Here is a 72,089-nt window from a genome sequence, read left to right on the forward strand (position 1 = left end):
AGATTTTAGGGATGCAAATTCACCGAGACAAAAAAGATAGGAAGATTTGGCTATCGCAAAAGAATTATTTGAAGAAAATCTTGCAACGCTTCAATATGCAAGAATGTAAGCCAATTTCAACCCCACTTCCTATGAATTTCAAATTATCCTCAAGTATGTGCCCTAGTAGTGAAGCAGAGAGGATGGAAATGTCTCGAGTACCATATGCATCAGCGGTGGGAAGCCTTATGTATGCCATGATCTGTACAAGGCCAGATATTGCTCAAGCAGTTGCGGTGGTAAGTCGATTTATGGCAGATCCGGGTAAAGAGCATTGGAATGTTGTTAAGAGGATCTTGAGATACATCAAAGGAACCTCAAATGTTGCATTATGTTTTGGAGGATCAGAATTCATTGTCAATGGATATGTCGACTCAGACCTTGCAGGTGATCTTGATAAACGAAAATCTACTACAGGCTATGTGTTTACACTTGCAGGAGGAGCTGTGAGCTGGCTATCTAAATTACAGACTGTTGTAGCTTTATCTACTACAGAAGCTGAATATATGGCAGCTACACAAGCATGCAAGGAAGCTATTTGGATCCAAAGGTTGATAGAAGAACTCGGGCACAAACAACAGAAGATTTCTGTGTATTGTGATAGTCAGAGTGCCTTGCACATTGCAAGAAATCCTGCCTTTCATTCAAGAACAAAACACATTGGAGTACAATATCACTTTGTTCGGGAAGTAGTAGAAGAAGGAAGTGTTGATATGCAGAAGATTCACACTAAAGATAACCTAGCAGATGCCATGACAAAACCAATCAACACAGAAAAGTTTGAATGGTGTAGATCCTCATACGGCCTATGGAATACATGAGCAACATGAATTTTGAAAATTTATCAAAATTAGTTTTAAGTGGGAGATTGTGAAAATTAGTAAAGCTAATTTTAGAAAATATATAAATAAACAATAACTAAATAAAATGAGAGGTAATAAACAATCTTAATTTATAACCTTAGAATTTTAGTGGTTGAAAAAGAGAAGAATTATATACCTCTAATTGACGGATAGTTCATATTGAAGAGACTCACCTATAAATTGAGTTTTTCTTTAATTCATTTCAATCAAGTCATCCAGATAGAATAACATAATATTTCTTTGAGTAGTTTTCTTCTATATATATATAGAGAGAAGTGTGTTCTCCTTTTGTCAAGAGAGAGTGTTTTGTAGTCTCCTTGTAATAGAGAGAAGTTGTAATTCTCAAAGAAAGTTATTCAATTGTTTCCATATTTTATACAAATTTCTAATTTTCCATCTCTATATTTTGCTGTGTCATTTGTCTAGTACCTAACATATTTGATTCTTTAGCATTGTACTTTGGGATCTCAAATGTTTTACACAGCATCTCAGTTATTGGTGAGCAAAACTCAATTTGCAGTCAAAGTTACTTTGTCATCACCTTAGAATATTAATGATGAAAAAAAACCTTGAAAAATAGTAGTTTTTTTTAATTAAAATGAAATTTCCAACAGCAAATGAAATATAAAATATTCAAATTTAGATTCTCTAAATTTTAAATTTTTACTCGAAAAGATAAAATGTGATGTCTGACCTTTAAATAGTTTCTCTCTCATATATTTTTTTTGAATTTGAATCTTTTAAATTTTAAATTTTTATTTTAGAGAATAAAGTAACATCTCTTATTATTGAATACTTTCTCTCATATTTTTTTAGTCCCACTTATGAAATAAATGGTCATAGATCTTACTTTACTTTCTAAAGTAAAATTCAAAATTTAGAAAATCTAAATTCATTTTTTTTGTTCTATTTATAAAATAAATGATGAGATATTATATTTTATTTTCTAAAGTAAAATTCAAATTCAAAATATTCATGATTTGTCATATCTTTAGACCCGGCCCAAAAACCTAACCCAGACTTAGGGCTGCACATGGATCGGATAATATCCGCATATCCGCGGTAATTATCCGCATCCGATCCGAATTTTGCGGATATTATCCGATCCGCAGAGCCATCGGATCGGATCGGATCGGATCCGCACTATAGTCGGATCGGATTGCGAATTTGGCAGTGATATCTGCGGATCCGATCCGCAAATCCGCATATCCGCATATCACATATAAATAACATAGTTTAAGAAAATAAACCCTAATGTGATATGAATTTTAGTGTGTTATTTATGAATTTTATGATATTTTGTTTTTAATTTTTTATGTTGTACTTCAACTTAGAATAATTAAACTTAAATCTTGTGTTATTATTTTGTTTTTGTTATTCAAAAGAACTATTATTGATAATATTTTAGGAGTAAATAGGCTTAAACAGATAAAAAAATGAATTTTTTGGATTTTTTTGTAAAAATAGTCAAATAGAATCTTAAAATAGTTTTTTTTTTTAATTATGCGGATATACCCGATATCCGATCCGATCCGATCCGCATCCGCAAGTATGCGGATCGGATCGGATCGGATTCGGCCTAAAAAAATGCGGATATCATATCCGATCCGATGAGTGCAGTGTGCGGATCGGATAGAATTTTAAGCTATATCCGATCCGATCCGATCCGATCCGTGTGCGACCCTAGCCAGACTCAAAAACAGAAGCTCCAAGCCCCAACTACGTTTCCATCTCCACCTGCGCGTGAGACCTGAAACCACCTTGGTTGAACCATGGTTCCAGGACCCCTTTGAGTACAGGTTTCAAAAGTGGTTTTCGGGTATCGCTTACTCTGCTGCTCAAAAGTCTTCCTGGGGGATGATTTAAACTCTGCATTTCCTTTTTTATCCTCTCTTGACACCCATGTTATTCCACATCAAACAGCGTCCAAATGTCTTCCAAGATAGCTCCTCTGGATTTCACTGCCTGTGTAAGATTCAAACTATCTGATTCAATAATCACATTTTCTAACTGAATGTTTTTTTTGCCAAGATAAGAGCCTTTCTGTTCCTGCTAAGACCCTTCCAGTATGATCCAATCACATTTTCTTGATTCAAGCATCGACATTACCTTTGATCTACTCTTCTTATTCTAATTCTATCTGTAATATTGTGATGATTAAAAGAGTGAAAAGGAGAAGATGAAATAAAATGTGTTTTGGATCTAAAAATGCTAGGAAAAAAAAAGGTTGGGCATGTTGGGTTGGTCTGAAAAGCCCAAAATAGCCCAGGTTCACCCTAATTCCCACGCCTTCCCTCACTCAATGCCACCTTGTTTGTTGCCGTTGAGCCTCCAAACCCCAAAAGCCTCGGTGAAGATGTCACACAGCTTGAGGTCCCTCAGAAGGCTCTTCACTCTCCCCCCCAAACCCTCCTCCTCCGTCATCTCCACGCGCCGCCACGTCTCCACGGAGACACGCTCCCAGAAGCTGGAGCGCATCGCCGACGATCTCCTCCGTCTCGACAGGCTCGAGCGCCACGACTTCTCCGTCCTCTGGAGGCTCAAATTGGGCCTCGACCGATTCGCTGGCCCAGCCGCGGATCTCGGCCCAGTTGGCCCAGCATCAGGTGCTGGTGGTGCGGGGGCGGATGCTAGTGCGGGAGCGGCGGCGGAGGAGAAGACGGTGTTCGATATAAAGCTGGAGAAATACGACGCCGCATCGAAGATAAAGATCATAAAGGAAGTTAGGGCTTTCACCGATTTGGGGCTTAAGGAAGCGAAGGATTTGGTCGAGAAGGTTCCTTGCGTCTTGAAGAAGGGTCTCACTAAGGACGAAGCTGATCCCATTCTCCAGAAGCTCAAAGATTTGGGTGCCACTGTTGTATTGGATTGATTCCCAATTCTCTTTTTTCTTTTTGGTTGTAGAATCATTCATCACTTGCCTCCATAGCTTCATTTTCATTGAAATGTGATGATAATGTGTTTTTTAGTTCTCAAATACAAAAGTTATATGAACATAATAAGGACTTAGAACGATAATGAATAATTTTCACTATAACAGTAAAAAGAAACATGAACCAACCATGGTCTAAGTTTAAGAGAGTTTATTAGTTTATATCTTATTGTTATTATTTTCTGAAACATATCAGAAATTTTGTCTCTCAATATTAAAGCTGGTCCTAGATGATAGTTAGAAATTACTTCCTAACAAAGCAAGAAGAAAATTCTTGTAATCTCCATCTGCTGATATGTTGTTAGTTACAAAATCTTCAAGGGTGACATTATTCCTCTTAAAATAGAGATCCTTGATTTCTTTTAGATCCTCCTCTGCACGGGTGATTATAACTCGGCTAACACCATCATCATCAATTCCCAATTCATTCTTGGCATTGCGTAACACCTAAATAAAAGTCATTGTATCACATCTTAAGTTAAAGGTGTTTGCTACGGTACATGATTAAGTGTGTGTTTGGATTTCATGTGTTTGGATTTCAGTTTGTAAATGGGAGTTTGCATAAAATTGATTTTGTAAACTTGATTTTGATAAAAAATAATTTTGTAAACTTGATTTTGATGAAAAATAAATTTGTGTTAAAGTGATTTATGTTTGGTAATTTTTATATCAAAATGGATTATAGGAAAGTAAATATTGTTTGGATTATACTACTCAAAATTACTTTTAAATGAAAAATTACTAAAATAGACATTAAGATAAATAAATTTTTTATATTATTCTATCATTTTAATTTAGATATTTTAATAAATATTATTAATTAATTTTATAATAAAATTAATATTTACTTACTAAAATAAAAATAATATATAAAAATTGACAAAATATATTTTTATATCAAAAACAAAAATAATATATGAAAAATATATCAAAATATACTTTATTAAATTATATTACTTATAATTTTTTTAATACTCTCAGTACTCTTGTTTTTAATATTATTTTAAACTATAAATTTTAATTATTTATGACTTTATTCTTAGTTATAATTAATTTTTTATTTATTTTGTTCTTTTTAATGGGATCAATAATTTATATTATAGCAAAATTATAATAATAAATTAATATACAAGAATTACACTTATAAATTTTAATAAAGTCAAACAAAAATATTTTTTTATACAAAATCAAAAGTAAAAATTTAATAAAAAATATAATAAAAAAATATAATAAAAATGGACTACAAACAAGGAAGTAAAGGGTAGAATTGATAAAACAAAATAAATCAAATCCTAACGTGATTATCTAAACGCAGAAGCTACAATTTCTAGCTTCTTATAAACGCATGTTAAGAACCTAAAATCACGTTGGCGTTTAAAAACAAAAGGTATCCAAACAAAAGAGGAAGCGTTCAATGCACTCAAACGTGCTTCTCTTCCTTCTAACGCAAAATCAAACACACCCTAAATTTATAAATACCGATACATTTAAATTATAGACAAATAATAATAAGACATTTAACAGGTGGAATTTATTTTTTACATCAGCATTTAATTTTTTCTTTTTTAAATATATAGTATATCACCACTTTTATTAAAACACCCTTTTAATTAAATAAAAATAAAAACATTTATTTATTTAATTTTATAAAAAGATTTAAACATCCTTCTTTTATTTGATTAGACAAAAATACCTTTTTAAATTAATCAAATTTTAGAATTTAATTAATCCTAATTTTATAGTTTCAAATAATTGAATCAACAAAACAAAAAATCAAAATTGTTCTTCATCTGTGTTAAACATATTAAAAAAATAAAAAATCAAAATTGTTCTTCGTCTGGGTTCAGAAACCTTCAGTATTCTTCATCTTCTTCTCTCCTCTTCCTATCCTCTCTCTCTCTCTTAACCGTTTCCAGAAATCTCCTTCTCTGGAATCCATCCATCGAAAAGTTAAGAAATTTGCCGTCGTTGGAAGATCAACGCTTCTCCGTCGTTATCTCGGGGTTCGACTCTAGGGTTCATACTTTGGGACCTGATTCGTGGAGAAGGATTTAGCACTTTCCCTCCCCTCTGAAGCACACTAAAACGGCAAAACCCTAGCAATAATTGACTGCATTGAGCTCGGTAGCTAGCCACCCACGGAATTTAAAGAACCTAAAGGAGAAGGGAGGCTAAACCACTCAACTGGGCAAACGCTGCGTCTTTCTCCTCTATGGAAGTTCTTTGAATGCCCCTTCGCCCTCCATAGAGGAGAGGCGTTGGACGACGACGGGTGGACGGGGCTCGACGATGGAGGGCGAAGGGGCATTCAAAGAACTTTCATAGAGGAGAAAGACGCAGCGTTTGCCCAGTTGAGTGGTTTAGCCTTCATTCTCCTTTAGGTTCTTTAAATTCCGTGGGTGGCTAGCTACCGAGCTCAATGCAGTCAATTATTGCTAGGGTTTTGCCGTTTTAGTGTGCTTCAGAGGGGAGGAAAAGTGCTGAATCCTTCTCCACGATTCAGCTCCCAAAGTATGAACCCTAGAGTCGAACCCCGAGGTAACGACGGAGAAGCGTCGATCTTCCAACGACGGCAAGTTTCTGAACTTTCCGATGGACGGATTCCAGAGAAGGAGACTTCTGGAAACGGTTAAGAGACAGAGAGAGAGGATAGGAAGAGGAGAGAAGAAGATGAAGAATACTGAAGGTTTCTGAAGCTAGACGAAGAACAATTTTGATTTTTTATTTTTTTAATATGTTTAACACAGATGAAGAACAATTTTGATTTTTTGTTTTGTTGTTTCAATTATTTGAAACTATAAAATTAGGATTAATTGAATTCTAAAATTTGATTAATTTAAAAGGGTATTTTTGTCTAATCAAATAAAGGAAGGATGTTTAAGTCTTTTTATAAAATTAAATAAATAAATATTTTTTATTTTTATTTAATTAAAAGGGTGTTTTAATAAAAGTGGTGATATACTATATATTTAAAAAAGAAAAAAGAAAAAATTAAATGCTGACGTGAAAAATAAATTCCACATGTCTTATTGTTATTTGTCTATATTTTAAACGTATCGATACGTATGAATTTATCATCGTACCGTAGCAAACAACTAAGTTAAATAAAGGTTATTGAGCCAAAAGTAATTAATTAATGAGTTTAGTAATTACCTTGGCAAAGTATCTTTGAGGGTACTTAATGCAACGAATAGTTGTTCTCAATGCATCTAAGTATTCATCACTTGGACTGGCTACTAATCCCTACAATTACCAAATGACACACCATTGTATTAACTTTCATAATACAAATTCAAATAATAAGGTTATCCAATCACTCATATATAATAATTTATACTGAACCTGAGCATAGTATTTCGATGTGTTAATGATGTTGATTAATGAAATTGCATTTCCATTATATCCTCATTCTACTCTCATTTGAAGCTTTGTCTATTATAACTAAACTAGATATAATTGATTAATTGTGTGGACCGAAAAATTTAGATATGGAAGAGCCATAGTGTATATAGTATATACCATAAAATAGTTCTCACGTGTGATTTACACATATATGAAAACATGCAATTCAATGAGGAGTTTTTTTGGGAGAGGGGTGAAAAGTCTTTTCAGTAGGAGTGAAAATCCATGTGAATTGCAAGGAGATTTTAATGAAGGACATCATAACACGCAGAGTAACACTTTTGTGAGAAAGAGCTGATCAAAATTTTGTTCTCTTTTTATTCCCATCAAAAAGTTTTTTTCGCCTCACCGAAATGCCCTGATCTATAATAGTTAATATTTCACCTTTCTAGTTCACATTTATGCAATACACCAATATAAGATCCATTTAAAAAATAATGTAATTTTGTGTCGTTGTCCCCATTGTTTTTGTGTCAAACAACTAAAGCTAACATTACCTTGGTGATTGTTGAGCCATAAATGTTCCTAAAGGAATTGAAAGTGACACACAGCTGCTTCTTACTTCTTGTGCTTAAGATTCTAATGATTTCATCATTGCTAAAATCCTTCTTTTCAATTATTTGATGAATAATATTTGCTTCTGAAATAGCCACACTCTCATCAAGCACATGTCCCTCATACCTGTAAGTGCTTACTATTGCAACCAACAACTGCATGAAAAAATCATAGACCTCATAATTTGGATCATAATTGTTAAGGTAAAAAAAGAACACAAAAAGGTGAATGGCTTTAAATATTCATATTCATATTCAAGATAAAGAATAGTAGTCCACATACTCTCCTAATGTCACCAAATGTGTGAGAGGCCACATCTTCTTCAAGGGAGTGTTTGTATAGAAATTGGTATGAACGCTTTATAGCCAAAAGCTCTTCTGAAGTTCTAGTGCAACCAATTTCAATAATTATTTTATAATAATTTGGTGTTGCTTTCTCCAATGCTTCTTTAGTATATGCAGCATCTCTTTCAGCTGGTTCCATTGTCCAATGGCATAAACTTCTCTGCTTATAAACTTTGAACTCAGCTCAAATTACCCCATGGTAAATTCTTTTAATGTGTGTTTGGTGGATTAAAGATTGTAAATGAGAGTTTGTATAAATTGATTTTACAAACTTGATTTTAATAAAAAGTAAGTCAGTGTTAACATAATTTATATTTGGTAATTTTGTATCAAGGTGAATTATAGTAAAATGAATGTTGTTTGGATTTCATTATTCAAAAGAGAAAGTTGAAGGGCCAGCAACTTTTGTGTTTTGTGGCCAGCACTTAACCATCAAAAGAAAAGTGAGTGATCTCCCATCATTAGATGTAATCTCACACCATTAAAAACATTATTGATGGTCAATTGATGGTTACAAAACACAAAAGTTGCTAGCCCCTAACACTCCTCTATTCAAAATTATGTTTAGATAAAAATTATTAAAAAATGACATGAATTTATATAATTTAAAATCATATTATTTTAACATTATTTAATTATATTTTTTTTAAAACAACTTAAATTTATATGTTAAAATTTAGTACTTTTTTAAGTTATAATTTTTTAGTACTCTTCTTTAGTACTTTTTTTTGTATTTAATTAATTTTTCTACTAAAATCAATAACTTATATTCTAAAAAATAACAATAATAAATAAAATATATATTAATTTACGAACGGCATAGTAAAAATTATACAAAGTTAAATAAAATAATAATAAAATTCTATAAAAAAATATATATATATCAACCAAAATGATTAAAAAATTTATATGAACAATAAATACTAAAAATTCTATTAAAAATACAATAATGTAAATTGATGTTTGCATTTAGAGAAAAAAAATTTGCAAAACAAAAAATTCTAGCGTTCAAAAAGATTGAACGTGCTTCTTGTGTTTTTAACACTAAACCAAACATACCCTTATTTATTATCTTATATAGTTTATTTTTATAATATAACCAAATTATCATAAAAAAAAAAAGGATTAGTAATCATTGAAGAATGAGTTAACATTAAGATTATCAGGACTGCTACACATCCATATAAACATATAACCATACAGGTCCAAGCCCAAATTATTTCAAGCGCATTAAATGTTGAGTGAGAAACACGCGCCACACAAAAAACCTCTCGTTTTTCCATTCGCACTTCATTATGAACGAACGTTACATCTTCAACACGAAACCAATATCCCAAAAAACTCACTCTCTTCGAATCTCTCTGAACATCACTCAAACTTCAATCACATTCTTTGCGGAAACCACTGGTGCAAACAAATCGGAAGAAGATTTCGCAAGCAACAACCAGAAACAAACGAAGACAGTAACAAAGACTACAAAAGGTATGAGAAAACTACGATTCACTCAAAATCTTGCAATGTCGCGTTTCGCCTAGTTTCATTTCAGTTTTACTGGTTTGATTTGCTTCGCTTAGTGGATTGAACTATTGTGAATGATTTTTACAGTATAACTAGGGATTTAAGATATAGTTGCTTGTTCTTATTGGTCTGGATAGTTTAATTAGAGCTCTATTAGTATCTTCAGTTCTTATTTTCCATTGAAGAACACTATTCTTGTTGATTGAAAATTGATAATAAAGGATTAACCACATGAACGTATTTCGGTTCGGTGGCCTTTGTGATTTTGGTTATGTGCATAAAGGATTTTCGGTTCGGTAGTTTGTTGATGTATTGAATGAGTTTTGTTTAAAAAAATTCACATTAGAGACAAGTCTTTCACTTTGATAATCCATACTACTGTAATAGTATTTTTGTTAATTGAAAGCTGATCATCATTTATTAACCAGATGAACATTTTTTGGTTCGATAACTTTTATTTTGGTTCTGTGCATGAGGAATTTTCGGTTTGGTGGGTCGTGGCATTCTAATTGACTTGTTTAACAAACACATAGTTGTGGTTGTTGATGTATTAAATGAGTTTTGATTAGGACAATTTACATTAGAGACAACTCTTTCACTTTGATAAGACATACTACTGTAATAGTATTTTTGTTGATTGAAAGCTGATTTCGGTTCGTAAATGATGATGATCAGCTTTCAATCAACAAAAATACTATTACAGTAATATGTCTTATCAAAGTGAAAGAGTGGTCTCTAATGTAAATTGTCCTAATCAAAACTCATTCAATACATCAACAACCACAACCATATGTATATTAAACAAGTCAATCAGAATGCCACAACTCACCTAACCGAAAATTCTTCATGCACGGAACCAAAATTAAAGTTACCGAACCGAAAAATGTTCATCTAGTTAATAAATGATTATCAGCTTTCAATTAACAAAAATACTATTACAGTAGTATGGATTATCAAAGTGAAAGACTTGTCTCTAATGTAAATTTTTTTAAACAAAACTCATTCAATACATCAACAAACCACCGAACCGAAAATCTTTCATGCAAAGAACCAAAATCACAAAAGCCACCGAACCGAAATACGTTCATGTGGTTAATCCTTCATTATCAATTTTCAATCAACAAGAATAGTGTTTTTCGATGGAAAATAAGTACTGAAGATACTAACAGAGCTCTAATTAAACTATCCAAACCAATAAGAACAAGCAACTATATTTTAAAGCCCTAGTTATATTGTAAAAATCATTCACAATAGTTCAGTCCACTAAACGAAGCAAATCAAACTAGTAAAATTGAAATGAAACTAGGCGAAACGCGACATTGCAAGATTTTGAGTGAACAGTAATTTTCTCATACCTTTTGTAGTCTTTGTTGCTGTTTTCATTTGTTTCTGGTTGTTGCTTGCGAAATTTTCTTCCGATTCGTTTACAGCAGTGGTTTCCGCAAAGATTGTGATTGAAGTTTGAGTGATGTTCAGAGAGATTCGAAGAGAGTGAGTTTTTTGAGGTATTGGTTTCGTGTTGAAAATGTAACGTTCGTTCATAATGAACCGCGAATGAGAAAACGAGAGGTTTTTTGTGTGGCGCGTGTTTCTCACTCAGCATTTAATGCGCTTGAAATAATTTGGGCTTAGGCCTATATGGTTATATGGTTATATAGATGTGTAGCCGCCTGAAAAAAAATAGTAATGATGAGATGGAAAGTAATAATTTAACAAAGGGATTTTGGGTTTAAATCTTGAAAATAGTAAAAAAAAAAAAATCTATAGATTAAATATAATAAAATATATTTTAGATCCTTTACTATCATTATATATAATATAGATATAGAAGTATAGACGACATTACCTTTAATTTTGGCAAGAAAGTTTAAGGATGATTCCTAGTACAAAGTGTAAGATTGTATTACCTCAAATTTTCCTGAAACTTCACATTTAAGTTGTTGGATAAGATCTTGGTGATAAAGATCTAAATAAGCCTGCCGAAGAAGTTTTCTTTGTGCTTCATTTCGATGTGCTAATATGGATATCAGGGCTCTCTCATCAGTCCCTAATCCTATATATATTATACAAAATAAAATAAGCATGGTAATAATTATTAGATTTATATGTATTTTGCAACAATTGAGATTTTGAAAGAACAGAATTGCAGAATGATGAAACCTTTGCATGCCCTCTTGATAGTTTCAGCATCTTCAATTGGAGAAGAATCTTTGGGAACAACAAGAGTAGCCATTTGATTTGTTTCTTATCTTTGTTCAATGCCAAGATTTGTGTGAAATGGTTAAGTTCCCATTTCTGCATTTTATAGGAGAGAAAGCTATAAAGCTGTTTCAGAATATTGAAGTAATCTTCTTAATAACTGTACATGTTAAGGTTTTATCCTCTCATTCAATTAAGAAATTAACCGAAGCAAATGTTACTCCAAAGGGAAGTTTTTTTTTAATAAATAATGATAACGGAATTAGCATTAAACAATGTTAATGTAGTGAAACAATGAACCAAGTGCATTATACTATTGTGAAACAAGAGTGTTATTGATATTCACCAAAAGCATATGTTCAGGAATAATCAATGAATCAATGAATTCAACACTAGTCACTGATATCATTATTACATCTTATACTTAAATAAATCTTTAAAAAAAAAATTGATATGGGTTACCAAGGAATTTCTTGGCCATCCCAAGCAAAGAACTTGCCATTGTCATTACTCTTGACATTGTCAATGATGCTTAGCAGCTTTTGCACTGAGAACTCTTTGCTGAAGAGCTTCTCTTTTGGAACATTCTTCTGAAATGGCTTCGAGAGATCGGTGTCAACTGTGCCGGGATGCAGTGAAATGCAGACAATTGGATCCTTTTTTCTTGCAAATTCAACCGCAGCCGTCTTTGACACTGCCAACAGAAATATAAAGTTCATCAAGGTTGCCATTCAAACAGTTTTGGAAATTTCAAATTCAACTTTAAGGGCACTGAAAAACAAGAACTACAACTAGCAACTCATCTGCTACATCTGTGTAGAATCTTAACATACCTGCATGATGAGACTAAGAGAGTTATCATATTGAAAATCCCATGACAATGATCATTTAAGAATTTAAAAAAATAAAATAAAAAGTAGAAGTCTTACATTGATTGAGTGCAGTCTTTGAAGATCGATACGAGTGCCAACCACCAAGATGATTGTCCCCAATAGATCCAACCCTTGCACTCAAACTGGCCACCACTGCAGTACTTCTTTCAGTGCCAAAGCCACCTCCAACTTTTAGAAGAGGCCACATGTGCTGATTTTTTAAATTCAAAGAATAATAGCATATTTCAGAATATATGTTCATAAAACTGAATAATGGAAAGAAATAAATAAAATACAGGACTAGACAGATATAATGATTGCTGTCATTGGATAAAATAGTTCAAATCTTTATTTCTTAAATGGCCTTGATGAATCTATTAAAAGAAATCCTCCCATGATAAACAGAACACTATGGTGTTGCTTGATCCATGTCAATTTGGATTACATTGAACAAGAATGAGTTTTAAACTTTTAATCGTCTATTAAGGCCTTGAACAGAACTCTCCAACATAATAGCTAGCTTTTGTGGTGTGGTTCTCCAAAGGTCCTTATCAATCTTGAACTTCTGTTAATAGCAATGATCTTCAACAAAGATGCTCTCTCAAAGCCACTAGTAATGTAATTGCATGCAGATAAATGTAACTATGTCTGTTACCTTGATAACTAAGATGGGACCGACGGCATTAATCTCATACGTAAGCATCAAGGCTGATTTTTCCAATTTGTTGAGTGATGTCTCTGTATTATAAAATCAGCTTTTGCCTGAGTCACAAAAGGAAGCTTCCATTTCAAGTCCAATACCAAAGAATGAAAGAAAAACCATTACCTGGTTGTAATACTTGAGGTATGGAAAGAATGCCAGACGCATTAATGAGAAGGTTTAGATGGCCGTATGTCTCTCTAACTGACGATGCAGATGCCTGAAATATTATGAATGAAACACAAAGCTTAGCAACTTATTCTGTTTTGGAATTAGTTAGATCTAGAAGTGAGCCACCATAGTGCCTAAAAGATGATATGAATTCGATAATTTCGTCAGCAAGTAGGCTTATAGGGGAACTGAAAATTCCATCACATACCAGATGCCAGCCTAATCCATTAAGGTTGGACTAAGGGGAAAGGTAAGTAGATTTAATAATTTTCTATTGATGATAGATTAGGATGGATATGTGGAATGTTCCATATGCATGCGTATGACCTGAATTGAAGTTTCAATAGTCAAATCCAAGGGCAAAAGTTTTAGACGATCAGGAAATTTATGTTTGAGCTGGGCAAGACCTGTTGAAGCATCAGGATTTCGGCAAGTAGCAACAACATGCCCTTTATCATTTTTCTCTAGCAGCTGTTTTACCTGTACAAGACAGAAACTGAAGGCAGTGTTACTATGCACCCAAGATTATTCACCTGATAAAGCTGAGAATTGTGGAAGGACTTGTCTATTCTAAAGAAATAGGGCAATTCTCTCATGCTGAAACTGCCGAATTGGTCCAAAAGCAAAGAACAAATCAAAGGGAGCAATTGATGGAAAACAACACCGATGAGTTATAATTTTTTATACAAAAACAATTTCTAAACCCAGAACTCTTATACATACGGTAAAAGTAAAACAACTCCAATTCTTACAAGTAATACTAAAACTATGATTTAAATAGCAACACAATATTATAAGAACAGAATTATCAATAACATAAAGGGAGCAAAATAGTAAGATAATAAAAAGGTAAAATTTTGAGAATATGGGGAATGTAGAAAGAGTAAAGAACTCACAAATTCAAGGCCAATTCCTCTGGAAGCTCCCTGAACCATGGAAACCCCAGCATCAAATTTGAGAGAAGAAGAAGAAGAAAAGGGCCTTCGGGTGAGTGATAAGACTCGCGTGGCGCGTGACGATGCCATGAAAGAGTTCTGGGTCGACAACTGCATCAAATCAAAGCTTGAGCTGAAAAATGTTGAAGGAGCGTGGCTTGTTAATAACCATGAAAATTGTTGTTCACTTTGTCATGGAACATGGCAACGTCGTTAGAATCAGTAATGCATGTGCTGTTGTAATGGGTCTCTAATACTTTAGAATATTAAATAAATTAAGTTTTAGTAAAATAGAAAAAAATATCATAGTTATCAGAACCGAACCGATAATCAACCTGGTCATATGACCGGGTCACTGGGTCATTGGTTCAACCGGTGGGTCACTGATTCACCCGGTTAACCCGGTCAAAACAAACAACAACAACAACAACAAAGCTTTGTCCCACTAAGTGGGGTCGGCTACATGAATCAAACGACGCCATTGTGCTCTGTCATGTATCATGTCTACAGAGAGACCGTTTACATGTAGGTCTCGTTTGACCACCTCATGGATAGTCTTCTTAGGTCTTCCTCTGCCTTTCGCCCTTTGTCCATCTTCCATCTCATCCACCCTCCTGACTGGATGTTCTATCGGTCTTCTTCTCACATGTCCAAACCACCTGAGACGCGATTCAACCATCTTTTCCACAATGGGTGCTACTCCAACTCTCTCCCTTATATCTTCATTCCTTATTTTATCCAATCGCGTATGACCACTCATCCATCTCAACATCTTCATCTCTGCCACACTCAGCTTATGTTCGTGCTCCCCTTTAGCCGCCCAACACTCCGTACCATACAGCATAGCCGGTCTTATAGCGGTGCGATAGAATTTACCTTTAAGTTTTAAAGGCACTTTTTTGTCGCATATAAAACCAGATGCACTCCGCCATTTTGACCAACCTGCTTGGATCCTATGATTTACATCCTGTTCAATCTCTCCATTGTCCTATATGATGCACCCAAGATACTTAAAACTTTTAACTTTTCGTAGGGTGTTTTCTCCAATCTTCACCTCTATATTGGGATTTTCCCTTCTCAGACTGAACTTACATTCCATATATTCCGTCTTGCTACGGCTTATGCGCAGACCATACACTTCTAGAGCTTCTCTCCATAACTCCAACTTCTTATTTAGGTCTTCCCTTGACTCTCCCATAAGGACGATATCATCGGCAAAAAGCATGCACCATGGCACAAGCTCTTGGATGTGCTCTGTGAGTACTTCCAAGACTAATGTGAAAAGGTATGGACTTAAGGATGATCCCTGGTGTAATCCTATACCAATAGGGAATTCCTCTGTCACACCACCTTGGGTCTTCACACTAGTTGTGGCCCCATCATACATGTCTTTAATTGCCCGAATATATGCGATCCTTACTCTCCTCTTTTCTAAAACCTTCCATAAGACCTCCCTTGGTACCCTATCATACGCTTTTTCCAAATCAATAAACACCATATGTAGATCCCTTTTATTACTACGATACCTCTCCATCATCCTTCTTAATATGTATATCGCTTCAGTGGTAGATCTGCCTGGCATAAATCCAAATTGGTTCTCTGTTACTTGTGTCTCTTTTCTCAAACTCCGTTCTATCACCCTTTCCCACAACTTCATAGTATGACTCATAAGCTTAATCCCTCTATAGTTTTCGCAACTTTGTATATCCCCCTTATTCTTGTAGATAGGTTAACCCGGTCATAATTAAAAAAATATAAAATTATATAAAATTAAAATAATATCTTATAACTTAAAATACAAGTCTTTACAAACATTAATAATCTAATATCAATGTTTAAACATAACTAATGATCTAAAAAAGATAATAAAGTGGTTTCTAGTATAAAATATGTTCTCAATTTAAATCAACAAGGACGAACGAAGAATACAATCGGTAAATCAAGTCCAAGGAGTTACTGATGATGCTTGTTCTTGAGATGGTGGCGTTTCTAATGGTGTTTGAGATGAAGACATTTTTAAAATTCTAGCAAAAGAAATAAAAGATTTTCAACAACAAAAAATTTACCTAAATAAGTTTTTAAGCAACACAGCAACAACCACCAAAGTATTCAATTCAAAGTTTCAAACATTATCATCCAGCAACAATATTCAAGTATTAAACTAAAATATTATCCAACAAGCAACTCTGTTATCCAGCAAGTATTCAAATTTTCTCAAGTTCACCAACTCTAAAACCAAATACAACAGCAACATTAACCAGATTCAATAACAATTCTAAGCTTCTAACTCAAATTTTTTTCATTTCAACAACTCAAACCAAATATATCAGCAACATTAACAGACTCAATAACAATTCTAAGTTTCTAATTCTCTCCAGTTCAACAACTCTAAAACCAAATACAACAGTAATAACCACCAGATTCAATAACAATTCTAAGTTTCTAACTCAAATTTTCTCAAGTTCACCAACTCTGAAACCAAATACAACAGCAACATTAACCAGATTCAATAACAATTCTAAGTTTCTAACTCAAATTTTCTCAAGTTCACCAACTCTAAAACCAAATACAACAGCAACATTAACCAGATTCAATAACAATTCTAAGTTTCTAACTCAAATTTTTTCCATTTCAACAACTCAAACCAAATATATCAGCAACATTAACCAGACTCAATAACAATTCTAAGTTTCTAATTCTCTCCAGTTCAACAACTCTAAAACCAAATACAACAGTAATAACCACCAGATTCAACATCAATTCTAGTGAAAGAACAGAGTAGAAAACTTGAAGGGAGCTCACCTGATTGACGGGTTCCAACACCGTGACTGCCGCGACACAAGATGATGACCACCACCACTGGAGGGAGCAGCTGTTGCTTGACTGGTTCCGTCTGCTTCTGCCGCCGACGAACAGAACGCAGGGGCACGGGACGGCGACGGTGACTGAGGTGAGGGGACAAGATGAGAGACTGAGAGAGCGACGAAGTGAGGCTGTGAGAGACTGAGAGTGACGACTGTCGAGCTGAGGGGAGAGATGAGAGAGCGACGAGGTCAAGGTGAGGCGAAGGAGCCAGCGAGTGAGACGGAGAGAGCATAGACCACAGAGGCGAGGCTGGAGCTTGGCTGGGTGAGGGGGGCTTCCACCGTTCCACACTTCCACTCACATTCAGAGTCTCAGATTTTGCATTTGGGCATTAGGGTTTCGTTGAAAGGGAAAAGAGAAGTGGGGGTGTGTTAGACGCCATTTCAGGTTTAAAAAAAAAAACCGGACCGGGTCAAATTAACTGGACCGAAACACTGGGTTTCATGAAAACCCGTCGGGTCGAATTCGGTTTCATCGGGGCCATTACATATCCGGTTCAACGAGTGGCTCGATCTGGCCAAATGACCGGATGACTGGGTTTTCGGTCGAGCCGAGTCTGATAACTATGAGAAAAATAAATTAATTGTTATAAAATAACTAAATAAGGAAGATAAAATAAAGAAATATAAATGAAAGACTCTAATATTAATATTCACTAATATTAATATCATCCTACCATAATAACTATGATTTATATATTAATACTATATTTGTAATATGAAGAGAAAGAAAAGCTTCGTAGAGAGAAAAGAAATGTTTTTTATTGATGTGTCCATATCATGTACTGAGGTTGTCTATTTATACATGCAAGGAGGCTATTATTTTCAACTATCATTAAATGTAAGGACTTTGATAATGTAGCCATTCAGCATGGAAAAGATGATCTGCTCATGGTCATCCATTTTCATCCTTATCGCAACACTCCCCTTGGATGACCATTAAGGATTATTGCCTCGTTAAAACCTTACTAAAGAAAAACCCAGTGGAAAAAAACCTTAGTGAAGGAAAAAGAGTACAATATCCTTTAGTGATGGGGACTGCCTCATTAAAAACCTTGTCAAGAAAAACCCAATGGGAAAAAACCTGACCAAGGAAAAAAGAGTACAGTCTCCCCCTCTTGCCGACATCAAATCAGTACAGTCTCGAAATTGGCGCATCACAATCTCATGTACCAATCTTTCAAAGGAGGATTTTGGGAGTGACTTTGTAAATAAATCTGCCAGATTATCACTTGAGCGAATCTGTTGGATATCAATTGTTCCTTGATTTTGAAGATCATGAGTGAAGAAGAATTTGGGAGAAATATGCTTTGTTCTATCACCTTTGATGTATCCGCCTTTAAGTTGAGCAATGCATGCTGTATTATCTTCAAATAGGACAGTTGGAGCTATCTTATGATTAATCAATCCACATGATGACAGAATATATTGAATCAGGCTTCTCAGCCAAAAACACTCGTGACTAGCTTCATGAATTGCTAGTATTTCAGCATGATTAGATGAGGTTGCTGCTATCGTCTGTTTCGTGGACCTCCATGATATAGTTGTACCACCATATGTGAACAGGTATCCTGTTTGAGATCTCCCTTTATGTGGATCAGACAAGTATCCGGCATCTGCATAGCCAACTAGTTGTGACTTGGATCCATAGGGATAAAACAATCCCATATCAACCGTTCCATGAAGATATCGAAAAATTTGTTTGATTCCACTCCAATGTCTTCTGGTTGGAGAGGAACTATATCTTGCTAGTAAATTCACAGCAAATGATATATCGGGTCTTGTATAATTAGCAAGATACATTAGCGCTCCAATGGCACTAAGATATGGTACTTCAGGACCAAGGATATCTTCATTTTCTTCTTTAGGACGGAATTGATCTTTTTCCACATCTAAAGATCTTACAATCATTGGGGTACTTTATGGATGCGACTTATCCATATAAAATCTCTTTAAGATCTTTTCTGTGTATGTTGTTTGATGAATAAAGATCCCATTTTTCTTATGCTCGATCTGCAGGTCGAGATAAAATTTAGTCTTTCCAAGATCTTTCATCTCAAACTCTTCTTTTAGAATTTTTATAATTGTTGGAATCTCTTCAGGAGTCCCAATGATATTTAAATCATCAACGTACACAGCAATTATAATGAATCCAAATGCAAATTTCTTTATGAAAACACATGGACAGATATCATCATTCTTGAATCCATTTTTGGCCAGATACTTAGTAAGACGATTATACCATATTCGTCCAGATTGCTTCAGACCATATAAAGATCTTTGCAATTTGACTGAGTATAACCTTTACGAATATTTATTGGATGGTTTAGATATCTTTAGTCCTTCAGGGACTTTCATATAGATATCCCGATCTAATGAGGCATATAAATAGGCTGTTACCACATCCATTAAATGCATATGCAGTTTATGATATGCAGATAAACTGACCAAATAATGCAATGTTATCGCATCCACTACAGGGGAATACGTTTCTTCATAATCTATACCGGGCCTTTGTGAAAAACCTTGTGCCACAAGTCGGGCTTTGTAGCGCACAACTTCATTTTTCTCATTTCGTTTTCTCACAAATACCCATCGGTATCCAACAGGTTTTACATCTTCAGGTGTATGGACTACAGATCCAAAGACTTCACATTTTGCAAGTGAGTCTAATTCAGCCTTCATGGCTTCTTTCCATTTTGGCCAATCATTCCTTTGTCGACATTCTTCAACTGATCTTGGCTCAAGATCCTTACTTTCATGCATGATATTTAATGCCACATTATATGCAAATATTTCATTGACAATTGTCTTATTTTGGTCTCATTTCTCTCCTGTAAAGACATAATTTATTGAGATCTCATCATTTTCACAATTTTCAGGTACCTGAACGTCTTCTGGCGTTAACACTATATCAGAATTTTGGACAACTGCAGGTGTCTTTACTATGTCTTTTTCAACAGGAATCGTATTTACCTCTTTTCTCTTTCGAGAATTTTTATCTTTGGAACCGACAGGCCTGCCACGCTTCTGGCGTGTATTTGCTTCAGTTGCTGCTTGTCCTACTGGGACATCAATTCGAATTGGGGCATTTTTCGCTGGTATATACGACTTGGTTATCCTCTTTGTATCGGAAAATGCATCAGGTAATTCATTTGTTATTCTTTGCAAATGTATAATCTTTTGAACTTCTAGTTCACATTGCCCTGATCGAGGATCTAAATGCATCAACGATGATGCATTCCAATTAAGTTCCTTTTCAGGAAGCTTATTCTCTCCCCCTAATGTTAGAAAATTTGATTCATCAAAATGACAATCCGCAAACTGGGCTTTAAACACATCTCCAGTTTGTATCTCAAGATACCTCACTATAGAGGAAGAATCATATCTAACATATATCCCCAATTTTCTTTGGGGTCCCATTTTGGTGCGATTAGGTGGTGCAATGGGAACATATATCGCACACCCAAATATTCTTAAATGAGAGACATTTGGCTGTTGGCCAAAAGCTAATTGCATAAGAGAGAAGTGATAGTAACTCGTTGGCCTCAAACAAATAAGTGCTGCGGCATGTAAAATAGCATGCCCCAAACCGAGGTTGGGAGATTTGTTCTCATAAGCAAGGGTCTAGCAATTAATTGGAGGTGTTTAATAAGCGATTCTGCTAACCCATTTTGTGTGTGAACATAAGCTACTGGATGTTCAACACTTATTCCATTAGCCATACAATAAGCATCAAAAGCTTGGGAAGTAAATTCACCAGCATTATCAAGACGAATTGCTTTGATTGGATTTTCTGGAAATTGTGCTTTTAATCGAATAATTTGAGCCAGTAATCTCGCAAATGCCAGGTTGCGAGAAGATAATAAGCACACATGTGACCATCTCGAAGATGCGTCTATCAGGACCATAAAATATCTAAAAGATCCACATGGTGGATGAATAGGTCCACATATATCACCTTGAATCATTTCTAGGAATTCAGGAGACTCAAATCCAATCTTTACTGGTGATGGCCTTAAAATTAACTTCCCTTGAGAACATGCAGCACAACAAAATTCACTAGTTTTAAGAATCTTCTGGTTCTTTAGTGAATGTCCATGAGAGTTTTCAATGATTCTCCTCATCATGGTTGTTCCCGGATGACCCAATCTATCATGCCAAGTTATGAATTCATTTGGGCTAGTAAACTTCTGGTTTACAGTGGCATGTGATTCAATTGTACTAATCTTGGTATAATATAACCCAGATGAAAGTGAGGGCAATTTTTCTAATATAACTTTCTTATCTAAATCATGAGTTGTGATACATAAATACTCATGATTTTCCTCATTCATTGTCTCAATATGATATCCATTTCGGCGAATATCTTTGAAACTCAACAAGTTTCTTAGAGACTTGGTAGACAATAGTGCATTATTTATTATGAATTTTGTTCCTCCGGGAAACAAAATTATAGCTCTTCTGGAGCCTTCAATCACATTGCCTGAGCCAATAATAGTATTAACATACTCTTCTTTTGGCACAAGATGGATAAAATATATAATACTTTTAAGAATAGTGTGCAAACTTGCACTATCCGCAAGGCAAATATCTTCAGAATATGTCTTTACAATTTTTCTTCAAAAAAAAAAAACAGATAATAATAATAATAAAATGAGCAAAAGTACATGCACAGTAAAAATTATTCACATGAATACTTAACAAACACATACACATATCAAACTATTCCATCATTGATCAAATAGCCAATATTTCCTTCAAAATCCTTAAAGAAATTAGATACATTATAATGAGTGGTGGAATTTTCATCATTTGAAACAAAATTTGTTTCCTTTCCTTTGTCATCTTTTTTCAAGGATGCTTGATAAAGATCAACTAGGTGCCTTGGGGTACAACAGGTACGTGACCAATGGACCTTTCCACCACAACGGAAGCATTTATCCTCAATTGATTTACTTTGCCCATTGTTTCTTTCTTTATCCCACTTCTGGTGAGATCTTCTGTTTTGAACATAATTCCTTTTCCTTCCATGATTTTTTTTGTTATTAAAACCTTGTCATTTACCTCTTCTGGAGTTATAATTTGCCGCATTTGCTTCAGGAAATGAGGCGGCGCCAGCTGAGCGCGCTTCATGATTTCTTAAGAGCAACTCATTGTTGGCGTTCAGTAACAAGAAAGCAAGAAATTAACTAAGAACATTTTTAAATTCTTTTTCTCGATACTGCTGCTGCAGGAACACAATCGAGGTATGGAAGGTCGAAAAAATTTTCTCTAACATATCGGGCTTGAGGAAGTATCACTGTCTTTTGATGATTGTATCTTTCTTCAAGGCCTTTCCACAGATCTGCAAGATCTTTTAATGTGGGATATTCATTTTTCAATCATATGTCAACATGACGACGAAGAAAAATCATGGCTTTGGCTTTATCCTTCTGGGATGCATTATTTTCAGCCTTAATGGTATCTTCAAAATCCATTAAATCAAGATGGATTTTAACATCTAGTATCCATGATAAATAATTATTTCCAGATATATCAAGAGCATTAAATTCAAGATGAGAGAGCTTCAACATAATAAAAATTTGTTACCTGAGTCTTCCTAAAAATTTGATCAGAGTCTCATGCTGATAACGTGTTATAAAATAACTAAATAAGGAAGATAAAATAAAGAAATATAAATGAAAGACTCTAGTATTAATATTCACTAATATTAATATCATCCTACCATAATAACTTTGATTTATATATTAATACTATATTTGTAATATGAAGAGAAAGAAAAACTTCGTAGAGAGAGAAGAAATGCTTTTTATTGATGTGTCCATATCATGTATTGAGGTTGTCTATTTATACATGCAAGGAGGCTATTATTTTCAACTATCATTAAATGTAAGGATTTTGATAATGTAGCCATTCAGCATGGAAAAGATAATCTGCTCATGGTCATCCATTTTCATCCTTATCGCAACATTAATCTCTTATTTTTACATTCTAATTTATCATTATAATTTAGTATCAAATAATTTGAGATATCGTCCTTTTTTTCTTTTTCTACTTTTAATTAAATGTCTAAAATATGTACTTTTAGGTTTTGGACACATTTATAGAGATTGGATATTTGGATAAAACTTTTCCATTTACTTTCTGATCTTTTTGTTGGACCCAATAAACATGCTTTCAGAATTTGGGTCCTTTCTTGGACTTGGTCCATAAATAAAATTCAATTTAATAAAGATTGAAGATTGATAATTACCAAAAAAAAAAGATTGAAGATTGGTTTCTTTTGTCCAAAATTAAAAGGATTAATTAACCAATTTTCAACAGATGAAAGTATCTTGCCAAACAAGGTTATCGAAACTTTTAGTATATATAAGAATTGATGAATTATGGTGTTTCTTTCATTTATTTTCTACTGTGTTAATTCGTTGAATTATTTACATAGGTATACATAGAAAATAGAGTAAATAGCCATTTTTGTTCATGAATTATTCGAACATTGACGAAATTGATCATAAAAAATTAAAACTAAAGTTATATCCATACAAGATAAGTTTTGCTCGATAAAAATAATCAATAATTAAATTTTTTTATAATTCCATAGATATCCTCTCTCTACCCTAAATTGATTCATCTACTTTTTTTCTTGCGATTCACTCGTAGATTCTGTCATTTCTTCCCTGCTGCAACCGCCACCGCATCTGCAGCTATCTCTGAATCAACTGCCGCCACCTCTCCATCAAAATCCTTGCTAGCCCCCGCCCTCGACAAACTCAAATCGGAGCGCAATCCCGACAAGTTCTTTCACCTCTTCAACGCCAATGCCACCAACTAGGGATGCAGGAGTACCCGACCAGCCCCTACCCGGTCGAGGCGAGTAATAACCCGCACCTGGTGCGGGGGAGGGTTTTCATCTGGACGGGTGCACCAACGGGGCGAGGCCAGGCCGGGATCAGGGTGAACCCGCCCGTACCCATCCTAGAGTATATATATAAATATATAAAAATTAATAAATATATACATAACTTTTGTGTGTTGTGCCTACGGTTTTAGTTTCAGTGTTTCACTCAATCACTTTTCAATTTGAAAATCAAACCCTAATCTTCTTCTCCAATGAGTGAGACACTGAGAGTAGGGAGAGCATCGAGCTTCTTCTCCAACACCTACCCGTACCGATCGTCGTCCTTTGTCTGTGAGAGCAGAGCTTTGCCGTTGTCATCCGTCTGTGAGAGCAAAGCTTCGCACCTTCGCTGCCGTCCTCGTCTGAGAGTAGTTTGCCGCCATCCTCTATCTGAGAGGAGAGCTTCACCATCGTCCTCGTCTGAGATCTGAGCTTCGCCGCCATCCTTGTCTGAGATCTGAGCTTCGCCGCCATCTTCCGTTCTTCGTTGTAAGCCCGTCGCTGTCCTCCATTCTTCACTTTGTGCCCGTCGTTGTAGTTGTGAACCTATTGTCGTCGTTGCGTCCTGAGAAACACTGAATCTCTAAGTTCTTCTCTGTCTCTCTCTCTCTCTCTCTCTCTCCCCCCATTGTGAATTTGCATCTATGACTCTGGATCTTTGTAACTCTGTAACTGTAACTTATGTTAGAAAGAGTAATATATTTGCTCTAGAACTCATAATCTATAACTCTAAAACTCTGTTATTCATATATTTGCTTATCTTTTATTTTATCATCATTTACTCTGAAATTTTATAATTCTGTACTTGTAACTGGAATTTATGTTAAAAAGAGTAATATGCAGCTAATTTTTTTGATGTAGGTGTTTTAAAATTATTTCATGGCTAGTAATGCTAGAGAAGACACACAAAACAACAGTGTTGCTCCTAATGATAATGAAATTGAAGTTCAAAGTAATGCTAATCTAACTTCAGAAATTCCATAAACAACAGATAATGTCTTAACTCGCAAAGGACCAACTCCTATTGAAGGTGACAATAAGGCTCATGTTAAGAGTGCTTATTGGGAGTATTTTGATCGATCGTTTGAAAGTTGAAGGTAAATGGAAGGCAAAATGCAAGTTTTGCAAGAGTGTTCTTAATGAAAATCTGAGGAATATAATGGTACCAAGTCATTGAAGAACCATGTGGATTCATATTGTAAGAGAATAAAAGTGGCCAACTCTAGGCAATCATCAATTGTTGAATCATTGTCAAAACAAGCACAAATGCAAAAAGTGAATGAAGATGACTTTGTGTTTGATCCTTCATGCACAAGAAAGTGTGTCGCTGAAATGATTGTCTTATATGAGTATCCTATGAGTTGTGTGGACCACCATGGATTGAGGCGAACGTTTGCTTCAATGCAACCAATATTTAAAATGCCTAGTCAAAACACAGTCAGAAAAGACATATTGAAGATGTATGGCGACGAGAAGCTAAGTTAACTCTTCAACTAGATAAAAATGATAGTAGAGTTGCAATAATTAGCAACATGTGGACTTTCAATCAAGAAAATGGATACATGGTTGTCACGACTCACTATATTGATAGTTCATGGAAGTTGCATATACGCCTGTTGAGGTACTTTAAATATTTTATAAACTTTTATACATTGTGTTTTCTTTATATGTTGAGTTTTGTTAATTTAAAATGCATGCATGTGTGTTAATATTTTCAGCTTTTGTTATGTTCCTTGTCCCCATACAAGTGAAGTTCTCACTCAAACGTTGATGAAAATATTGTTAGAATAGAATATTGATAGAAAATTATCCACTATTACATTGGGTAACTATTCTATTAATGATGCTATGATAGATGAACTGCTGGGGCGTTTAGATTCTTCATTCTTGATATTGGGGGTAAATTGTTACATATGCGTTGTTGTGCTCATATATTGAATTTGATTGTGAAGGATAGTTTAAGTATAGTTAAGGAAAGTATAGAAAAGATTCGTAGTAGTGTATTGTATTGGACTGCAACATAGAAAAGGAATGAAACTTTTGTGAGTTTGTGTGCTAAAACAGCGATTCCATTTACTAAAAAGTTAGTTCTTGATTGTCCGACTAAATGGAACTCAACTTATTTGATGTTAGAAACTGTTTCGTTGTATAAAGCTATCTTTCCTAGGTTAAGGCAGAAGGAACCCCAATATAAAACTATGCCAAGTAATGAGGAGTGGAAACTTGCGAAGAAAATATGTGATAGATTGAAGTTGTTTTATGATGCTACTCAACTGTTTTCTAGGTCTAAATTTTGACTTCTAATCTTTATTTTACTCTAGTTTGTAAAATAAAAGTGCGTGTCATTGAATGAATAAAAAATTTCTACTAATCCACTAATTGCTAATATGGCATCTAGAATGAAGAAAAAATTTGAAAAGTATTGGGATGAAATTCATGGCCTTATGGGTGTTGCTGCTGTTTTAGATCCTAGGTACAAGATGGTTGGGGTTGAGTTTCAATTTTAAAAAAATGTATCCAGATCCAACAGAATATTTCAAGCATGTTGATACATTTCATCAATTGTGTAATGAGTTGGTTAATGAATACACTAAAAAATTGGGGTGTTCATGGATCGGCTCGTATCCGCAGATCCGCGGTAAATATACGCATCCGATCCAAAAATTGCGGATACGATCCGATCCGCAAATTGATCGGATCGCGGATATCTGCTCTACATCTGCGGATCCGCACAATATATATTTATTTGTTTGGTATGTTTTAGTTAGTAATTATTATTCTTATATTGTATTATTTTATTTTTGTTATTTAGAAAAAATTTGATTAAAAATATTTTAGGAATAAATAAGTTTAAAAGTGTGAAAGAAATATTTTTATTGAATTTTTTACATAGAAATATGATTAGAAAGAGAAGGTTCAATTATGCGGATATATATGATATCCGATATCCGATCCGACACTGAAAAACGCGGATATCATATCCGATCCGATCCGCGTACACCCCTACTCAAAAAATAAGTTCTGATGTTTTACATGTTGGTGTTGGTGTTGGTACAAAAGAAGTTGATGAAAATGGAAATATAAGTCTATTTGAAGATGATGGTTATATGGTGTATCTTAAAAGATGAAAAATGACAAGGAGTTCATATGTGAATGTTAAGTTTGATCATTATCTTGAGGAGGAAATTCACCCTCCAAATGATCATAACTTTAATATTTTGAAATGGTGGAAGAACAATCAGATGAAATTTAAAGTTCTTGCAAAAATAGCTAAAGATATATATGCTATTTCGGTGTCCACTGTTGTCTCTAAATCTGCTTTTAGTACAAGTGGTCGTGTAATTTCTCCTCATCGCAAAAAGCTCAAATGAGGCATAATTGAAGCTTTGATGTGTGGCCAAAGTTGGTTGTGGACACCTTTGAGGAGTAAAAGTGATATATTATTTAATCTTTATTTATGTTAATTTTTTTACATAGTACCAATTAATTTGTTATTGTTATTTCTTTTGATTTTCAGGTTTAAATCTTGATTTGTAAATTTTTAATGATAATGAAGATGTGAAAAGTGATCAAGAATAATGATTGAAAACTCTTTTATATCTAATATTATAATTTCTTTATTATGGTGTTAAATTTGAAGTGATCTGACACTAACTTCTTTTTAATGTCAAGTTATTTGACATAATGATATTGTATGAATTTTATGTTTACATTTTAATTTATCTATGAATTTTAAATTTTTGTTTTAATTTATATATGAATATTTAAAAATTAAAATGTTATTTAATTTTTATAGAGGCGGGTAGAAGTGGGATAGGTACCTACAGGGACAGGTTAAGGTACTGCAATTTAGTACCTGCGAGTAGTGATGGGTGGGTAATACATACATGAGTAAAAGGACGGTGGGGTGGAGTCGGGTATCGCAAAAACACGCCCCTACTCTCCCCACTACCACCCCTACTACCAACCCTATCCTCGTTGAGAATCGCTTCACCTTCGACCACACCAAACTCTTAGGCTTTTTCGAAGGAGGTATGGTAGGCAGCAATAATTGTAGAGAGAGAAAGGAATGAATCGATTTAGGATAGGAGATGAGTATTTACAGAATTATTAACAAAAATTTAATTATTGGTTATTTTTATCGAACAAAACTTATCTTGTATAGATATAATTTTATTTTCAATTTTTCATAGTTAATTTTGTCAACATTCGAATCTTTTATGATAAAAAATAACTATTTACTCTAAAAAATATCTGTTACTTCTATTGGTAAACAATAGTTAGATAATTTTTCTATGTGTAGTTGCTTAAAATTTTAGGTAAAAATATGTGGTGTTTACATCTCTTTTGTAAGAATTAAGTCAAATGTTCCATGTATGCACAATATATCTCTTATAAGTTTGAAGTTGAAGAAATAAAATTTTCATTATATGAAAAGATATGAGAAATTTCCAAACAAAAATAAAAGAGATAACCTACTATAAAATTTTCCTCTTCTTTTTTTGGCTATATAAAACAAATTAAGGAATTATATAACTTTAAAAGTGAAAAATGCCTTTCCCTTTTTATTATTGATCTTTGAAATTCTCCACCCAAAAATATGCTCTTCTTCTCATAATCTAACACATGATTAATGATGACGATGGCCACGCACCAAGTATACATATAACTTCAAGTCCACACAATGAGAGGGGTACTCAAATTAAAGTGGAATTTGACATTAAAATCAAATTACTCTTGAATCATCATATCAAATTAGTGTATACACGACAATCGATGATACATAATTTTTTTTTATGGGTAATGATAGGTAATTAATTTTTTTGAGCTAGATAGAGTCATGTAATTTTTTTAAAATTATTTTTGTTTATCTTAAATCTAAATTATAAATTATAAATTTAAATTCTAAAATTAACTAATATTGACCGATTAAAAGTTGGTTCAGTAGTGTAATATTTTTTTTTTATATTTATCTTGAAATGATTGATGTTTAACTTGATTCAACACGAGCTTGTCATTTTGCAAAAGATGTTTAATTGAATCGTTGGTAGAAAAATTTCTACATTCACTGCCTTCACTTTTAAACAGCAAACAGAGTTTGAAGATAAGCAATATATAAGCTTAATTATTTTTATTTTGCACAAAACCTTGCCTCTTATAATTATTTTTAGGGGTAATTACGATTTTGGTCCCTAAATTTTAGCGCCATAATCGATTTCGTCCCTCTTCTAATTTTGGATTTAAAATCGTTTTTAATGTTTTTTTATATTAAAATCGTGCTTTTTAATAAAATTTTTAATTTAATTCCTAAACTACCCCTATTTTAATAAAAAATAAAATTTTAAAATAAAATAAATATAAAATAAAAAAAAAAGAAAGAAAGGGATCACAGAAGCGGGGTGGATGGGGACTGGGGAGAGAAAGAAAGAAAGAAAGGGGGGAGGGGGGCCGAGAAAGGGGGTGGGGGAGGGTGGAGGGGGGAGAGAAGGGGAACGCCGCACCACCGCCCGCCGCTTCTTCTTCTTCTTCTTCTTCCTGCCACCGCACCGCCGCCCGTCTTCTTCCCGTCGCCGCACCACCGCCCGCCGCCGCACGGCCGTCCGTTTCTTCTTCTTCTTCTTCTTCATCTTCTTACCGCCGACCCACCGCCGCACTGCCGCCCGCCGCTTCTTCTTCCTCTTCTGTGAATTTCTGAATTTCTTCTTCTTTTGTTGTGGAATATTATTGTTGTTGATTTGTTGCTTTCTGTTTCTGCTTGTGTTAAATTTGTGCTTGAATTTATTGATTTTCTATTTCTGCTTCTCTGTGTGGAGGTGGAGGTGGAGGTGGAGGTGGAAGTGGGGTGGGGGAAGGGAAGATGGGGAGGGGGAGGGGGAGGGGACGGGTGGGGACGCAGGGTGGGGGGAAAGGGGAGACGGGGAGGGGGAGGGGACAGGTGGGGACGTTGGGTGGGGGGAAGGGGGAGGCAGTGAGGGGGAGGGGAGGGGACGCGGGGTCGGGGTGGGGGTGGGGACAGTGACGGATCCAGAAAATTTTGATAGTGAAGGCAAAATTAATATAACATGATAATAATTTTTATAATAAAAATACTATGTATATATAAAAAATTAAATATTAAATTATTTATTAACCACTATATAGCCGTGTATAAATACATGTATTATTTAATTTATTTTTAATGTGTATTTTATATTTTAATATATATTTTATACAGATAATTATTTTTTATATACATATAGTATGATTATTGTTATGATTATATTTTGTTATTATAAAATATGATTAGCGTTCAAAATATCTAATATACAGATTAAAACACTAAAATAGTAATTTAAATAATAATATATAATTTAAAATTCTATTCTTTTAGGTTTTATATTTTTAAAAAATTAAATAATTTTTCTCTTAATACTACCATAAAACTTTTTCTCTTTCCATATATATTACTAAACAATTATTTAAAAATTTACTTCCCAAAACAATTAGAAGCCGACTCTTATTGATATTCATAGTTAAAAAAAGTTCTTTCAATTAATATAGTTGTTACGCAAAAATTAAAGCTAATTTAAAAAGAAGATAAATAATATTATTTTGAGTTGATTTAAAAAAAACACTAATTTCGTTTAAATATGAGAATTGATCATTCTAACAAATATCTAATATAAAATTTTTAAATTGACGATTAAGTACCAAAAGTTGAGTAAAATGGGGTCAAATTTAATAATCTAATGGGGCAAATAAATATTATTATCATATACTACTCAAAAAAAATTCTAAATTGTAGTGGGGGCGCTTGCCCCCACACCAATATACTTGGAACCGTCCCTGAGTGAGGGGAAAGAGAAAGGGGGGAGGGGGACGGCGGCGGCGTTGGTGGTGGTGTTGGTGGTGGTGGAGTGGCAGTGGGTGTTGATGATGATGATGGTGATGATGATGTTGATAATGGTAGTGGAGTGGCAGTTGGTGGTGGTGGTGGTGGAGGAGGTAATTATATTGGTAGTGGTGAGGATATTTTTGTCCAAAAAAAATTAAAATGACGATTTTAATACGAAAAAAAACGTTAAGGACAATTTTAAATCCAAAATTAGAAGAGGGACGAAATCGATTCTAGCGCTAAATTTTAGGGACCAAAATCGTACTTACCCCAAATTTTTATTAATACTTCAAAGAGTTATCAACTTATCATTTGTCATATTAGTTTTCTAAATATATTAAGATATTGATTACTAATAAGCCCCACGAAAAATTTCTGGCACTCTTGGTTAATTAAAACATAATCGTGACTACTTTAGTCTTCAAAAGTTATTTATCACCACATTATTAGTTCTGATTTAAATAGAGAACCAACTTTTTAAACTCAACAATCTGTCAACAAAAAATTCAACTAAAATCATTTTGTGGCAACAAGATTAGAGAGGGAAGCAAAAGAAAGAAAGAAAGTAATATTATAATGAAATTGGCATTTAGAATTATTAGTTACAGTATATGAAATATATTGCTATATTCAATGAAAATTCGGTTTTCTTTGAATTATAACAGAGATATCAAATAATATTATAATGAAGCAATTATAATAAAAAATTTTGGTTCTGAAATTCAGATTTTATGACAATTTTGAGAGATAAATAAAACGTAAATAAAATCATAAAATATTATATTTATTAAGAGCGAATTCTACTTATAATTTATTGATTAGTATCCCGATTCAGACTCAACTAAATATAGTAAAAAAAAAAAAAAAGACTCAACTAAATATTCAAATTCATGTGAACTTGAAAATTTAATCCCTTTTTATATGCTATAGCTCAGATATGATTGCCAACCAACTTATAAAATAATAGTCAAATAATGTCTACCAAAAAAAATAATAATATTATTTTATTGTTTTCTATTCTTTCAGTATTTATGGGTATACGCTTGCTTTCATATAAGCAGAAACCTCTTCGAGGAATAATTAATCTAAAATATTTTCATAATTTCTTTTAAAATATAATTTCAAAGAACATCTCAAGTCTAATAGAGATTTAACCAAAAGTCCAAAACCAATAAATTTTAGCCATCAATAATGAATATCAATATATATACTTATTATTCATATATTTGATGTATGTATTATTATTTGTAGATTTTATTTTTTAAATGATATTTGACTAATTAATTTAAATAATAAAATGTATATTTTATATCAAATCGTATTTAGATTGATACACAATAAAAAAAAAGTTAATTCACCGCCCTAAGAGGGCTGAGAGGAATATTTAAGACCAATCATTTGAAAAACGAATTCTTATAGTTAGGGTTGTTAAATGGATCAAAGTTGAATTAGGTCCAATACATTTTAATCATGTTAGGTTAGTCATACATCAAATATTCATAAGTATGAATATGAAGTCTGTCTGTCTTAATGAAAATCCGTTGGGCTAAATAGATGGGCACATTTATTAGATTTTTATTTATTTGATAAAAAAATTATTATTTTATTTAAAAACACAAAATGCGTAATTTTAGGTAAAAAAAATTCTCACATGTATGATCTATTTTATTGGGTTTGGGTTATTTTTGTCCAAGAAATAGTACTTTTAAGAAAAAAATTAACAGGCTAACCTGATTTTATTAATGTTAAATGATATGACCTATTTTAGAATAAAAAATTTGTCCATTTTAAGTCATATTAATAGATTAATTTGATGAATTTAGCCCATTTTAACAGTTGTATCTGTAATACCTTATTTTTATAATTATTGGGATAATTAGTAAAAAATATAATTTTAATTTTATGAAAATAAAAATTCAACTTTTATTTATAATTTAAAAGTCACTTGAATAAGTGATTCATAAATTGATCGCTATACAAAAGAATATAAAAATATTTTTTTATTTTAATAAGAAAATAATTAATATCCATTAATATCCAAATTACATCCTTTTTTTTTATTTGACATATATAATGAATATAAAATCCACCATGATCTGAGTCAGGTGACAACTCCCATTTCTTTCTTCAAAATCATGAACTACAGTTACTCCCACAAAAAAATAGATTATTAGCGCGCAGCTGATCCATATTATTATTATTATTCCTTGAAATACAATTATAATGGCTCTTACTTGTCAATCAATTAATAGGAGAAGGTAACCCCATATATCTGCAAAAGCACCAATTGGACTTTATTTTATTTTATTTTTCCTTAGCTTGTCTAGGGAAGTGACTTCATTATTTTGTAAGGAGAGTGAGAATGGAATTCACTAATAAAGTTCATGGATTTGACAAGACCAAAGCCAATAACTTAGCTTGAGCAAAATAAAAGTTGTCTCCATTATGAATTGGAGATATGTGGCTTGAGTTTAAGGTGTTGAGGCATAAAATGTCACATTTTAGACACAAGATAGATCAGAGTAGCACCTTCACCATATAACCGCTAATCATATAATGCATTTGACATTAACATGCACATATGTCTATATATTGCAATTGCATGAAGCCATGAAGAATGTTTATATTTAAATTTCCAATAATAATTTCTTTTGTAAATAGGTTCATCTTATATTATCACAAATATAGAAAAATAAGTAGGTTCTTAGGAATAACCAAAATAATTATTTTGATAGAGCTATATATGGTAATTAATTTGTAAAAGAAAAGTGTATGTTTAATAATTTTTAAAGTCAATAAGTGTGTCAATTATATATATAATTTTTTAGTTCAACTAAAAAACCAATTTTGTTTTTTGTTAACATCACTCAATATTTTTAAATTATTTTTTGTTTAAATTCTAAATCCTAAATTCTAATCCATAAATCCAAAACTTTTCAAAAATGAGAATAAAAAAATAATTTAACAATAATAGAAAGTTAACTAACTAATATTGACCAATTTAAAGTCGGTTCTTATATTTATTCGCAAATTTAATTATTCTTTTTTTACAATTAATGACACTAAAAATTTTCATTTTTTCTTAAGTACGTGCAACACTTAGTTAAAAAATAGTTGATATTCGTCCTTTCAATAAGGTCTCAAGTTTAAATTTTTTTACTAGGGAGAAAAATAAAAATTTTAACCATCAAAGAACTTGAGGACAATAATATAGTATGACATTCCTTAACTTGTTGGCTATCGAAATTTCCAACAATTATTTATGGTGATGTGTGTGTGAACAAGAATAATGTGTAGATGTACATTGTGTCAATAAATGCTTATGTTATACTACAAAATTTTATTACAGTTTTTGGTACATACAGTATTAAAGTTCATTTACAATAGAAAGGGTGTCTCATTTCTAAATAGGATCATATACATCACTGCTGTTCCCGGAAAAAAGTAATAATTCACCCTCACAACTGTAGAAAAATAATGCAAATCTTTAATCAATGTGCCAAAACAGTTTTATCTCTGAAATTTTAATTAAAAAAAAAAACCCTGAAATTTATCTCCTGTTGCCAAAATAATTAGTAAATTAAATAATCCAGTAATTTATTACAAATATTTGCATTAATTAGTAGGTGAAAATTCAGGTGAAGTCGACTTCATGTGAAGTTGATATCTGAGAACCTTTAAATAAAAATTTAGTCAAATCAGTCAAATCATTTAACGGCTCTCAGATATCAACTTCACGTGAAGTCAACTACACCTAAGTTTTCACCTAATTAGTAAAGTTCTGTTCTATCTCATAAATATGTTTATTTTTTATTTATATAAACCTAGCAGTAAAATTTTTATGTGACTGAAATATTCTACTTACTACATATATAGCATTGACAAATTACAAATGATGAGGCATAAAATTAATACTAAGGAAGATGCAGGTTCCTCGCTAGCTGTTATATGATTTTTATATATGTTATGCATTACAATAATCATCCAAACTTAATAGTATATTATAATTATTAACTAATCGAGGACCCTAAAATATTAAATTCACAAACAAGGGATCATGCACATGCAAAATGATTAATTGCCAACCTCGTTTTGCTGGAACCTTGTTATCTAAAATCATAATAATAATTAACAGATAAGAAGGTCCACGTACATGAATATACAAAATAAACAATTTTTCTTGTAATAGTATATATGAAACAATAATAATAAGCAGTAATCAACTTAACTAGCAATGTAAGAAAGAAATTAATAATAAATTCAAAACAAGGAACACAAGTTGGTGGATAATAAAAGAAAAACAGAAAGCCGAGGAACCAAAGCATGCATTTTCCCACCCTTATGTCACACATCCCTAGATTAGTAGAAGATGACTGATATGAAAAGTCAAGCTTTATATTATACTATAAAAAATATAATATATAACTTTAATTTAATTAACCCTATTTATATTATATTATGCTTTTGTCTTCTTTGATCAAATTGTTGATGATCATCTCAGCAAGCAAAGCAAAATCTCCGAACTTGAGACATGAGAGGAAAGTGAAGATCAGAAGCTATGGAGGGTTCAGATAATTGTGGCACCATCACTTGAAATTTGAAAAGATGAATCCTCCTTTTTATCATCAATCTAATCTACTCCATCCTCATCACTGAGCTTTCGAATCATGTCTCTCACACAATACAATTCATATATAAGTGACTGTACTTGCCATCAACTGTTCAAACCTTCTGTTCCTCAGCTTTCTGTCCCATCCACCAATATTCCCAAAAGGAATGTGGGCACTCCTTTGGTTTTGCTTCCAATCAACCAGCACTCTTTCTCTCTCTCTTTTTTCCTTTTCATTTTCACTCTCTTGTAACTCTTGTTCTTCTGGTAAATAACAAGAAAAGAAAAAGGTTTGAAAATTTCTCTCTCAAATCATCAAATCTTCTTCCATAGGCCGCATGACCCATTTCAAAGACAACACTGATGATCAATTACATGATTATGTATTCATTATTTTATTTAATAAAGTGCAATTTTTTCGTTTTCAACAAAAAATACACTTTATTGTATAATAATAAAATAATAAATACATAATTGACTAGTACTGGAAAAATGAATCAGTTTAAAGAAAACCATAACATAAGAGAGGTGTATATATAACATGACCTTCAATAATGATGATATTGCACGCACCACAATGTAATTGGAGTATGATTAACTACTAGAGGGTGCTTTTGAAGGTCTTTGTTATAACCTTCCCTTATTATTAGGTTCTTCAAATGATGAGGAGTTGTTATTAGTGTCTCCTGAAGACCAATTATCAAAGAGATTGAATGGATCTAAGGCCTTGGATTCCCTTTGATTATCACCACCACCACCACCACCACCACCTGCATTGAAACCTTGATGACTACTGAACAACAGGTTCAATGGATCAGCTTCAATTTCACCCAAATCTGCAAAGAAATCCTCAGAAGATTGGTTATTGTTATTACTACCCTCTTCAATCATTGATGGCTTGTATGAAAGTCCATCACTGAATTCTTCATCATTATCCAACTCAAGCTCAAGATCATGATTGCTATGATGATGATCCATCTCTTCCTTCACTACTGAACCACTCCCTCCTTGACTGTTGTTGTTGCCTATCTCATGCTGCTGATTATTATTCTCCTCCTTTGGCTTGTTATTATTACCAGAAACCTTTGAGGTTTCTGAATTCTTTGAAGAAGCAATATTAGCATTGGTGTTGTTCTTGGATGGCTGAGACCTTGTTGAACCAGCAAGAGCGTTTCTCTGAGTAGGCCATGGATGATTGTGCTCTGAAGTGTAAGTAATAACAAGCATGTTTGGGTCTGTTCTGCTTCTCTCTACTTGTTTCCTTGCTGAACAACCCTTTGAGCTGCTGCATCTATAATAGCCCCTGATAATAATAAAAATAAACGATAATTAATGTCACAGCCTTATTCATCTTAAGAAACATAAATTTAACCTCTCTATCACCAACAATAATCAAATTGTATAATTTTGATAAACTGACAATGTCATTTCTTCAATCAATAATAATTAAAAGGAGATATTGCTTTTAACTTTGGGTTGAATGAATTTGTGTTTTTTCTAATTAAAAAAGATTGCTAAAGAAATTAACTGAAGCTTGTTGAATAGTATGTGGTTGTGTTTTTTAAAACCTCGAAGGTGTGAGTGTTGAATGGTCAAGAAACATGGAAGAGACACAGTAGTACACTGCAAGAAATTGATGATTTCAGTTTAGGTCAGCAATATTATATAACTTACTATAAGAATACATACACATATTGATATTAATATGTGCATTATTATTTGTTGCATCTAGCTAGCGTGTTTTTACAATTTAATTAATATTTGATGGATGTTACCAAGAATATTATTGTAATTAATGAGGTAAAGAAAAAGAAATTAAGAATGTGAATGAAGTAGTTACCTTGGATAAGGTGAACCTTTGATAGGTTTCTGACCGTATTTCCTCCAAGCCCACAAATCTGAAGGAACAACCTCTCCAGTTTGTCTGCTGTTTGCAGCTGCTGGTGCAGGAATACACACCACCTTTTTCGCCTGATTCTTCCTGCACATACAACACATACATTTAATTTAATTTAATTACTTTATGTTATACATATTATATAGTGTAACATTTACATGACATATCAATTAAGACCTCAAAAATAAGAATAAATGAATTATTATTTTTGAAAATTGAAGAGCAAGCAAGGGGGTTAAGTTTTTGTCCGTATGATGGTGGATGACGATGAAATGAATAGGACATTTCAGGTGGGAAAAGAAAAGTAGCTAGTCGAAACAATTAACTGCTTGAAAGCTCAGTTTTTGCATAGCTATAGCGCAGGTAACTGTACCTTTTCAGGTGGATTAAACCCTACGAAACAAAGAAACAAAGAAACAATTGAATCTCCCTCCAAACGAAACTAATTGAAGCGGAGTCTGTGTGTGTGTGTGCAGTCAACGGAAACAAATTTGGAAAACATAAGGAAAAGAAAAATACACTTAAATGAATGAATTCAACAAGTACCTAACTCATGCCAAACCCTATTTTCTCTACAGTAACACCCGGCCCCAAAATTATATATACTACATCAAAATTAAAATTAAAAATTTAATTCTTGAGTTCTCGAAAAATAATAATAATTAATTAATTTGTATGCGATTCATAAGGTTTTTTTTTTCTTTTTGGTTTCACAAAATTCATAAGAAGAACAAGGAAGAATACCTGCGCTTAAGAGCGGGATTGCGCGGAGATGAGATCTGAAGTGCGGAAGCGTTGTCGAGAAGATGACAATCTTGCTTGTTGGAGGGGATTGATGTTGCATTGACCATGGCGTTAACATTTGAGAGCATAGAAGGAGGAGAAGAAGAAGAGGAAGAGATGGCTAATTTTGAAGAAGACGAAGAGGAACAAGAAGAAGAAGTGTTATTAGTGCTGGGAGAGATCTGAATCATGTTGGAGAATATGTTGTTGCAGCTAATTGAAGAAGAAGAGGAAGAAGAAGAGGAGGAGGAAGATCTCATGTCATGTTGAAGGTGTGCACCACCATAACTGTTATAACATGGAGTAGGCAAGGTAGGCGGCGGCGGCGGCAGCGGTGGCGGTGGTAGCGGTGGTTCTTCGAAGTAAGAGGAGGAAGAAGTAGGAGGGATGTGGAGCTGGTGAAGGAAAGGATCTCTCATGGTTGAGAATGGATCCCCAAAGTAGCAGGCGTTGGTGTCGTTTTCAAGTTGCTGTTGCCAGTGATATGAAGAGGGCGGTTCATCGGAAGCAGTGGCAGCACCGCCGTATGGTCCTCCACGGAGTATATCGGTTAAATCACCCTGATGCTTGTAATTATTATTATTATTATTCTCCATTGGTACCCTGACGCTACTGCTGCACATGCTTTTTCCACCTTCTCCGTTAACAATCAAGAACCAACTGCTTCTATTCTGTTGTCATCTGGAAGACGTGAAGAATTGAAGCATGCAAGAATATTGAATAATTCAGTTGGTTACGCCGTTACGGGGTTATGAATATATAGATATATAGGATTAGAGTGTTTTTGTGGGGAGACTTATTATGGCTATTAAGAAGCACCAAAAAGCAAATTACAGTAGCTTTATACACATACACCTTTCTTTCTTTTCTCGATTCTCAAACAAAAGAGGATATGAGGAGGTTTATACGAACAAGAACAAGAGAGAGAAGACGCTGACTTTTCACACATAAACACCTCCATCCCACTCCCACACACGCAACTTCAGCAGAGAGAGAGAAAGAGAACCCATTTTTAAAAAACAAATGGGTACCTACGAAGGACTCTGTGTATTAGTATAATAATAATACTAATAAACTAAACACAAGTGTAAGCAAGGCATGCTTATTGGTTCCTTTAAATATTAATTAACCTCCATCTTACTCTTAGCTTCCGTCCAATTTCACAAATAATACTATAATGACAGTTTAAAAAAAAAGACACAAGTGTAGAGGTGAGAGATATAAGAAGAAGCACGATCCAAGGGTCAAATTGTGCCACTGTTTTTGTTAATAATGATTATATATGTTTGCTTAATGAAAAAGAAGAAAGGGGTTGTAGAATGGTCATTTCCATGAAACAATTGACAAGAAACAAAAGAGGCGGCAAGTAGCCGCATTTCTCGGAGAAACGTTTCGACCCATTCAATCACCTCCTCACTCTCATTTCTTTCTCTCTTTCTATCTTTCCATAAAGAAAAGAATGTTTTTGAACATGCCACTCATGCATCTTTTGGCATATATGTAACTAGCTATATGTAAGGGTTTTTCCTTCTTTATAAATAAATCAATATATTCACATAACCATACCACTATCTCCAAATTTCCACAAAACCCTTAATTACCTCTTCCAACAATTTCATATATACAAATTCAGTTTTCTCTTTTTCAACCCAAACAACGAGCACCTATTACAAAATTTAGGGTGTTTTTTTTCCCTCCAGATAATTTTTTTCCATGAAAACTTTTAAAAGTACATTTTGTTCTAGTTGTTAGATACATAATTATTTCTATATATTTAGTATTTAATAATTTGATCTTAAAAAAAATCATTTATAATATCAGTAATATCTAACCTTTAATCAAGATTTATAATTTAAAATTTAATAATTTGTTGACGGAGTAAAAATGTATTACATAGACTTCACATTATATGCAAAAAGACATTAAGTGAAATTAGTATAATGGTGGTTTGATAAAGAGTAATGAACAAAAACTCTTCAAAAAAAAAAAAGAATATTTATGGATATAGATAATTCGATTATCTGTTTAAAATCGATTCAATTTCGTTATATTGATTTTGGATTCTAGATAATTAACTACAATCGGATCAGACTCAATTAAATCCAACTTTACCTGGTTTAGGTATTAGTTTTGGAATCACAAAATCTAAACAAATTCAATTATTCGATTAGTTTAATATTAATTAAAAATAAATAAAATCCAATAATATATATATCTTTGTCTCTTCACCCAAAAATCTTTCAAACTATGATAATTATATAAATTTAAATTAATGATATAGAGTGTTTTTATTATTATTATTATTATTATTATTTAGAAATTTTTTTATTTTTTTCAAATTTTATATTATTTTTATTTTCAATCAAGTATCTAATTATTCGAACTAATTTAATTCGGATTTAATTTATTTACAAAAAAAAAAACTCAATTTCAAACCAATTAAAATTTAATAAATTCAATTCCCATTTTATCCCAAATCCAAATCATTCCGATATGTGAGAATCCTAAAAAATTATTAAATGATCAAATCAATCAGAATGTAAAAAGTGGCTTTAAAAGCCATGTTCAAGTGAGTGTGAGAGATAGATGTATGTGTACGTCAAGTAGAGGAGGTGTTGTGCCTACATGATGAGTTAACCAATAGTCCAAAAGAGAGTATTTTGCATATTAGCGTTTTTAAATAATAATAATAATAATAATAATAATAATAATAATAATAATAATAATAATAATAGGTATACGGGCCTAAAGATGATATGAAAAGTTATATTTATGTTATTATAATGTAATAAATACAGGTAAAGATAATTGACAAATTCATATATCTTGTCCATAATGGAGATAATGTAATTCTAAAACTTGTTCTCTTGAGATAAGAATACATACCCTGTATATATATAATCAAATTTGTAATTTTCTATGATAATCAAAGCACAATACTCTTATAACTGCTTATCCAGTTTTTCATAACAAGTCAAAATATTTTGTCTTAAATCAGTCCATTGTTAGCTAGAGACTGCATTGTGTTCAACAGTCAACACATTCCTATTCAAGATCATTAGTTGATAGATACACTAACAAAAATCTCTTTCTACACCCACCTAGCTTTCTCAAATTAATTAGGGACAAACTAAAATTAGCTGTGTTATTAGTTGATTTGTTAGTTATGTTAGTTGTGACAGCTACCAGAAACAGGTTTCAACATGTTTCTCAAAAAACACAGAAAATTGTTTATTTTTTACTTCTACATTTTTTGAAAGTATAAAGAAATAACTCCAAAAATAAAATAAGTTGTTATTTTCTTTAAATAAAAGTACTGATTTCTCTATGAAAGTTTAACAAATGAACCCTGTATATGGTTAGTTTAGAGTGAGTATGGACTAAAATTACATTGGTCTTTTATGTTAAAACTAAATTAAATGGTTCTATTAGTGAAAATGCGGCTCTATCTTTAATTCTTTGTGATGTTTAATTTGCATTAATATGTCACAAGTACTTATATTATTGCTATGTTTACCAGGATAATCAATGTTCTGATTGAGATAAGTTATTATTGTTACTTAATTTCATGTATCATGTTTAATATTATTCCTTTTTATTTTCATAACGATAATAATATAATGCTAAAAAAATAAAAAAAAATTAGAATTTGTCTTATTTAATATTTATTGATTATTGTTAGAATTAATAAAAATTAAATAAAGTAAAATTACACTATTTTTAACTAATTTTTTTTTGTTATCAATTATTTTCATTTTCATAATATATCTTTGACATTAAAAATAATCGATAATACCAGATAAAAAAAAATCAGTCAGAATTTATCTTATTTCGCATTCATTAATTGTTAATAATTAATTAATACTAAATAAAATAAATTTTAATTTTTTTGGGTTAATTTTTTTGTTATTAAATATTTTTGAAAAATAATTAATGTTATTTAGAAATTGTGATTACTAATATATAATTGCATTACAAGGTTGATGAGCAAGATGTTTATGCTAATTAACGTGGTGTTGAAAGCAAAAAACAAATGATGGGAGAATGTAACAGTGTTTTGATGGGAGTGAAGATAGAATGAAACAGTTATCAATTGGAACTTTATTGAAGGTCTTATGGACACTTAGTAGTGTTGTTTAATTTGGTATACCAAAATTAGATAAACAGGACCATATATATTCCATCACACACTATCTGACTAAAGTTTGAATCTTTTTAACCACAAAAAAAGTAATTTAACTCTGGCCCTATATAGGAAAAGATTGATGGCACATGTGCCATATATATACGTAAAAAAATAATTAATAATAATGAATTTCAATAATGTAAACGTATTTTCTCTATAAAAAAAGAATTAAATATGTGGCCCTATATATACCACATTAGATTAGATATTTGATAATGCCTGTCTTATGTTAGGTATGAAGTCTATGAATTTGAAGGGACATGTGAAAACTACTGTCAATAATTCTTTCGGGTAAAAACTTTTTCCAAACTTTTATTTTTTTAAAAATATTGATATTGATATATATCATATCATATTATCCTATAGCTAGCTATATACATTCATTGTACATGCCAACTTTTAGCATACATTAAAACACATCTAATTACACGTGTCTAATCATTTCCCTTTATGTAATAGATTTCGATGAAAAAGAAATATCGAATAAAGATGATCTATATTTCCTAAAGCAAAGCTACACACTAAGACAGCATGCTCATTATTCGCATCATTTATAATTACAGAGAAAAAATTTATCATCAGTAATTTTAATATTTATTGATTCTATAATATTACTAATACTTATATGCCACATTGTAAAATTCTATACACGTATTTTTATAGTGTATAATTGAATAGTGTGAAGTGTATAAGTTATTATTTAACTAAATTTTATTTAATTAAGTGTCTTAAAAAATTACAAAAACTGAGATAGATTAAAGAATTATGTTATTGTTGTATTTTTTCGTTTTCAATGTGTTCTTTTTTTTACTTCTTTATATTTTGTTATATATATAAAATTTCTGTGTTTTTATTAATAATTTATATATTTTTTAAAAAATTGTATTTTTATTAAAATTTTTTATGTATTTATAAAAAGTTAATGTGTTTCATAAAACTTTTATACATCTACTATTAAAAAAATAAAACCAGTAATTTGTTTAGAAATTTAGTTAAAATTTAATCACAACAATACTTATTTACTATTTCTCATTATGATTTACTACTACAAATTTATGCAAAAATTTTGAAACGTATTTATGATAATCAAAATTTTATTAGAAGAGAAATTAAATTAATATGAAAATATGATTATCCAAATAGACAACATCATAAATTAATTAAAACTAAACCATTTCTTTTGCTTTTACAATTATTTATCACCATTTTTTTTAGTGTCACTCTCAAGATTTTGCATACCGTAGACAAAAACTGCATTCATAGACAAATTCATGGAAGGAATGCACCGTTGTAATTGTTAATAACTTAATATACATTTTCTAATTAAACGCTATGAAACTTGCATCCATACGCAAAGTAAGCAAGGCAAGTGTTCAATTAGTATCAAAATCATGTTTATGAAATAATACTATTAGTCTCTTTCATCCTCTTTGTTTTTCTCTAAAAAAGAAAAAAGATAATTTTGTCATTTTCTTCTGCTTAGCTTGTTCTTTGTGTTATGCATATATTAGTATAAATCTTAATTACAATTGTGAACATGTGCATGCCAAGTCATGGTGATAGCAATGATAAAATGATAAACAACTTACATAGTAATCCTTTTATTTACACGTCATCATCGGGAATTTAGATTAATTAATTATGTCATCGTACGAAGAATATAAGAAATCACTTTTTAAGTAGCCTATGTTAGCATTTTTTTTGTTTTATTGTAAAACTATTTTTTTTTTTTTTGTCCAAAAAATTTAAGATTTAAAGTTAGAATTTAATTAAAGTTTAGATTTTAAAATTTAGTAAAAAAAATTAACTGATGTTTGTCCAAAAAATAACTCCCTTATTAAATTTTTAAAATATATATACTTTCATCTGCGGGAGGAGTAATGGCCAGGAGGGTTTAAATCTAAATCGATCTAAATTAAACCGTTTATTCAATCCAATTCAAACTGAAGATCAATTAAAATCGCATTAATTTAGATTTGATTGGATTCTATTTTTTACAAACCGCTGGATCAGATCGGATTTCAGATTTATTTTTCATAACCGATCAAATCCAATCAAAATCGTGCAATGTGTTATAAACTTATAATGTTATTATTTTATTATTATATTTATAATTATATTTATAACTTGTTCAATTTGTTATCCATTTTTATATTATTCATGTATTATTATTATTTAATAAATATTTTATGTTCAAAATATGATTTATTTATTTATTTTAACTAACCTATAATTTTATTTTTATTGTTATGTTATCATTAATTTTTAAAATATTATTGAGACTTGTTATGTCATTGTTGATTATTTAAAATTTGATTTTAAGATTTGTTATATATATTTAATTTTTTTAATTTACAAAACTGTAAATATATCCAATTCAAACTGCTTAAAATTATATCGGATTGGATCGAAATTTTTTAAAAAAATTTATCTAATCCAAACTACATCACAAATCAAATTAGTATTCAAATCAGATAAATTTTTGACTCAAAACCCATCGGAATCGCACTACAAACTCCCTTACACTATGTTTGTTTGAGAGGAAAATGGAAGGAAAGAAAAGGGAGGAAAGAAAATGGGAAGGAAAATGATTATTTTCCTTTGTTTGGTTGAGAAGGAAAATTAGAGAGGAAAGAAAATGGATGGAAAAAACTGGTGGGCCCACTAATTTTTTTTCTCTCCAACATTGGAAAGAAAATGGAGAGAAAACTAATGTTTCTCTCTCTACTTCCAATACTACCCCTTCACTTTTTCAATATATTTTCTAATATAAAGGTAAAATTATCTTTTTATAACATTTCTTTTCTTCTTATTTTCCTTCCATCCAAACACATCTAAAAAAAATAAAAATTCACTCAATTTTTTTCCTTTTTTTTCTTTCTTTTCTATTTCCTTCTTCTCTATTTCTTTCCTTCCAACCAAATATAGCCTTAGTAACCGCCATTAAGCAAGTTTATTATTTATTTAATTTATATCGTCACATTTATATATAATACTACGTCTATACTCTATACTACTAAATAGTAACTGATAATAAAGACAATGGAATGGAGCCGAGGAATAATAAATATTCGAAGTATATCAATTTTCATCAATAAAAATTCTTTTGATCTTAATTATTATCGATTGAACATTAGATCCTGCGCGTGTTGAGTGAGTGAATGTATGTGTTTATGCTATTGAGAGCACTTAGGTCCACTTATTATTACTCCATATTCAAAGTCAAACTGAGCTGACTTCACATCTATCCCTAAAATTTTTAATTTCTCTCTCTATTTTTGGTTAAGTCCTTATTACTTTAACTAGTATTTTTGTTAATAATAATATTATAAAAATATAAATCTTTTAAAATTATATTAATTTTATTTTGATATTATAAATTATGGTATAAAAAAATTTATAAAATTAAACTATTTTATAAAAAGATAGCAAAAGATAAAAATGTTTATCAACTAAAAAGACTGACTGTTTGTAAATAAAAAAATTAAATAATAATTTTTTTAGTTATTATTTTCATGTAAAAGAATTTAATTTTTTATACTAATAATTAATTTTATAGATATTAAAAAACTTAAAAAAGTTTAATGTATATACTTTTATATTTAATTAGATGTTAAGTCTGTTGTATAAATAAAAATAATTAATTTTTATACTTGTTACTTAAAAATAATATTATATATAATTAGATATTAGTATAAAAAATTACATTAATAGTTATAAAATTAATTTAAAATCATTTTTTTACATAATTGAATAATGATTCTAATTATTAATTACAATATTAGTATTCTCTCCAAATTATATGTAATAAATATTTAAAAAAATATAAATATAAATATAAATTAAAAAGATAAATAATAAAATTTTAAAAATAAATAAAAAATAAATAAAATTATGTATATAATAATATTTTTTATAATTTTATGAATTTATTTAAATTATATTATTTTATTAATTTTATTTTCTATAAAATAGTAAGGGAGAGGGAGATAGAGAATGAAAGAGAAAGAGAATGAGAGAAAGATAAAAAATAAGAAAGAGAGAAGGAATTTGTTAATTTTGGAAGAAAATATTTTATTTTAATTGTAATGAAAGAATATCTTATGAGACATTTAGCTTGTCAAATTAGTAATATAAAATATAAATTATAAGTTATCTATAAAATGGGAAGAGTAGAGCAAGAAAAACAGAGAAGGAGAGAGGGATAAATAAGAGAATGGAAGAAGAAAATTTACTAAATTTAGAGAAAAATATTTTATCTCAATTTTAATGAGAGAGTATCATGTGATATATTTTATTTGTTAATAAATTAGTAATATCATACAGTTATATTTCAATTCTAATTTTAATTATAATTAAAAAATGTCATATCATACATTTTAATTGTTAAATTTATAATTAATCATTGATAATAATATATAAGAGAGATAAAATAAGAACGAAAGAATGAGAGAGAGAGCACCCTAAAGGAGAGGAGAATGAGAAAAAGAAAAATTTTTAATCTTGCAAAAAAAAATTTGATTTCAATCGTAACAAAAGAATGATACATAATATATTTTGGTTATAAAATTAATAATATATAATAAATAATAAATTTGAGCCACTTTTGATTGTTTTATCATTATTACTCTAATTAAAAGCATGGTCACTTTTCATCATATTGTGAGGTCACAACTTGATGATATATAAAGCATTATTGATGAATGATAGAGCTGGCTAGCTCATAAGCTAGATATGATAGATGATATAGGTATATATATATTAGGAGTGTAATTAAATAATATTTTAAGAGCCAAATTAATTAGTTAAACAATCCACATATGGAGACTAAGGACGGCTTTTTGCGGGGTAAAATCAAACATCTAAAAGTGATTATGATGAGATTGTGGGATGCAATTAACTAGCTAGAGATACTCTAATATAACATGTCGGAGTGATAATGGACAATCATTAATAAATTGTGAGAAAACCCTAAATACAAAACTTAGCATATATTATATATATATAAATCTCTTGGCTTATTAGTAACTTCATGTAAAGGGTCATATTAATGTGTATGCCGGTTATTTGGTTCCAAAAGTTAATTAGGTCTTGCATTGGGTTTAGGTGTATCTAACTATAAATATATAAGTAATAACAGGTTCAAATTAAAGATAATGCTGAAAGAATCATCTTGTCTAGTTGATAAAATGATACAAAACATGATAAGACACTTTTGAAGGCTCTTATTTTATTTTATCAATTTCACTTTAGACAAAGAAGGCATAGGTTTCTAAACGTTTCTATAATATATTTAATTTAATTTAATTTCCTCCCCTTCCACCACCACTACTATGTTATTTTGTTTTCATGTGTGAAAAATTAAACTATGATGTGGCCATGTTGTGGGGACAAAGAACTGGCCCTTGGTTTTGTTTTTACTTTTTATAATAATTTTGAAGTTTTTCTTCAAAGGGCCAATGATCATAGAGAGAATCACCGACCTCTTATGTTTGATGAGACATTTTGAGAATCTACCACATATATATAGGTAAGACAACACCATTGCTCCCTTATCTTTTTCTATCTATCTAATAAGGAGCCTTTTTTTTTTCTTTTGGTTAGAATCTAAAGGGCCTTTTATTTATTTGTGCCACGTGTATAATTTTTTTTATAATTAAATCTAATTAAATTGGTATAAAATTCAATAAAATCCAATAAAAAAAATGTGTATATATTATTATTTTTTTATTTTTGTGATACACAAATTTTTGTTGGATAGTACAAAAATTTATTGATATAATACACAAATTTTTAAAACATAACACATAAAATTTCGTATATAATACAAATTTATTAATATAACACAAATTTTTATGCATAACACACATATTTTTGTATATAGCACATAAATTTTTGTACATAATACAAATTTTGTTGCAAATATATTTTGTTAGTTAAGTGAGTCAATATTTTAAATATGTAATCTTCCAAAAATTTTATATTACACATAAAAAATTCTATGATATGCACAAAATTTTTATATTGTATATTAAAATTTATGTGTTGTGCATATTTTATTGATTAGATGTCAATATTTTAAATATATAATTTTTTAAAAAAATTTTACTGTATACTAAAATTTGTGTGTTATACACTAAAATTTATATGTTGTGGATCTAAATTCCTGTGTTAAAATATATTGAGAATCCAATTTTTTACGATTCAAACATCCCCAACTAGACCTAACACACTTGGTCTGTCCAAACAAATTCCTCTAAGGATAAATATATAAGTATATAACTCAGATAATTATTGTTAAACACAATTAAAATAAAAACAGAGAGTACCCAAATTAGGTTTTAAGCACGGATTGTTGAATCTGGCCTGAATTTTCGTGTACACTCCTTAAAACATGTGTTGGGAAACATAATCACATATCAACCAAATTAAATTAGTTAATTTTCTTATAAAAATAAAGTTCAAATTGAATAATGTACTGCACCCGTGGTTATTATGTTTCATACATCGCAATCGCATAGTTAATTTCTGCGGATACATCATAATCATAGTAGCATGTAATTTGGAAATTTTCAAGTGAGCATCATATATATTTTGGTTCACCACTGCGTAGCTTCTTTAATTTATTATTATTATTAATATTGTGCATCCAACTTTTATTCTAAAGTGTTTTGAAGTGTGCATCTTTAAGCTAGTAATGAATTGATATTAGGGGTGCACATGGGCCGGGTGAAGCCGGGTTTGATGTGACACAGATCCGACCCGAAATATACACTGGGTCTATTTATTAGATCCGAATCCAGCCCTAGACCCGATAAAACCAATACACTTTCGGGCCACAATTATACCGGGTGAAAACTGGGTGAAAATTGGGCCGTTAACATTACATTACGTTGATACCTTCTTGTAAGCTAGCATGTAAAAATATCCAAATTTTCAAGACTCCAACCATTATTTAACATGGTAAAATTCACTTAGAAAAATATAACAAGAACCAACCCTTCTTCAAAATTAAAGCATAACCACAATCAATACTAATATTGTCTAATAATACCAAATATTTAAATTCATACAAATAACACAATATTATGCATTCTAAACATAAAACATTAACTTATAGTCTTATAATGACTAATAACACAAAATATTAAGATTTACAATATTTAAATTCCACATAAGAATAGTCATGATCCATCACTAATAACACAAAATATTAATTGTGTATGATGACCGGGCCACCGGACCGACTTCGGGTGACCCGAACTATGGCCCGGACCCGACCCAAAATAATGACCGAGTCTATTTTTGAGACCCTTATCCGACCCTAAACCCGATGAAATCACACCAAATTAGCTCCAAAAGTGTTCGGGACCGGGCCGGTCCTTCGGACCGGGCCGGTCCTTCGGACCGGGCCGGTCCTTCGGACCGGGCCGGTCCTTCGGACCGGGCCGGGTCTGTGCACCCCTAATTGATATAACCAAACGTCATATTCTACCTTATTCACCCAATTAAATAATTAATATTATTCAAGTTATAATAGCGATTATTAAAGTGGATTGGGTTGGTCACGTTCTTGAGCAGCAGAAAACAACAAAAGTGAACTGGGATTCTTAGAGCATTATAAAACCACATTCGTTTTTGTCTTGCCACTACCACGCCACATGTATGTGAAGCACCCCTCTCATTAATTTAATTTAAACAAGTGACTCTTAAAATGCCAACCCTTCATGCTAGCTGATTACCGTCATTAATTAATTAATTAAATTAATCCCACTATGTGTGTTGTTGGACGGCTATGATCGTGCATCCCACCTCTCTTTTTATTGATTTGCATTTTTTTAATTTTCATCTTCAATAAAAATAATTTATGTAAGGAGCCAAATTTTCGCAATCAATATCTGCTAACTTTCTAAAATTACGTTTGAGTTTAATTAGGGAGCCAAATTGTTTCGGCTCACTTTTTCTAATCTTAAATTTTACACTATAAATTCTAAATTTTAGCTCTAACCTTATAGATGTATTTATTTATTTATTTATTTTTTACCAAAGATATGAGACTCAAATCCGCAACCTCTTAATTGAGTATGGAAAGATTATGCCATTTGAGCTATTACTCATTGGCAACTTTAACCTTATAGATTGATTATTTAAAAGTTGGTTCTTGTATTTTTTTCGTTACTTTTTAATTTTAAATTTTAAATTTTAAAATTTAAATAATTTATTTTTAAATTTTAATTCTTTTAAAAAAATAAATATTAAATAAATAAATTTACAATTAAAAAATAAATAATATTAACTAATTAAAAATTAATTTCTATGTTTATTTTTATTTTAAATATCACTTTTTTATTAATTATAATTATTTTTTAAATTTCTCACATTTTTTCTTGAATCAGTAATCAATATATTATATAATTATATATATTAAGTATATATTAAAATTAACTATTAAAATTAATTATTAAAATAAAATATATATTAAAATATAAAATACACATTAAAAATAAATTTATAATAAGGTAGAAACTCATGTGCAGTCGACTTCATGTGAAGTTGATATCTGAGAGCGTTAGATGATTTGACTAATTTGACTAAATTTTAATCTAATGTTCTCACCTATCAACTTCACGTGAAGTCGACTGCACCTGAGTTTTCACCTTATAATAATTATTTTTACTGTGTAAATAAATTTTTTTCACATTTTAATATGTGCATATGTAGTGAAGCACGACCACTTAATTAAAAGTTTAAAACAAGCTGAGGTCAAAGTAGGGGTCCACTTGAAAATTTTGAATCACTTTCCCACCCACTACTTTTGCTAGCTAAATGATCAAGATATGGGTATTGTTAATCGTAGATACAATTAGTGAGGTGCAATTACATAGAATAAAAAAGAAATGAAAGCCAATAAGAAGAGGACAAAATGACTTTATACATTATATATTATGTGATAGGGTGTGGGGTTCTTAGCTTGCACCCGACCAGCAACCACAGTGCCTACATCATAGGCTTAGCTGTTCAATTTTATATGCACGCCATGGAATACCATTTGCACTGTGTATGTGTACGTATATTATTAGTAGATACACCACAATATCTACAGAAAATATTCCCCTCACATCTTTATAATTAATTCATATAGCCTGGGCTTTCATGGTTATTATACTTATATATGGTGAATATGTAACAATTGTTTGAATTTCTTTAATTTTATTAATCATGATTTATCAAATGAATTATAATGGTGTATTAAAAATTCTATCACAGTAACTAACTTGGGTTGATCGAGTGATCAGCTCATTCCCTCGCTTAAGCAAGTGTCGGAGTTCGAATTTCGTCTTGTGTATGCAACAACTCATTGGCCAGTAACAGACCCTTAAATGGAACTCTGATCTGCGACGAATTAGTCATTGCCCCATCAGACTAGAAGATACTGTGAACAACCAAAAAAAATTCTATCACAGTAATAAAATAGGTAAACTCACATATGTATGATTAAATCATCATAAATAGAAAAAAAATGAAAAAATAATATTGTATATGTTACCGTCCAAAAATACTAAATATTTAAATTATATTACATTCTGTTAAATTTAGCGAAGATCTGGTACAAATTTTTTATTATATTTGAATACACTATAAATATCAGGTAGAATATCTATCTTGAGGTATGTTATTTTATCTTAATTTTCGTATCTTTTATACGTATATTGATTTGATTATCGTCCCATTTGACTCGAAAATTACGATTGATTGAAATTTTCTATCCTTTCTAAAAGATTAAACCTAGATAATTACTATAAAACAAGTATCGAATCGTAAAATGATTTGACGCAACTGAAAGTTGTAATAATTAATTTATCATTATTTTTAACCAAGTAAAAAATACTCTACTTATTAAAGGAGTCAAATAAAAATAATTGTAATGTTAAGAAGATTAAAAAAATAATAAATATTAAATAAAATAAATTTAAATTATTTTAATTGATTTTTTATTGTCTCCTAATCATGATTGTAAAATGAAACATTCAAACCATCATCGTCTATTTCAATAGTAATAGTTATATTAGCATAGTGAGCTACAGATACCGAAAGCATAGTCACAACAGTAAAATGCACCTTAATACAGCACCCTTTTAATTCCTTTAAACTATTGGATCTAGCTAGCTAGTATTTTAAATTTATTAATGTTATATTTATATAAGTAATTAAACTGACTACATTATTGAGTCTAATAATTGGTCAAGGTCAAAACTTTCTTAAATATACTTGTGTCAGTCACAAAATTAAAAGTTATAATAAGCGTTAGATCATTATTTGAATAGAGTCTAATAACGCCATTTCGTTACTAATATATTCACACTTACACATATATTATATAGGGTAAAGTACTAAATTGTTCCTCTAGATTTGGGCGTAATCCTATTTTGGTCCTTAAGGTATAAAGTGTTCTATTTGAATTCAAAAAAGTTTCATTTAACATCAATTTAGTCCTACAATGAGGTCAAAATTAAATAATTAACAAAATGTCCTACATAACAACAGTTAAAGAACAAAATCGATAATCTGGAGAACAAGTACAAGTTCCAGAGGCACAAAATCAACCATTGATGCATCAATACATTAAAAAATAATAAATAAATGTATTGATGTATCAATGGTTGATTTTATGCCTCTGAAGCTTGTACTTGTTCTCCAGATTATCGATTTTGTTTTTGTACTGTTGTTATGTAGGACATTTTGTTAATTATTTAATTTTGACCTCACTATAGGACTAAATTGATGCTAAATGAAATTCTTTTGGATTCAAATAGAACACTTTAAACCTTAAAGACCAAAACAGAATTACGCCCAAACCTAGGAGACCAATTTAGTACTTTACCCTATTATATATAAATAATGTTTACTTTCCAGGCAATTTATCAGCATGAATAGAAACTTAAGAAAATTAAAGTAGAGCAAGCAAAAGACAATACAGACCCGTTTCAAATGGAAACTGTATAGACATGTTCAATTTATGAAGATAATGAGGATCTTAGTTACTACTTCATAATAATTAATAATTCATATATGCAAGATGCACATTGGGGGTTGCAAAATAAGATCCCTTGCATGCGGGTTTAATCCTTTCATCACTTGTATAATTTATAAATAAATAAATATAATCTTGTTATTTTTTCCAACTTCTTGATCCGCATTAACTGAAAAACAGGAATAATAGGTATAGGCCCTTGGCTCTAGGGACACGTGGCCCATTCCCATGTGCTATTTAAATGACTTTACTTCCGAGTGGTAGATAGATAATGGAACTTGATCAATCCATTTGGCCTTTATTTTGGGGATTATTTAGAGATCCTATGTTACCCTCCTTTAAGTGCAATTCAAGTTCAAGAAAATTAAGCCATGTGTGTGTTCATGTATTATTTTCCTTTTATAACTAACCTTAGCTCGCTTTTGCCTTTTAATTTGTCATCATACACAAGTAAAGGAGTTTATATTATAGTGGAATTGAGTACATTTTTGTTATTGTTTTCCCCCACAAGACTTAAAGTTTCAGTGTTACATTTCTAGTCAATATAATATATCATAAATAGAAATTGGTATATATATATATATATATATATATATATATATATATATATATAAAGCATGTTTGTTTTAAAAAATTCAATTAAAATTTAGCCACCATAACTTAACTAGAACTTAAAACTAAGCATGTTTAACGTGTTTAATTAACTTTCTTAAAATAAACTCATATACTTTAACAATTAATTAAACGAGTGATGAGTCTATAACTTAATTTAAAAATTCTAACTCATCAAGAAGAAAAAATTATCCAAACATTCAATTTAGAAATATATAATACATTCCTTTCACATTTAAGACCAATGCATTTAAAGAGTATAAATACATTTTAAAAAAATTAAGTTATCCTAAAAATTGCTGCCAATTTATCATATTATGCTATACATTTAGAATTTACACTAGTTAAATAGTTGCAATCATTCTATTTAACGGCAGTTACATAATTGCCGCTAATTGGCCATCACAATCTTTTGCCTGTGGTGTAATGAGTTTGTAAGAATGTGCATTTAAGAAAATTAAGTAATTATAACTAAGTAGACAAAGCACGAGTTATTCCTTCCTTTCATCACATTTTTATTGTTTGAGTTGGTGGAGTTGTTTCTATACAAAAACGTCGAAAAAAATCGCAGATTCGTCGAAATCGTGATTATGCTGATGACTCTACGTTTCTGGTAAAAAATCAGTTCAGAGTTTGATTTTGCTATCCAATTTAAAATCCAACCCGAATCTAAAGCCTATTTCACTGATAAGAAGGCACTAGAACCCTAAGTTCTTTTTCATTTTCACCTCTCACGATCTTTTATCTCTAAAATCTAAAATTTGTCATGTCTTTTTTCTTAGTTTTATTACTATACTAGTTGTTATTCTATTAGAAGAGGATAAGAATGAGTTTAAGATGAGAAGTTTTTTATTTTGAATTAAAAGAATAAGAAGGAGAATATATATAGTTGTGATGTTACTGTGCGAAATGAGAATTTCGGGGGGAAGATGGAGAATGAAGAAAGAGTTAGATCATAATAAAGTGGTGATGGACTGACTGATTTATGTTATTTTATATTTTTTTCTAGAAACTTTTATGCTCTAGTTCCTAACCTTTTTTTAATTCGAAATCATCCTTAACATTTTATTTGGTATTAAAATTGCTCTTTCGACTTTTTATGAACAAAAATGTCTCTGTATTTGTTCTGATTCCAATCTCATCATCTATTACCACCACTCTTACCACCATCACCACTTTCTTACTCCCACCAAATACCAACAATCAAATTCAAGAACATAACATTCAACAATAATAATTCAGTATTTAAATACAAATAATTATCAATTTCATCCATCACTAATAATAACACATCATTCAGATTCAACAACAACAACATCAAATTCAGCAATAAAAATAACACATAATATTTTTTTTCTTTTTTTTTTTTAAAAAAAAAAAGAAAGAAAGAAATTAGGACATAGAGAGATGTAGTGACGGGGGAGAAGAAAAAGAAAAAAGCAGGAGAATGATAGCACGGCGCTGGCTTATGAAGGAATCGTTGCCACCGCTAGAGAGAAAGACAAGACAACAAAGACAGAGAGAGACCACACGAGGCAGAGAGAGACAGTTCGCTTCCTCTTTTCTCTTTCTGGTGGCCTTAACGATGACGTCAATCATGAAAGATGTGCTGCCTTTGAGCTATATTACGACGACGGCAATGGAAACAATTCACAGCCTCTACTACCGGCTGTTGTAAAGACAAACATGTTTGGACAGTTAGAGAATCTACCTGCATTTAATGTAGCGATAAAATCGATAACAACAGTGGAGATTATGGAGAAAAAGAAGATCTAAAATTACGGTCGTTGTTGCTCCTACTCCCTTTCTATATCTATTGCGTCGACAGCGATGACCCTTGACCTATCGGGGTCGTTTCTTCTTCTCCTCTCTTTTTCTTTTTCTTTTTACACCAAATTTTTATTCCCTCTATTTTTTCATTTGAATGTGTATGTGTGATGATTAATCTAATTAGGTTAATGAAAATAAAAATAAAATTGAGATATGAGAGATAAGAGGATAGGATTAGTGAGATAAGAATAAAATTATTAAAAAGACAATTTTAAAAATAATTTTAATATTAAAAATAATTTTAAATTACAAATAAAATTGAATAAAAATTTAATTTTGATTTAGACTTTAAGGATCATAACATACTTATCTAATACCATATTTATATAAAGGCCAATTTTATGATGCTTATGAATTGGTGTCTAAATTTTGCCTAATTTATCTTTTGCAGTAAATTTTGATTTTTTAAAAATTATTTATTATTATATCTTTTAAATTAAATATTATTTTTAATCTTTTTTAGTAAATAAACACCACTTTTTAAGCATCATAGCATTCACCTTATATAAATTAGTGTAAGAGCATAGGGGTGGTGGTTTATTTAGTTTTGGTTGCAGCTAGAATGGGCAGAATCCCAATGGCCCGTACATATTAACATGTTAGTACAGTTGTCCCTTCTGCTATCTCAAACATGGCAATAACTAAACCTATGCCTGCTTCGATGCTGCCCTTTGTCAGAAAGATCAATCAACAATCATTAAAATTGTTTGATAATAATTATATCTCTCCAACACCAATTTACGTAAGGTGATTGTTATAGTGTTTAAAAATATTTATTTAATTTATTATAAAATATTAAAAATTAATTTTAATTTTTAAAATATAAAAATAAATAATTATTAAAAATTTAAAATATATTATAAAAAATAAATTAAGTAAAAATTAGAGATTAAATTATAAGTATTATAGGATTTATCTTTATATAAACATACATAATACTAAAAAAATAATGTTTAAAATTATTTTATATAATATATTTATAATTTTATATATATAATATTTATAATTATATATTTATTATATTTAAAATTATGATATTTTATAAACATTCATAATTTTATTATATAAACATTCATAATTTATTATATAAACATTCATAATTTTATATTTTTTTTCTCAAATAAAAATTTTAAATTATGATATTTTCAAATTTTAATCCTAAAAAATATCAAATTATCTCAATACATTTTATAAAAATAAAAGTATCTTAAATTTGATTAGTCTCTATTTATTGATAATCAGAAACGTCTAAAATTATTAGTTTTTAACTTGCAAAATAAAATAATAAATAATAAATTAGTACCAATTTATTGATTATAAAAATTATGTGTTTAAAATTATAGATGTTATACTTATAAAATTATAGATGTTAAATTAAAAAATTTTAACAACTTCTACTATACAATTTATATTTTATATATAGACTATTAAAAAATAAAATATAAAATATAAACAAAAATTAAAAAATAAATTTTTTAAAATAATTATTAATTAACTCATCATATTAAAATCAATAAATAAGCATACATATTAAATAAAAAATATTAAAATAATTAAAATCATGATCTATTAGTAGTGCACATATGAGATAATTTGAAGAATACAATAAGGTACATAATTTAAAATTTGGTAATATTAATTTTAAAGTTTTATTAATTATGACTTCATATATATGAAATTATGAATGTTATGAGTACGAAATTATAAATATTATTAATATGAAATTATGGATGTTATGTATTATGCAATAACTAAAAAATGATATGTGTATGAATGTAATAACTAATAAACATTAATTTAATTTTTAGATGTTAATTGCATGTAATTATGGATGTTATGTGCAGTATTTATGAATGGCATAATCACGAACCTACAAATAATATCTCATATATCATTATTTTTATTGTGATTTTTTATATTCTTAAAAATTGGTTGACTGTAAATAACCTCGCCGGGTGAGTCTGTCTATTGTTCAAATTCTTTAACTATTTCTAACATAAACATCGTGTTAAAGTCAAATTCAAATGCCATACTATTTGAAATGATAATTAGGATTGGTTGTGAATTTCTTTGGTCTATCCCAAACGAACTCAAACTCAAAAAGTTTCAATTGCACTAAACTCGTATTTTTTGCTCTTAAATATCGAAGTTCCGGATTGTACTTCAGATGTACTAAAGTCCTGCTTTTTCCCTCTTGATCATAGAAGTCTTATACTTATACGTTACATAGATTGCCTCTAATGATAATAAAGTGATACAATAAATTAGTGGTCATAGCAATTATTACAATTAACATCAATTAAAAATTATTATTATTACAATTTTTTTTATTATTATTATCTATGATAATCATAAATATGAATATTGTAACATTCTATCACACAGAGTTTTACGCTTAAGTCGTAAAATAGAGGTGGTGTGGTATTACGGTCTCTAAAATAAAACGTATATATATAATAGCAGAAGAATTATAATATGTTAGGAGCCTTGAAGAATAGAGGAAATAGAAATCGCGAAATAAAAGCGCAACGCTCGAGAAACGAGTTAACTTGCGTGCTAAGAAAGCTACCGCTGTCAAGTGTAAAGTAACCCAAAATAGGAACAGAGAGTCAAAGATACAAAATAACGAGATCCTGACTCGGTCTGCGAAGTCAAGACTGGCCGGAGAATATACACACATATATACATATATATACATATCCAAAACCCAAATGTACATAAACAAAACCCTGTCTCTCCATACACCTCTAGGAGGATCAAAAAGAATAAGTTATGTAGAGAGAAAGCTAAGTACATATATATACATCATAGCATAACAAAATAACCCAGTAACCACTCCGCTTCAAGAGTCTAGACGCCTAACGAGATGCCTCTCGACCTGCATCTGAAAAACAACAACATAGTATGGAATGAGAACCGGAGGTTCTCAGTATGGTAAAGGTGCCACACACATAATATATAAGGTCCTGGGAATGCCAGAGGCAATCCTAGAACGCCGACACTCAGATTATAGAGCCTAAAGTATTAAATAGAAGCCATAAAAGGTAGTTTTCTAAGAATATTTCAACCTAACTTAACTTAACCTTAAATCTAAGTCCCATACTGCTATTTCTCCATACCTCCAACTCCATCATGCATTTTCACAGACAAATAGATAAATAAAGACAAACACAAGAAGGTTACAGTTACTACAAGTAACAAATACACATTTAGCATGGCAAGTACATATAGGCATACCCAATTAATGTACAAGCAAGTAATTCAAGTAATATGCAAATGATGCATGCCTGTCCTATGGCTGATGAGGCTCATCTGTCGGTTATCCAGCCAACCCGACAAGTTTGAATTGTCCTTAGACTGTCCCCCGACGTGCATCCCAAGAGTCTATGCATAGCTTTTTCTCAAATAATCAATATTGCTCAATGGGGTAACATTCCCGGGAATTTATATAGTGCCCGGTTACACTTACGTCGTAGGGTCAACAGAGTATCGAGTTTTCAACCTGGTACACGTGGTGGCAAGCCACGGCACTTAATCCAGGGAACCTCGTATCTCAAATCATTAAATTATTCAAGCCATATAAATAATTCAATTATAATTCATCAACATCCACATCATTCTCAATCGCATCTCATTCATCATCATACATCAATCATATTCAATCCTTATCTTTCATTATCACACCTCCCATTCCGTCCATCAATAGTTCCAATTCAAGACATAATTCATTCTTTTCTAAATAAATCAAACTTAAAACATGCTCATTTTCTTAATAACTCTAAATCAAACCATATAACATTTGAGTCTAAATCTTTTTAAATAATCATATAAACAAAATCTCTAATTTTTATAAAATTTCGGCAGCATCTCCTCTAAAACTCGGACTTTGCCACCCTTTTCGGGTCCAAACCTGCTTTCTTTTCAATTCAACATACCCTTCCTCATCATCATAACAATCACCACAATAAATCTACCTCAGATCAACAATTATACTCATACAATAATATTCAAATCCAACAACTAAAATTCAACTAAGAATCATAGTTCACAAATCCTAGGCTTTTAACACAAAATACCTCATTTTTCATTCGAAATTTCCATTCCAATTATTTTCAAACCTATTACCACCAATCCAAATTGCCAACAATAATCATCAACAAGCTCCATATCTTTTCATCAATCATCATTCAACCAAACCAAAATATAGCCATATAATCAACAATTCAATCACATATCCTTTCAAAGATCCAACTAGCAACCAGTATCCTCTTACAAACAAATCACCAAACCAAACCAAGCATATTCATCAACCAATTACTAAACATTAAATATACACCTGCATTCCAACTTATCCTATGGTCATCTAGCCTAAGTTTTCACAGAATATTATATATTAAATGTAAGAAACCTAAACCATACCTTAGCCGATTCCCAAGTATTATTCCAAGACAATTTTTCTAAAAGAACACAGCCCTCAAAACCTCAACTAATCTGCTTCCTCCAAGTTCCAGTATTCACAATTTTGAGCTCCAATTATTTATTCACAATCTAATACACATTTATAACACATATATATCCAATTTAATACTCAAAGCTCAAATCCAATGAAATTAAAATAGAATTATCATATTCTCACCTTACCCAAGCTTCACATAAGCAAGAGTGAATGTTTTTCTCAAGCTAATTGGATCCTAAAACATCAAAAATCAAAGAAATTCAACACCCCTTCTCAAAACTCGAAAATTGGGGGAAATGAAGGCTGAGTGTGAAATAATGAGTTACCTATGAAATTGTTCTGGTAGAAATGTAGAGCTCAACGCGGTGAACGCGTGGCCGTAAACGGTGCGGCGATTGGAGCTCGGACGGAGAAGTTACGGCGTACGGAAGTTAACGTGAGGGTTTCGGCGGGACCTTTCTCTCTTCCCTGGAAGCATTTCACGCTATTGCAGTGAAATGAAGAAGAAAGGGGATTTCGGCTCTTTTAATATGTTGGTCCGGTTGGACCGACAGGCCGGTTCAGGTCCAGTTCAACCGGTTTGGCCTGTTCGGTTCAATTTTTGGACCGTTTTTTTTTTCAAAATTAATGTCAAAATTCTCTTTTCGATGAGCTCTTTCCTAATTTGATATAATATTCACATTTCTAATATTCCTTATTAAAAACTAATTTATTGACTAATTATCTACTAATTTAACCGGGGTTTACATCCTACCCACCTAACAAAGAATTTTGCCCTCAAAATTCAAATCTAGTTACCTGAAAAGAGATGTGGATAGTCCTTTTGCATATCTGATTCGAGCTCCCAGGTATGTTCCTCGATACCAGCTCGACTCCAAGCTACTTTTACCAATGATACTTCCCTTCTGCGTAATCGTTTAATACTGATGTCATCAATTCTCACCGGAATTACTGGGAGTGTTAGATCTTCTCTTACTTGGATTGGTTCTAATTTTAGAACATGACTTGCATTAGGAGTATATTTCCGAAGCTGCGATACATGAAACACATCGTGCAAATTCGAAAGATACGGCGGTAAGGCAATTCTATAAGCCACTGGCCCAATTCTCTTCAGGATCTCAAACGGTCCAATATAACGGGAATTCAGTTTCTTGGTCTTAATGGTTCTTCCCACTCCAGTGGTTGGTGTAACTTTTAGAAAGACATGTTCTCCTTCTTCGAACTCCAAAGGCTTTTGCCTCTGATCAGCATATCTCTTTTGGTGGCTTTGGGCTATAAGCATTCGACTACGAATTTTCTTTATCTGTTCAGTCGTTTCAGCTATCATCTCAGGCCCTAATAAACTCCTTTCTCCAGTTTCATACCAACACAGCGGAGATTGACATTTTTTGCCATACAGAGCTTCATATGGAGCCATTCTGATGCTCGCATGATAGCTATTATTATAAGCAAACTCTACTAATGGCATATACCGGTCCCAGCTCGCCGGCTGGTCCAAAACACAAGCCCTTAGCATATCTTCCATGGTCTGAATAGTTCTCTCTGATTGACCATCTGTCTGAGGGTGATACGCAGTACTCAAGCTTAATTGAGTCCCAAATGCACGTTGAAAAGCTCCCCAGAATCTTGATGTAAAGTGAGGATCTCTGTTAGATATGATAGTAGAAGGCACACCATGCAACCTGACAATCTCTTTGATATACATTCGAGCCAATTCCTTCATTGTGCAACTTATTTGGATAGGAAGAAAGTGAGCTGATTTTATCAGTCGATCCACAACCACCCAAATAGCATCACAACCAGACTGGGTTCTAGGCAAACCTATCACAAAATCCATTGCAATACTCTCCCATTTCCATTGTGGAATCTCCAAAGGCTGAAGGGTCCCTGATGGTCTCTGATGCTCAATCTTAACCTTCTGACACGTTAAACATTTAGATACATGCAATGCCACATCATTCTTTATACCTGGCCACCAGAACATCGCTTTCAAATGTTGGTACATTTTAATGCTCCCTGGATGGATTGAAAACCCGCTCTTATGAGCTTCCTTCAAAATTCTCTGTCGCAGGTCTCTAATATCTGGCACAACAATCCGGTTCTTGAACTTCTACAAACCATCCTGTCCTTCTGACACTCTCTACTGTTTTCCCTGTTCGACTGCTGGTAATACCTTACGTAACGCTTCACTGTCTCGATGAGCCTTCAGAAGTTCTGATTTAAAATCACTTGAAATCTGCAAATGAATCAAACATAGAATTCCAAATTCTTCTCTAACTCCCAAATTCAAACCTTGAAATGCCTTCAATAACTCTTCCTCCTATAGCATCATCCAAGCTGCATATAAAGACTTCCAACTCAAAGCGTCCGCCACAACATTCGCTTTTTCTGGATGATAATTCAATTCAAAATCATAATCTTTCAGGAGTTCCATCCACCTCCTCTGTCGCATATTCAACTCTTTCTGCAAAAAAAGATACTTCAAACTCTTATGGTTTGAGAAAACAAGAAACTTAACGCCATAGATGTAGTGCCTCCAAATCTTTAAAGCAAACACAACAGCAACAAGTTCCAAATCATGTGTCGGATAGTTCATCTCATGCGGCCTTAATTGCCGTGAGGCATATGCTACAACATTCTGGTGCTGCATTAGAACGCACCCCAAACCCTTCAGTGATGCATCACCGTACACTTCAAACGGTTCACTTGGTTCAGGTAGTACTAACACGGGTGCAGCAGTCAACCTGTGCTTCAATGCTTGAAAAATTTCCTCACACTCCGGAGTCTAGATAAAAGGCATATCCTTCCTAGTCAACTTAGTTAAAGGTAAAGCGAGCTGTGAAAATCCTTTAATGAATCTATGATAATATCCCGCCAAACCTAGAAAACTCTCGATCTCTGTCACTGAATTTGGTCGCTCCCAATTCACTACTGCTTCCACCTTAGCAGGATCCACAGTTATTCCCTGCTTACTCACCACGTGACCGAGGAACTTCACTTCACTCTTCTAGAACTCACATTTAGACAACTTAGCATATAACTTTCTGTCTCTCAGAATTTGCAATACAGTTCGTAAGTGATCAGCATGTTCCTCTTCAGACTTAGAATAAACAAGAATATCATCAATGAAGACAATAACAAACTTGTTCAAATACGGTCAGAAAATCCTGTTCATATAATCCATAAATACTGCCGGGGCATTAGTTAACCCAAAAGATATCACTGTATACTCATAATGACCATAACGTGTCCTGAAAACAGTCTTCGAAATATCCTCGTCTCTAACCTTTATCTGATGATATCCGTATCGTAGGTCAATCTTAGAAAACACACCGGCCCCCTATAACTGATCCATTAGATCGTCGATTCTAAGCAACGGATATTTGTTCTTCACAGTGATCTTATTCAACTGCCGATAATCAACACACAAGCGCATACTCCCATCCTTCTTCTTTACCAATAACACTGGCGCTCCCCACGGAGAAACACTTGGTCGGATAAAATGCTTACCCAATAGATCTTTCAGCTGAGCTTTCAGTTCAGCCATTTCTAAAGGTGACATCCTGTAAGGAGTAATTGAAATCGGACCGGCTCTAGGCACCAACTCAATTGCAAATTCCACTTCCCGGTTAGGTGGAAATTCATTAATATCATCTGGAAATTCACATACAACGGGAATCTGCTCTAAACTCTGATCATCACCTGATACTCCCGCAGTTAATAACATAATACCCTGACATTTAGTTCCAGAACATTTTACTATCACAGAGTTCAAATAGTAACTATTCACCACAACCGACGCTTCTGACATTTCCGGCATAAACTGTACTGACTTCTCAGAACAATCAAGCAAAATAAGATTCTTAAATAACCAATCTCCCGACTATCATAGCGCCACCTGCCTGCAGGATACATCGTGTCCCTTGTCACCAATACTGAACCTCACCTTGCAGTTGATAAGTTTCTAATTCAACCCATTGCTCCTCATCATTGTTGTTCCCGTGATTACCCTGGTTTATCTGATTACCCAGTGCCTCAGTTGTCGCCTGCATAGCTGCAGCCATATTTCCTAGGACAGCCATAAAGTCTACTGGATCAATCCCTGTGGGGACAGGAGTAACGGTGCCTGTCCTACCTCTACCTCGCCCGCGACCGCGTCCGAGAGTCGACATCTGGTCCTTATACACACTAAACAAGTGATATTAAGTTGATCAGTCTTAATATCGCAGGTCTAATGCTTTAAGTTCCAAATGCATGCTCACAAATGTTTATGCCATATATATCAGTCAGATATCCTAATAGCACATAAACACATACACAGAGAATGCACAGAAGTACAATCAGTCCGTCTTTCAGGCTCTATAGGAACGAACTGCTCTGATACCATAATGTAACACCCTACCACACAGAGCTTTACGCTTAAGTCGTAAAACAGAAGTGGTGTGGTATTACGACCTCTAAAATAAAACGTATATATATAATAGCAGAAGAATTATAATATGCTAGGAGCCTTGAAGAATAGAGGAAATAGAAATCGCGAAATAAAAGCGCAACGTTCGAGAAACGAGTTAACTTGCGTGCTAAGAAAGCTACCGCTGTCAAGTGTAAAGTAACCCAAAACAGGAACAGAGAGTCAAAGATACAAAATAACGAGCTCCTGACTCGGCCTGCGAAGTCAAGACTGGCCGGAGAATATACACACATATATACATATATATACATATCCAAAACCCAAATGTTCATAAACAAAACCCTGTCTCTCCATACACCTCTAGGAGGATCAAAAAGAATAAGTTATGTGGAGAGAAAGCTAAGTACATATATATACATCATAGCATAACAAAATAACCCAGTAACCACTCCGCTTCAAGAGTCCAGACGCCTAACGAGATGCCTCTCGACCTGCATCTGAAAAACAACAACATAGTATGGAATGAGAACCGGAGGTTCTCAGTATGGTAAAGGTGCCACACACATAATATATAAGGTCCTGGGAATGCCAGAGGTAATCCTAGAACGCCGACACTCAGATTATAGAGCCTAAAGTATTAAATAGAAGCCATAAAAGGTAGTTTTCTAAGAATATTTAAACCTAACTTAACTTAACCTTAAATCTAAGTCCCATACTGCCATTCCTCCATACCTCCAACTCCATCATGCATTTTCACAGACAAATAGACAAATAAAGACAAACACAAGAAGGTTACAGTTACTGCAAGTAACAAATACACATTTAGCATGGCAAGTACATATAGGCATACCCAATTAATGTACAAGCAAGTAATTCAAGTAATATGCAGATGATGCATGCCTATCCTATGGCTGATGAGGCTCATCTGTCGGTTATCCAGCCAACCTGACAAGTCTGAATTGTCCTTAGACTGTCCGACGACGTGCATCCCCAAGAGTCTATGCATAGCTTTTTCTCAAATAATCAATATTGCTCAATGGGGTAACATTCCCGGGAATTTATATAGTGCCTGGTTACACTTACGTCATAGGGTCAACAGAGTATCGAGTTTTCAACCTGGTACACGTGGTGGCAAGCCACGGCACTTAATCCAGGGAACCTCGTATCTCAGATCATTAAATTATTCAAGCCATATAAATAATTCAATTATAATTCATCAACATCCACATCATTCTCAATCGCATCTCATTCATCATCATACATCAATCATATTCAATCCTTATCTTTCATTATCACACCTCCTATTCCGTCCATCAATAGTTCCAATTCAAGACATAATTCATTCTTTTCTAAATAAATCAAACTTAAAACATGCTCATTTTCTTAATAACTCTAAATCAAACCATATAACATTTGAGTCTAAATCTTTTTAAATAATCATATAAACAAAATCTCTAATTTTTATAAAATTTCGGCAGCATCTCCTCTAAAACTCGGACTTTGCCACCCTTTTCGGGTCCAAACCTGCTTTCTTTTCAATTCAACATACTCTTCCTCATCATCATAACAATCACCACAATAAATCTACCTCAGATCAACAATTATACTCATACAATATTCAAATCCAACAACTAAAATTCAACTAAGAATCATAGTTCACAAATCCTAGGCTTTTAACACAAAATACCTCATTTTTCATTCGAAATTTCCATTCCAATTATTTTCAAACCTATTACCACCAATCCAAATTGCCAACAATAATCATCAACAAGCTCCATATCTTTTCATCAATCATCATTCAACCAAACCAAAATATAGCCATATAATCAATAATTCAATCACATATCCTTTCAAAGATCCAACTAGCAACCAGTATCCTCTTACAAACAAATCACCAAACCAAACCAAGCATATTCATCAACCCATTACTAAACATTAAATATACACCTGCATTCCAACTTATCCTATGGTCATCTAGCCTAAGTTTTTACAGAACATTATATATTAAATGTAAGAAACCTAAACCATACCTTAGTCGATTCTCAAGTATTATTCCAAGACAATTTTTCTAAAAAAACACAGCCCTCAAAACCTCAACTAATCCGCTTCCTCCAAATTCTAGTATTCACAATTTCGAGCTCCAATTATTTATTCACATCCTAATACACATTTATAACACATATATATCTAATTTAATACTCAAAGCTCAAATCCAATGAAATTAAAATAGAATTATCATATTTTCACCTTATGCAAGCTTCACATAAGTAAGAGTGAACATTTTTCTCAAGCTAATTGGATCCTAAAACATCAAAAATCAAAGAAATTCAACACCCCTTCTCAAAACTCGAAAATTGGGGAAAATGAAGGATGAGTGTGAAATAATGAGTTACTTATAAAATTATTCTGGTAGAAATGTAGAGCTCGACGCGGTGAACTCGTGGCCGCAAACGGTGCGGCGATTGGAGCTCGGACGGAGAAGTTACGGCGTACGGAAGTTAACGTGAGGGTTTCGGTGGGAGCTTTCTCTCTTCCCTGGAAGCATTTCACGCTATTGCAGTGAAATGAAGAAGAAAGGGGATTTCGGCTCTTTTAATATGTTGGTCCGGTTGGACCGACAGGTCGATTCGGACTCGGTTCAATCGGTTTGGCCTGTTCGGTCCAATTTTAGACCGTTTTTTTTTCGAAATTAGTGTCAAAATTCTCTTTTCTATGAGCTCTTTCCTAATTTGATATAATATTCACATTTCTAATATTCCTTATTAAAAACTAATTTATTGACTAATTATCTACTAATTTAACCGGGGGTTACAAATATCAAATTGTAAAAGGGTACATTAATATATGATTCGGTTAATATCTAATAATTAAAAATGTTATTATAAATAATATGATTAATATGTAGAAGTCATTAAGGGAGTGATAAGAGAGTGAAATAAAAAATTAAAATATAACTAATTTATTTAAATAAAAACAATTTAAAAAAGTTTTCACGAATTATGACTAAAATATTTTGGTTCCAAACTTTTTTCTTTGATTTTATAGTCTCTAGTCTCTACCATGCAATATTTTGAAAATGTTTGAAAAATAAAAATTTTCACCCTAAAACTGCCAAAATTTTTAACTTTAGTTTTATTTATATCACTTGCATATATTTATAAACATATACTTCACCCGCATACAATAATGGTTGTCATTAATTGGATTAATATCATATAATTGTTATTAATATTATTTTATTCTTTTTTTTAGTGAATATACGTTTATTTCTCTTTTTCTTTATTTTTATCCATATTTAATTATAATTGATTATGTAAATCATTTTATAACTAAAATAAAAATTAATGATAGAGAAATAAAAGAAATAGTCAAAATTTATCTTATTTAATATTCATTAATTATTATAATAATTAATAAATATTAAATAAGATAAGTTATGACTTTTTTTAGTTAATTTTTTTTATTATCAAATATTTTTAATTTATTATATTCATTTATAGTTAAAACTCTCATTGGTTCTTTGCATTTTACTTGGCCTCCAGACTCCAGTAACTCCAAAACTTGAATTATATTTTCACTTTTAGCTATATGTCAAATTCCAAAGTAAAAATTCAGCGTCCAACTTAATTTGTCTAATAGCTCAATCCTTTTTTACATGTAATTTTTTTTTTCAAAATCAGAGCCTTTATGATTTGTTTTTAAAACTTCATTGGGTGTTATTTTTCAATTTTTTTTATTATTTATTTCATTTACAGTTCCTTTCATGTGTCGATAATTCTTTCATTAGTTTTTTCTCATTCACAAGCATTTGAATTTGATTTTAATACGAATGGTTGTTAATATTTATAATTTTTATATTAGTCCAGTTATATATTCTAGTGATTTTGGTAACTAAATTTAACCAAGTTGACCCAAATTCAACAAAAATTACTTTCATCACATCAGCGTACACGTGCGTTTCAATAACGCAAAACATATCTTTTTTCGTCTTCGTCTTCACGTTCTTTCTTCTTCGTGTTCTTCCTTCTTTTTCTTCGCTTTCCTCTTTCTTCGTTTTCGCATTCCTTCTTCTTCTTCTTCCTTCTTCTTCGCATGTTTTCTCTCAATCGTCATTCTTTTATTATTGTTGCTGTTATTGCTGCATTTTTCCTTTTTCTCCTTTTAATTGAGGTTCATTTGGATCCAAAAATGAATTCGATGTGTTTTGTTGATAATTGAGTCTTTTTAACATTTTGCTCAAAATTGAACTAATTTCGTTTCATTTGTGAATTAATTGAGGTTCACTTGATGCTGCTGATAAGTATTGACCAAATTTTTTATTCCTTAAGTAATTTCAATTTATTTCTTAATTTAATTGAGGTTCATTTGAATCCAAAAATAAATTGTATGTGTTTTTGTTTATGATTGAGTCATTTTGACTGCTTGTCTAAACTGAACTAATTTCGATTCATTTGTGTGTTAATTGAGGTTCACATGATGCTGCTAATAAGTATTGACAAAATTTTTTATTCCTTAAGTAATTTTAGTTCATTTCCTAGTTTATTTGAGGTTCATTTGTATCCAAAAATGAATTCGATGTGTTTGTTTTAATTGAGGTTCACTTGATGTTGCTGATAAGTATTGACAAAATTTTTTAGCAAAGAAGAATGAAATTATTCATTATCACTTTATTCAATTGCATTAGATTATTCCACTCCATTCCATTCAATTAGTTTAAATTTGAACGAGTAGTAAAAAAACTCAATCATCAACAAAAGCACATCAAATTCATTTCTGGATCCAAATGAACTTCAATTAAACTAATAAATGAACCGAAATTATTTAAGGAATAAAAAATTTGGTCAATACTTATCAGCAACATCAAGTGAACCTTAATTAGCACACAAATAAACCGAAATTAGTTCAGATTTGAACAAATAATTAAAAAGACTCTATCATTAACAAAAACACATCGAATTCATTTTTGGATCTAAATGAATCTCAGTTAAACTAAAAAAAGAACTCAAATTATTTAAGGAATAAAAAAGTTGGTCAATACTTATCAGCAGCTAGGGGTGTTCATGGATCGAATTATATCCATAAATCCGTGGTAAACATCCGCATCCGATCCGAAAATTGCGGATCCGATCCGATCCGCATCCTTTAAGGATCGGATCGCGGATATCTGCTCTGCATCCGCGTATCCGATCCACGGATCTGCAGATCCGCACAATAATAATTAAAAATAAATAAATATATATTTGGCATTATATTTTCTTGTTTGTATATTTTAGTTAGTATTTATTATTCATATATTGTATTATTTTATTTTTATTATTTAGAAAAAGTTTGATTAACAATATTTTAGGAATAAATAGGTTTAAAAGTGTGAAAGAAACATTTTTATTCAATTTTTTATATAAAAATATGATTAAAAAGAGAAGGTTCAATTATGCGGATATACATGATATTCGAGCCGATCCGATTCGATTCGCGTACACCCCTATTAGCAGCATTATGTGAGTCTCAATTAACACACAAATGAGTTAAAATAAGTTAAAAAATAAATCAAAATTATTTAATGATGACATCAGAAAAAATCAGAACTAATAAAGATGTTTGCAAAATGTTGGTGTTATTGGTGATGACGATAAAGAAAAAGAAGGAGGAGGAGGAGGAGAAGAAGAAGGAAACAGAGAAGAAGAAGGAGAAAGAGGCGCGTAATTTGAAAAGTTGTTATAACAACTTGGTTAGACTTAGTTAAGTATTTTGCTTGCATGTAGAGATTTAATATTTTCATATATAATTTAATACATGTAATGTTTATAATTAATAAATTTCTACAATTAATATTATTAAATTTTAAATTATCACTACAAGAAAACCGGCAGATAGCGGTGGTTATTTAGTAGCGGTTTTATTAAACCGCTGCTAAATACAATTTGCCAGCAGTTCTTGTGGCGGTTTTAGGAGACGCTACCAAATGATCATATTTTGCAACGTTTTTCTTGTAACCGCTGCAAAATGTACCCGTTTTGTAGCGGTTCTTGTAGCGGTTTGAGGGGACGCTGCTAAATAATCTCATTTTGTAGCGGTTTTTCTGTAACCCCTGCTAAATGTCCGGTTGTTGAATACATTGATACTCGTTTTGTAGCGGTTTTTTTCCAACCGCTGCAATATTTTTTTTAACTTGAATTTCTTTTGTATAAACATTATTGCCTTCTTATAACTGTTCTAATCATCGCTATTTTTTTAATGAAAAAATAAGGTTCAGATACTGCAACTTAATTAATGCATTAAATAAATTTTCAATTTTTTGTTACATAAAAAATAAATTTATACATGAATAACTAAAACCGAATTTACGAATCATGTTTTCTCTTGTAGTATCAGCCATTTTGAGTTTGTATTTAACCATAACTGGTAACATAAAAATCAAGTAAACGTCCGAATTCACTAACTCAAAACAAAGTTCAATGGAGCATAAAAATCAGAATTACTAAAGTAGACAAACAAGTTTTGAGTCAAAATTTCTCATCAACATCGTATTGACCTGGCCAGAAATACTCTGTCAAAAAAGTGCTGCAGTGACGTGATAACGGATCTGATAAGTCATCTCCCAACCATGGCATCTTGTTCAGATTGAAACCCCTTTTTGCAGCATGTACGGCATCTTCTCTGTGTTGGGTGTTTAAAATTTCATTGTCTTCTTCTGGAACCCTATTAAGCTCAACATCCCTGGAGATGTCATATCCACCGGAGGAGATAGCATCTAAATCATCTTCTGAATCAGTGTCTGCTCCATCTAGAGTGTCAACAACTATTTCGCCTGAATATTCAGCTGACACTGAATATATGAACATGCAACCAACAACATATAAATCTAGTTAAAAGATAATGATAACTTCCAAGTCATTCTAGTTATTAAGGAAAGAAAATTTTGGAATTATGGGAAGAGGACTTTCAAAATTAATAAATACAAAATTAACTATTACCGTCTCCTTCGTTAGTAGTTTGGACAGATTTCTTGGAAAGAAGCTCTCTAATAGCACGTTATATATACTTCAATTCCTCTTTTGAAGCAATCTCCAACTCAACACCATGCGAGTTATTAAAGCGCATCTG

General features: G+C 31.6%; 4 protein-coding genes across 9 annotated transcripts; 1 reads left to right on the forward strand and 3 right to left on the reverse strand.

Moving 5' to 3' along the window:
* The first annotated feature begins 2,671 nt into the window (after positions 1-2,671).
* LOC107638940 (uncharacterized) lies at positions 2,672-3,996 on the forward strand. The gene has a single exon (XM_016342338.3). It carries the CDS (start codon positions 3,136-3,138, stop codon positions 3,772-3,774), a length of 639 nt encoding a protein of 212 aa, XP_016197824.1. The 5' UTR covers positions 2,672-3,135; the 3' UTR covers positions 3,775-3,996.
* On the reverse strand, positions 3,986-12,491 carry LOC107638941 (annexin D8-like). Of its 2 annotated transcripts, none has more exons than XM_088485685.1 (7): positions 12,352-12,491; positions 11,814-11,948; positions 11,561-11,706; positions 8,074-8,295; positions 7,734-7,946; positions 6,988-7,077; positions 3,986-4,281 (listed from the first exon to the last, which is right to left on the reverse strand). In XM_088485685.1, the coding sequence occupies exons 2-7, from the start codon at positions 11,884-11,886 to the stop codon at positions 4,072-4,074; spliced, it is 954 nt and encodes a 317-aa protein (XP_088341811.1). In that variant the 5' UTR covers positions 11,887-11,948; positions 12,352-12,491; the 3' UTR covers positions 3,986-4,071. The 2 variants fall into 2 exon arrangements, with proteins under 2 accessions (XP_088341811.1, XP_088341810.1); XM_088485684.1 differs by having other exon boundaries at positions 12,315-12,448.
* On the reverse strand, positions 12,169-14,771 carry LOC107638939 (uncharacterized). Of its 3 annotated transcripts, none has more exons than XM_016342335.3 (6): positions 14,492-14,771; positions 13,923-14,075; positions 13,551-13,644; positions 13,380-13,462; positions 12,782-12,935; positions 12,169-12,546 (listed from the first exon to the last, which is right to left on the reverse strand). In XM_016342335.3, exons 1-6 carry the CDS (start codon positions 14,645-14,647, stop codon positions 12,311-12,313), a joined length of 876 nt encoding a protein of 291 aa, XP_016197821.1. In that variant the 5' UTR covers positions 14,648-14,771; the 3' UTR covers positions 12,169-12,310. The 3 variants fall into 3 exon arrangements, with proteins under 3 accessions (XP_016197821.1, XP_020976408.1, XP_016197823.1); XM_021120749.2 differs by having other exon boundaries at positions 13,923-14,091; positions 14,492-14,687; XM_016342337.3 differs by having other exon boundaries at positions 12,421-12,685; positions 14,492-14,764.
* A 20,686-nt stretch (positions 14,772-35,457) lies between these two features.
* Positions 35,458-39,452, reverse strand: LOC107638938 (putative WRKY transcription factor 14). 3 transcript variants are annotated; one of them, XR_015880584.1, is made up of 4 exons: positions 38,420-39,452; positions 37,619-37,759; positions 36,352-37,081; positions 35,458-36,042 (listed from the first exon to the last, which is right to left on the reverse strand). XR_015880584.1 is itself a non-coding variant. In XM_016342334.3 (3 exons), the coding sequence occupies exons 1-3, from the start codon at positions 39,079-39,081 to the stop codon at positions 36,406-36,408; spliced, it is 1,479 nt and encodes a 492-aa protein (XP_016197820.1). In that variant the 5' UTR covers positions 39,082-39,452; the 3' UTR covers positions 36,035-36,405. The 3 variants fall into 3 exon arrangements, 1 of the variants encoding a protein (XP_016197820.1); XR_015880583.1 differs by having other exon boundaries at positions 36,325-37,081; XM_016342334.3 differs by having other exon boundaries at positions 36,035-37,081.
* Between the last annotated feature and the right edge of the window lie 32,637 nt (positions 39,453-72,089).

The sequence above is a fragment of the Arachis ipaensis genome, chromosome B4 (genome assembly GCF_059453495.1).
Source record: "Arachis ipaensis isolate K30076 ecotype BB chromosome B4, ASM5945349v1, whole genome shotgun sequence".
In the NCBI taxonomy this organism is placed as follows: domain Eukaryota; kingdom Viridiplantae; phylum Streptophyta; class Magnoliopsida; order Fabales; family Fabaceae; genus Arachis; species Arachis ipaensis.

Coding starts and splice junctions, on each gene's coding strand:
- LOC107638939 (XM_016342335.3), bottom strand. CDS start 14,647: ATGCAGTTGTCGACCCAGAACTCTTTCATGGCATCGTCACGCGCCACG. Junction 13,463..13,550: donor ACCTCAAGTATTACAACCAG/GTAATGGTTTTT, acceptor TTTATAATACAG/AGACATCACTCAACAAATTG. Junction 12,547..12,781: donor AAAGACTGCACTCAATCAAT/GTAAGACTTCTA, acceptor TTCTGTTGGCAG/TGTCAAAGACGGCTGCGGTT.
- LOC107638938 (XM_016342334.3), bottom strand. CDS start 39,081: ATGTGCAGCAGTAGCGTCAGGGTACCAATGGAGAATAATAATAATAAT. Junction 37,760..38,419: donor AATCCCGCTCTTAAGCGCAG/GTATTCTTCCTT, acceptor TTGTATGTGCAG/GAAGAATCAGGCGAAAAAGG. Junction 37,082..37,618: donor AAAGGTTCACCTTATCCAAG/GTAACTACTTCA, acceptor TATTATTATCAG/GGGCTATTATAGATGCAGCA.
- LOC107638941 (XM_088485685.1), bottom strand. CDS start 11,886: ATGGCTACTCTTGTTGTTCCCAAAGATTCTTCTCCAATTGAAGATGCT. Junction 11,707..11,813: donor TATCAAGAGGGCATGCAAAG/GTTTCATCATTC, acceptor TAATATATATAG/GATTAGGGACTGATGAGAGA. Junction 4,282..6,987: donor CTCAAAGATACTTTGCCAAG/GTAATTACTAAA, acceptor ACTTTTATTTAG/GTGTTACGCAATGCCAAGAA.
- LOC107638940 (XM_016342338.3), top strand. CDS start 3,136: ATGTTGGGTTGGTCTGAAAAGCCCAAAATAGCCCAGGTTCACCCTAAT.